Source organism: Azolla caroliniana, unplaced genomic scaffold, assembly GCF_043228905.1.
Source record: "Azolla caroliniana isolate FFs.n. ecotype wild unplaced genomic scaffold, voAzoCaro1.0.p SCAF_8, whole genome shotgun sequence".
NCBI lineage: Eukaryota > Viridiplantae > Streptophyta > Polypodiopsida > Salviniales > Salviniaceae > Azolla > Azolla caroliniana.
In genome coordinates this window covers 2,778,653-2,850,262 of record NW_028230443.1, presented here as the reverse complement: position 1 = coordinate 2,850,262, position 71,610 = coordinate 2,778,653, and the positions used below count along the sequence as shown (strand labels likewise).

General features: G+C 39.6%; 5 protein-coding genes across 11 annotated transcripts; 3 read left to right on the top strand and 2 right to left on the bottom strand.

Annotated features, from left to right (window-relative positions):
* Positions 1-13,223: 13,223 nt before the first annotated feature.
* Positions 13,224-18,090, top strand: LOC147860770 (uncharacterized). 2 transcript variants are annotated; one of them, XM_087323199.1, is made up of 8 exons: positions 13,224-13,504; positions 15,261-15,560; positions 15,755-15,822; positions 15,909-16,023; positions 16,663-16,839; positions 16,935-17,014; positions 17,296-17,386; positions 17,496-18,090. In XM_087323199.1, the coding sequence occupies exons 1-8, from the start codon at positions 13,268-13,270 to the stop codon at positions 17,652-17,654; spliced, it is 1,227 nt and encodes a 408-aa protein (XP_087179325.1). In that variant the 5' UTR covers positions 13,224-13,267; the 3' UTR covers positions 17,655-18,090. The 2 variants fall into 2 exon arrangements, with proteins under 2 accessions (XP_087179325.1, XP_087179326.1); XM_087323200.1 differs by lacking the exons at positions 15,755-15,822; positions 15,909-16,023.
* Positions 18,091-27,144: 9,054 nt separating this feature from the next.
* On the top strand, positions 27,145-36,568 carry LOC147860769 (formin-like protein 14). 2 transcript variants are annotated; one of them, XM_087323944.1, is made up of 20 exons: positions 27,145-27,366; positions 28,646-29,349; positions 29,605-29,826; positions 29,916-30,699; positions 30,757-31,147; positions 31,242-31,377; positions 31,466-31,537; positions 31,880-31,978; positions 32,425-32,466; positions 32,584-32,664; positions 32,743-32,793; positions 32,867-32,948; positions 33,470-33,564; positions 34,119-34,190; positions 34,270-34,386; positions 34,468-34,536; positions 34,639-34,705; positions 35,152-35,472; positions 35,570-35,660; positions 36,212-36,568. In XM_087323944.1, exons 1-18 carry the CDS (start codon positions 27,294-27,296, stop codon positions 35,370-35,372), a joined length of 3,378 nt encoding a protein of 1,125 aa, XP_087180070.1. In that variant the 5' UTR covers positions 27,145-27,293; the 3' UTR covers positions 35,373-35,472; positions 35,570-35,660; positions 36,212-36,568. The 2 variants fall into 2 exon arrangements, with proteins under 2 accessions (XP_087180070.1, XP_087180069.1); XM_087323943.1 differs by having other exon boundaries at positions 35,152-35,660.
* Positions 36,569-49,830: 13,262 nt separating this feature from the next.
* Positions 49,831-52,704, top strand: LOC147860768 (IAA-amino acid hydrolase ILR1-like 5). Its single transcript, XM_087323196.1, has 5 exons — positions 49,831-50,273; positions 50,642-50,767; positions 51,075-51,389; positions 51,919-52,047; positions 52,160-52,704. Exons 1-5 carry the CDS (start codon positions 49,854-49,856, stop codon positions 52,535-52,537), a joined length of 1,368 nt encoding a protein of 455 aa, XP_087179322.1. The 5' UTR covers positions 49,831-49,853; the 3' UTR covers positions 52,538-52,704.
* Positions 52,705-52,872: 168 nt separating this feature from the next.
* On the bottom strand, positions 52,873-59,084 carry LOC147860767 (Alkaline-phosphatase-like family protein). 5 transcript variants are annotated; one of them, XM_087323190.1, is made up of 17 exons: positions 58,952-59,084; positions 58,441-58,564; positions 58,030-58,074; positions 57,786-57,953; positions 57,599-57,683; positions 57,134-57,240; positions 56,619-56,699; positions 56,447-56,499; positions 56,273-56,366; positions 55,929-56,063; positions 55,715-55,811; positions 55,267-55,489; positions 55,067-55,169; positions 53,935-54,984; positions 53,718-53,810; positions 53,362-53,639; positions 52,873-53,281 (listed from the first exon to the last, which is right to left on the bottom strand). In XM_087323190.1, exons 1-17 carry the CDS (start codon positions 59,062-59,064, stop codon positions 53,176-53,178), a joined length of 2,955 nt encoding a protein of 984 aa, XP_087179316.1. In that variant the 5' UTR covers positions 59,065-59,084; the 3' UTR covers positions 52,873-53,175. The 5 variants fall into 5 exon arrangements, with proteins under 5 accessions (XP_087179316.1, XP_087179317.1, XP_087179318.1 ...); XM_087323191.1 differs by having other exon boundaries at positions 58,441-58,543; XM_087323192.1 differs by having other exon boundaries at positions 58,441-58,519.
* Positions 59,085-67,748: 8,664 nt separating this feature from the next.
* Positions 67,749-71,105, bottom strand: LOC147860766 (uncharacterized). The gene has a single exon (XM_087323978.1). It carries the CDS (start codon positions 70,651-70,653, stop codon positions 67,804-67,806), a length of 2,850 nt encoding a protein of 949 aa, XP_087180104.1. The 5' UTR covers positions 70,654-71,105; the 3' UTR covers positions 67,749-67,803.
* Between the last annotated feature and the right edge of the window lie 505 nt (positions 71,106-71,610).

Here is a 71,610-nt window from a genome sequence, read left to right as displayed (position 1 = left end):
ACCCTTGTGGTACAGTGTGTCTTGCAGTAAGCAGAAATGTCGGCTTTGCACCGCCAGGCGTTTCCGTTCGTCCCGGTTCATCTCTTCCGGAGGCAGTCTTGTGCTCAGAAACTGGTGCATATTTGTGAGCCATTTGTCTTCCTGTGCCACCGTCTCATATGTTGTCGTCTCCGTAGTGACTCGAAACAGCTCCGCATCCGGAAACTCATCCGCTACTCCGTCACCCGTCTCTCCGGACTCTAATCGGCTTAAATAATCCGCCACGGCATGTTGTATACCGGGTCGGTGGAATATTTCAAACTAGAATTCCTGTAACAATAAGGTCCACCGGGCCAATGTGCCGGTGAGTGACACTTTGGACACCAGGTAAAGGAGTGCCGAATGATCTACATGGAAGGAAAACTTCCTTCCCAATAAATAATGCCGAAACTTTGTCACACTATAGATCATCCCCAGAGCTTCCTGTTCCATGGTAGAGTAGTTCCGTTCTGCTTGGGATAGCTTTCGGCTGGCATAGTACACTGGCCGGTACCATTTTGGCTCCGTAAGCTGCATAAGTACGCTTCCGATTGCGATGTCGGAGGCGTCCACGAACACGTGAAATTCTTTACTCCAATCCGGAGGTTGCACTACCGGTGCTTGCGACAATAGTACCTTGAGGGCCCTATACGCCCTATCCTCGGTGTCGGTCCACTGGAATGGTGTCTGATGTACGGCGGCATGCAACGGTGTAGCCAAGTCGGCCAAGTATCGGAGCATCCGGCTGTGCCACCGGATCTAGCCTAAGAACTGTCGTGACTCTTGAGTAGGAAGCAGAGAGAGAGCGATGGCGATAGAGATAACGATAACGATAGAGATGGCGAGAGCGGTAGAGATAGCGATAGTGATAGAAAGAGAGTGAAAGAGGGAGAGAGTGCGAGAGAGAGAAAAGTATAAGTGAGAGATAAGAAATGGGAATGCGATTATATTATGAGAAAGAAGATTACAAGGAGTAGGCTAAAGGCTAAAGACTGGTGTTGAACCGAATGAGTTGTGATGAGTGTATGGACTCTTATTTATAGGCCCTTATGGAGTATTCTAGAATGTTCTAGAATATTTTAGATATTTATGAATAATAATAATAATAAATATAATCATGAAATATTCAAGAACATTCTAGAATAATCTAGAATGTTCTAAATATCTCGTAATAACTAAACATATAATTATTATGATTACATCTCACATATGTTATTACAATGGTTAAAGTACAATATGTAAACCAAGAGGTTATGGGTTCGATTCCTGGTTCGCCAAGATGAATGTCATGATAAGCCAAGATGTATGTCTTCATGACATTATCCCCCCTTTTCGATGACGAGTTGCACGAGTCGGAAGAAAAGAGTTCAGACTTGGTTTATGAGGATATTGGTTGTGAAATGCAACAACCATGTCGGAGGCATTGGCAAGATGTTCGGCAGGCTCCCATGTTCGATCATTAGGTGTATAGCCTAACCAATCAACCAAGTAGTATAGTTTGTTGCGAATGATCTTGGAGTCGAGGATAGCGGCAACCTCATATTCAGAGCCATTGGAAACGTCAATTGGAGGTGGGGGAGGTGTAACACGACCCGGAATAGAGCTCGTTGTGTAAGGCTCCAAAAGTGAAACATGGAAGACCGGGTGAAGACGCATATGAGGAGGAAGATCAAGTCGAAATGTCACATCATTGATCTTACCACTTATGACATATGGGCCAAAACGTTGATAATCCAATTTGTAGCAAGGTCGGGTCGTTTTAATGCTACCTTGTAAGAGCCATACACGATCGCCTACTTGAAATGTAGTCGATGAATCACGCCGATGACGGTCAGCAATCTTCTTTTGAGTGTTTTGGGCTTCACATAAATGATGCAAAAGCATATCCTGAACTTCTTGGAGTCGAGTGAGCCGATCTTCAGCAGCTGGGTTTTTTGGGAGTTCAGGATGTTCAAGCATCGTCCAACGAGGATGGTACCCAATGTTTGCAAAAAATGGGGAATATCCAGTAGAAGAATGCTCGGAGTTGTTATAAGCAAATTCTGCCAAAGATAGTAAATCCACCCAATCATCTTGTTGATAGTTGACAAAACAACGTAGATATTGCTCGACTGTTTGGTTGGTGCGCTCACTCTGCCCATTAGTCTCTGGATGGTAGCCGGAAGAGAGTTTACAAGAAGTATGTAAGAGTCTGAACATGTGCCGCCAAAATTTCGAGATGAATTGGGGACCCCGATCACTGATAATATCATCCGGAAGACCATGATGGCGAAACACCTCCCGCATGAGTAAATCAGCTGTCTCTTGACTAGTAATGGTCTTTGTGCATGGAAGGAAATGTGCCATCTTCGTAAAACGATCGACAACCGTGAGAATCGAATCAAATCCCTTGGAAGGTGGAAGATCCGTAATAAAGTCCAAGGAAATAGATTTCCATGGGCTCTCCGGAATAGGCATTGGCTGTAATAAGCCATATGGATGATGTCGAGGCTTTTTTGATCGGCAACATGTATCACAGCTACGAACATAATCCGTAACAAAATGGCGAAGCCGTGGCCACCAATATCGGCGAGAAATCAACTCAAAAGTCTTGTGGATGCCGAAGTGTCCCGCCATTGGTGTGTCATGACATTGTTGCATGACTTTGAGTCGAGAAGGACCGTCAGGCACATACAAGAGAGTTTGTCGAAAAAGTAACCCATCATGCCAACTAAACTGGGTGTAGTCTAGACGAGGATTTTGAGTTTGGGAGCTAGATGCACGATTTGGGATAATATGGCTCAAAACCTCTTGGGCGAACGCATCAGTCGCAATCTGCTCACGAATGGAATCAAGAAGCCTTGAATCTCCCGGTGTGTTGATGGTATGCATTGCCATTATTCGTAGACGATCAGGACCTAAGAGGATTTGCTTTTGGCTTTCAAATGCGGCCTCTCCAGGTTGAAGTTCCATATACGAACGTCTAGATAAAGCATCTGCTTTTCCTTGTTGCATCCCAGGGCGATATAGAATTACAAAATCGAAACGAGTTAAGAACTGCGCCCAACGAGCTTGTCGTCGATTCAAGACTCGAGCACTTTGAAAGTATGTTAGATTTTTATGATCATTGTAGACAATAATCTGCTGAGAAGAACCCTCCAGAAAATGACGCCATTGTTGAAAAGAATCCACAATGGCAAGAAGCTCTTTGTCGTGAATCTCATAGTTGATTTCTGCGGCTTCAAATTTTCGTGAGTGAAAAGCCACCGGGTGCAATTCACCATCATCACCAATTTGGGATAGTACACTTCCGAGTGCGAAATCCGATGCATCAGCTTCAAGTATAAAGCGCCTCATTGGATCGACATGGATTAAGATTGGTGCGGATGTAAATGCTTGCTTTAAACCCTCAAATGCAGAGTTCGCATCTATACTCCATACAAATGATCGATTCTTGTGCGTCAGTTGAGTGAGGGGCAACACAATTGTTGAATAATCTTTGATGAACTTGCGATAAAAGTTTGCGAACCCCAAAAAACATTGCACATCTCGCACGGACTGTGGTGTTTGCCAATCCAAAATTGTTTGAACCTTTGATGGATCCATAGAGATGCCATTTGAAGAGACTATGTACCCCAAAAACTCCACTTGACGTTGGTCGAAACTACACTTCTCCAATTTTGCATAGAGACCATACTCTCGTAGCCGTTGCAAAACTTGGCGAACATGTATATCATGTTCTTCTTGAGTTTTTGAGTAGATCAAGATATCATCCAGGTAAACAATGATGAAGATATCGAGGAAGTCTCGAAAAATATCATTCGCCATATGTTGGAAGACTGCTGGTGCATTCGTGAGGCCAAAAGGCATCACTGTGTACTCAAAATGACCATAGCGAGTGCGGAACGCCGTCTTCCATTCATCCCCAGGACGAATTCGAACAAGGTTGTAGGCACCTCGAAGATCTAACTTCGTGAAATACTTTGCTTCACTGAGGCGTTCTAGAAGGCTTGAGATCAATGGGAGAGCATATCGGTTTCTAACGGTCACTTTATTCAAGCCTCGATAATCCACGACCATACGAAGCGTACCATCTTTCTTCTTAACGAAAAAGATGGGTGCACCAGCAGGAGATTTTGAATGTTGGATAAAACCATTTGCCAAGTTCTCATTGATATATTCTCGAAGAACCTCTAACTCCGTGGGCGAAAGATTATAAATTGGTCCCCATGGAGGCTCTTTTCCTGGCTGCAAATCAATTGGGCAATCATATGGTCGATGCTCTGGTAGTCTATTAGCCTTCACCTTATCGAACACATCGGAGAATTCTATGTACTTCTTTGGTAGTTGGACCCCCAATTCTTGTGAGCTAGATGAGGGAGTTGCTAAAACCGCAAATACCATCATGTCTTCCTTTCTTCCATCCTCTCGTAATTGATGTATAGAGATTGTTGAAATTGTGGGGGATCCTAGATCCTTAGTTGGAGCTTCAAGAGACTTGGATTGTACGGTGACCTCTTCAATAGTTCTTTTTCTCCAATCAATGGTTGGGTTATGTAACTCAAACCAAGGAAGACCAAGAACTAGAGAGTGCTCCGGACTACTAATGATGTTAAATGAGATGACACTAGCCAAATTACCTAGGACTACACGAATTGGTTCAGACTCTTCGACTATATCTCCTGATGCTATAGGGCGACCATCGATGACTCCTACAGCTACTGGGTTTGGGAGTTTTTTCAAGATGATGTTTTGAGTCAATGCAAACTCGCGATCCATGAAACAAGAATTGGCTCCGGAATCTAGGAGGGTAGAGGCTAGGGCGCGATGACCTGTAGATGTGCTAAGCTCGACTTGTGCAGAAAAAACTCTACTAACTTGATTTGATGAAATGGAACCACAACTAGGTACTGACTCTACATAACTAGGATGGTCCAACCAAATGGCTCCTATTTTGGCCGGACTTATTCGTTTAACACATCCTCTAATTGGCTCAAGACATCAAATCTATTCTCATGGCATGGGCTAGTAGGCTTAGTACTTAAGTTATTAGAAGTGATAGTAGAACTTGATGTAGGGTTGTCATGTGCACTTACTTGGTAAACTTGACGCCTGGGTTTATGTGGACAATTCACAGCTATATGTCCTGGACCACCACAGTAGAGGCATAGGCGATGCGCTCGACGTCGTTGTTTCTCAGCATCTGATAAGGGCCCGCGACGTTGTGTCAACTCTATTTCCATCGGAGTGGGACCATCCCTCGTAACGGGTCTAGAACCTTGTGGCGGTGTGGCGACTATAGAAGCGTATGTCTGTTCCGGTTGGCGGCGTAACATTTGTTGACGTTCAGAACGTCGCTCAAATAGGCGATTATCACATCGCACAGCTCGGCTAATAGCTTCAGTAAGAGACTTTGGATCTTCATGGAAAGTAAGAAGAAGATCTTTGACATCGTTACGCAAACCCTGACGGAATTGATCCATTAAGGCTGCCTCATCCCAAGGGATGTCGCATGCCAAGAGACGGAAATCTGCGGCATAAGCTGAAGCGGGACGATCTCCTTGTCGGAGTCTTCGAATCTTGTTTATTGCAGTCCTAGTGCTATCCGTATCTCCAAAACTAGCTTGAAACTCCTTAACGAATGCCTCGAAATCCTCCAGTAATGGTGATTTCTTCTCAAGAAGTGGTGCAAACCATGCTAACGCTGTACCGCTTAGCAAGGTTCCTATTAATCCCACACGGGCAGCATCAGTTGGATACCGATTGGGATGTAACTGAATCACCAAACGAACTTGATTCAGGAAACCTCGAAAGAGAGATCTGGTACCATCAAACTTGGCAGGGAGGCTAATCTTTGGTTCCCTTGGGGAGTTTTGAACCCCCGCCGCTTGTTCTCGTAATGCTAATATAGTAGCCTCAAGTTGATGAACCCGTTGTGATAACTCCTCATATTGATGAGCTTTCTCAGTACTGACTTGTTGAAGATCCCCGAGTAGCCTTTGATTTTCTTGCTCTAATGCCACAAACTTAGTGGTGAGCATATCGAGCTCCGAAAGGACACGCATATACTCTTGCTTGCTGACCGACTCCATAACCGCGGGGGAAAAAGAAAGAAGGATAAAGAAGAAAGCTTGCTAGGGTTATTGGAGAAAGGGAAAAGAAATATTCGGTTCAAACTGTCGTGACTCTTGAGTAGGAAGCAGAGAGAGAGCGATGGCGATAGAGATAACGATAACGATAGAGATGGCGAGAGCGGTAGAGATAGCGATAGTGATAGAAAGAGAGTGAAAGAGGGAGAGAGTGCGAGAGAGAGAAAAGTATAAGTGAGAGATAAGAAATGGGAATGCGATTATATTATGAGAAAGAAGATTACAAGGAGTAGGCTAAAGGCTAAAGACTGGTGTTGAACCGAATGAGTTGTGATGAGTGTATGGACTCTTATTTATAGGCCCTTATGGAGTATTCTAGAATGTTCTAGAATATTTTAGATATTTATGAATAATAATAATAATAAATATAATCATGAAATATTCAAGAACATTCTAGAATAATCTAGAATGTTCTAAATATCTCGTAATAACTAAACATATAATTATTATGATTACATCTCACATATGTTATTACAATGGTTAAAGTACAATATGTAAACCAAGAGGTTATGGGTTCGATTCCTTGTTCGCCAAGATGAATGTCATGATAAGCCAAGATGTATGTCTTCATGACAAGAACCGGCTTAATGCCTTTGCCGTTACCGGCGCCGGTGCTTCTAATATGGCTTTCACTTTGTCCGGGTCGACTGCAATACCTTCCTAGCTCACAATATGTCCTAATAGAGTTCCACTGGATACGTCAAATACACACTTTGCCGGATTCAAGCTTAGCCGGTACGCTCTACACTTTTCAAGACAAAGATGGAGGTGCTGAAAATGGTCCTCCTCCCGGCTATAGACGGCAAAATCGTCAAGGAAAACCTGCATAAAAGCCGGAATATATTCACCAAAGATTTCCATGATGATTCGTTGAAATGTTGCCGGTGCCGTTTTGAGTCCGAACATCATCACCACGACCACAAACACCCCCCATTCGGTGACGAAAGCCGTTTTCTCTTGGTCGTCGGGGTGCATCCGGATCTGATTATACCCGTTGAATCCGTCTAGGAAGCTATAGACCTCATGGCCGGCGACGACATCCAACACTCCATCTGTGAACGGGAGTGGAAACACATTCGTTACCGTAGCCGCATTGAGTTTCCAGTAGTCCACGCAAACTCGAATTTTTCCGTTCTTCTTCGGTACGACTATGATCAGGCTCAGCCATGTCGCTTTCTTTACCGGACGGATAAAGCCAACTCTTAGTAGTTTGTCGATTTCCTCCTTGAATTTGGCGGCATAATTGGGATTCATCTGGTACCATCTTTGTGCCACTGGTTTTGCGTCCTTGCTCAAGTGCACCTGATGTTGGTATAACTGAGGGTCGAGTCCTCGCATGTCTTCGTATGACCAGGCGAACACATCGCGAAATTCTGTGAGAAGTGTGATCATCGTCGTTTTGTCTTCAGACTTCATCTCCTTGGCGATGTGCACCGGTTTTGCTTCGTCCGTGGTCCCTAGGTTCACCTCTTCCAGTTGCGACGCTTTTACGCGCTGTGAAACGGCCATTTCCCGTTCCAACGCTTCCTGCGCTTGCCGTAACTCCCGAATTGCGTCTTTATTCGGTTCTGCTTCAGCCTCTTCCGGTTGCGGTAAGTATGGTGCTACTGCTTCGGCAATGTCAATTTCGAAGAGGGGTATGATCTTCGGGTTTTCTTGGAGGTACTGAGCTTCTTCTTCGTCCGCTAACCCTTCTAGCATGTTGACGCATTCCGCATACAACGGTGTACATTCCTTGCCAGTGCTCGTCCTTGGCTTTTCCTCGCCGGAAGGTAATTATATTTTTCCGCCAATTCTGTTTGATATGTGCCGTTTTCAACCATGGCCGCCCCAGCAATAGCGGGTATGCGCCTTGTGCCTGTAATTGTAGCACTACGGCCGAGATGTAAAATGTATGACCGCCGACGGTGACTTCTAATTTCCGTATTAATCCTGTCGGCCGCACTGAGCTTGTATCGGCCATCCGCAACCAGAACGGACACGGCTCCTACTCGTGGATTCCTAGGGCATCACACGTCCGGAGGCTTATTACATTCACCCCAGAGCCTCCGTCTATAACTGTGTCTGGGAGTTCTTTCCCTTTTACAATGGCAGTGATTACCGGACTGCTGGTGTCCACCATCGTTGGTCCCTCCTCCGGATTCGAGAAGAGTACCGGTGTCGGTGATGGTTCTCCTGCCGTCATGGCCGTCTTCAGTCCTTCCGTGAATCTTGGCACGAGTTGTAGGAGTCTTCCTAGTGGCAACGTAATCTGGCACTCTTGCAACGCTTGCCCTGACGATACCCGGGGGAGTGCTCCCGGTCGTAATGTTCGTATCGTCTGTTGTAATCCCGGTACCGATCATGCCGGTCATAGTTATCCCGTCGATCACCATATCTGACATCATTCTCCCGTTGATCGCCATACCGGACATCCTGTGCCGGTCGGTCGCGGTCCATTCGCCGCCAGCGTTCGTCTTCTTCATCCCGGCTACTGTGTGGCTCAATTTGTCGGACGGGCGGTGCTTGCCGGTTCAACAGATTATACTCGCACCTATCCGTCGTATGGCTCTTGGATTGACAGATTACGCATTGCGTCCTCATAGTGCATTCTAGAGCCGAGTGTCCATAATTCAAGCAGGTTGTGCATTGTATTGCTTGCTGAAACCAGAGGTCTTCATCGGACGGTAACGCCCGTTGGAGTGCTCCCAGTGTGAGCCAGGAGCTTGTCTTTTCCATCTCTCTCACCCGGTCAATGACCTGGTCGATGGTACTTGTGCGGAAGTCAATTACCGTGCAAACCGTGCGTAAGGGTTCCCGGAGCGCGTTTAGAAATATAGTCCGTAATTCCTCCTCCGGGGGTGCACGGGCAAGCTGACTATGCATCCGTTGAAACCGGATGACAAATTGGGGAATGCTCTCCCCTGCCTCCTGTCGGATGGTATAAAATAAGCCTACCATTATGGTCTGGTCCACCTCTTTTTGAAAAAAATGCAAGAATTTAGCTTTTAAATCTGCAAAGGTGTTGATGGTAGACGGGTCCTGCGTCCGGCGCCATCTTGCTGCCGGTCCCTCCAATGTGACGCCAAATTCCGCTATCTTAGAGCGTTCTTCTTCCTCCGGGGTCAATCATTGGGACACATGGTTGGCTTCCCATGTTTGTTCAAAGGCGTGCACATGAGCTTCCGCGTTCGGATCATCTCTATACTCGGAGTACTGGAACGGCATGCCGTCGTCCGGTATCGGTGCGCGGGCTGGCAGTGTTGGTGCTCGTTCCGGAATTTTCTCCGGTGTCGGTGGTCTTTCCCGATTTGTTTCCAGCGTCGGTGGTTTTTCCTCTTCTTTTGGTGACGGAGGTCTCTCCTCTTCGACTTTCGGTGTCGGAGGTCGCTCTTCTTCTGCTGGTTCCGAGGGTTCCAACGTTAGCACTTCCGGTTCCGGTGTCGGTAAGGTATCCGATCCTTCGTCCTCCGGTCCGCCCGGGGTTTCGTTGTTGCTACGGTAGTTCGTGTGCACGTTGTATTCCCCTTCGGAGTCCGATTCATATGCTGAAAAGGCTTCTGCTTCGCCTTCTCCGTTTGCCAACGCGTGGAGAAGGGATTCGGTTTCCCGGAGGCTGCTTAGGCTGCTGCCGTCGTCCGGGTGCGATGTTTGCTGTAACCAGAGGGAGTCCTCCGCTACTCTCCGGATTATGTTGGAAAACGAGCGATCCGCTCTAATTTCCTGCGCCGCTTGCTGGAAAGCCTCGCGTCTCCTTTGCCTTTCGGCAAGGCGTCGAGTTCGATCTGTAACCAGGTCGTGCATTGATCTAGACATCCATCCGTGCCATCGTTCGTTGCAAAAACAGGAATCGTGGTCGCCAAAAACTGTGTTAACTCTTCGGGCCGGACAATGGCCTAACACAGGGTGTCTACGGAAGACACTTCACCAAAGGGTGTTACGGCAACCGGATTAGACTCAACGCTTAGTCCGACTTAATTAAGTTACTTAGCATGATCGTCTTTCATAATTACACGCGTAAAATATAATAATTAAGACAGAACGGCAATTAACAGAGAAAGATAACAACGCTAAGCTTCTATTAATTAACCGCTATCTATTACATTGTATCCGGGCCTTTAAATAGGTTTCCGGTCTGTATTACAAAACGGTGCCATCCGCACCTGTTCGGGATCGGTCCGGATCCGGAACGGCATACCGATTCCGGTCCGTCCGTCCACACTCATAGCTTAATTACAACCACATTCCTACTACTTAAATAACTCTCCGTTTCCCACTCTGGACTCCTTTGCCGGCCGGTAACAGCCAAGCTTGAGGGGGAGTACACAGGACACTACGCAATCGCAATAACGCGTAGATTCCGCAACCGCGCAAAAGCTGTGAAGAAAGACGCAAGCCGAAGCACAGACTTCGCAACTACGCACAACGCAAGCTAGAGCACGGATTCTGCAACTCCGCATAAAGCGAGTCAACACGAGTCGATGTGGACTCCAGAATGCGAGTCGAAGCGAACTCCGGAACGCGAGTCGAAGCGAACTCCGGAACGCGAGTCAAAGCGAACTCCGGAACGCGAGTCGAAGTGGATTTCGAATACCGTTTGAAACCGACCCGACTTGAGCTTGAGGGGGCATGTTGAGAATCAAGTTCAACTTGGTCTAGTGTGTGTGAACTTACCTTGAGAGTGAATAGACACTCCAACGGTTAAGAGTCACCATTAAGTCACCTCTTTGTATTCTAGCATTTAGTATGAGTCATAGAATCATATTCTATGACACATAACTTATGAGCTTTCACATTCCCCATGCTCCATGAGCCTTGTAGTTAATGAAGAGAGAGGGTGACTATATAAAGCACCCTCCTCCCACCTTGTATTGTGTTGAGTCTTTCTCCTTTGTTAATATACTCTTACCTTGCATATTCTCTGTGTCTTATTCCTTGTCTCTCTCACTCACTCACTCTCTCTCTCATACACACACATAACTCATATCTCTTCCACTTCACAAGAATCATATCCGATTCTTTACAGGGACAATAAACAACAACTCTTTCTATTGTTATACTAACTTCGAAACTTCAATTTGAATAATATACGAAGGGTTTGATTCTATCTACTTTTTACCTATCTTTTTAAGGTTATATTGAATATGTTTTCTAACTTAAGTCCACCATGGAGTTTCATTTCTTTTTGTTCCAAGCACATTTTTCATCTTCAACATACCTATGTTGATCCATCTTCGCATTTAAAACCCAAGTAGTTCCACCGACACACATGCACGTATATCCAATGCGCTTTTACGCAACATTTGCTAACCCAATCTGAACATAGGGTAGGAGATGAAATTTCAAGAAGCAATGTTAGAGACAATGACATTTAGGGATTTGAAAATAATATATTTCCTCAAGTTGATCCATGACACGGAAGGGATGGTTGAGGTTGGATGGATCAAACATTTGGCACAATAGTTCAAGCACCATGCAACTCGATTGATGTTTTTAAGCAGCTTTTATGGAGTAGTATTAGATAAAGAAGGCGATGATCTTGTTGCGTGCATTTCAAAGATCTAGAGATGTGGGAAGCAATTGTCAAAAAGGGTGGTGTTTGAAGTGGAAGGTGGGATTGATGATGACATTGACGCCTATAATATTAAGGATGATATTTAATATCATAAAAATAATGATATAAGATCTACCATGTGATGGATGATATGGTCATGGAAGCCAAATATAACAATAACAAAGTAATTCATGATGTGGTTTAGAATGAAGATGATTGTGATATGGGTGTATTATGACAAGGCTAAGGCTGAGTAGGACGATTTGATATATGATCTGGTCTATGGGCATAATTACGAGAATATGATAAGGGATATGGATGATGGTGATGTGGTATACGATGATAATGATATTTTAGATCACGACAAGGCTAATCTCGACGGTTTTAATATGGTAGGGGGGACGACATCAAGGTTAATAAGGGTGATATGGTTTTGTTAATTAATCGAAGTAAGAGTATTGGTGAGGATATTAAGAATGTCGAGGGTTTAATGTGCATGTTTTGGGATAACAAAGAAGTTATTTGTGCAAGTGAAAGTGGATGATAATAGTTTTCGTATGATTGAGGGTTTTTATTTTCACGATGATAAATAAATTGACGATGACGATGACGATGATAAATTTAGTTGTATGCAGTTTCCGTGCGCACAACATTGGAACAAGTCTTATGAATCGATGGAGCTATAACTCCCGTTGATATCGTTGGGCCAAGGATCCGGACCAACGTATATCCTACTGGTAGCGGACTAGGCAAGAGTGGTTATCAGACACTCTTTGAGCTACTAGCGTAACTAGCCCTAATGATTATTACTCACACCCACTCTCTCTTGCTTGCTCTCTCTGTCTCTCTCATGGCCAAATTTGGTCTTAGAAGACAATTAATATAACATTCTCTCTCTCTCTCTCTCTCTCTCAATAGAAAATGTCACATAACAATACGCATAAAGAAGCATAAGAGAAAAGAACACACAACTTCTTATCATGAAAGAGTGTTTAGCACACATACAAGAGCACAGTGATCAGGGTCAGGTTAATTAGGCATCGACCCTAATCGGTCAATGTATATGTATATATTATATATGTACATATCATTTATTCTCATAAAGCCACTTGGATATGTATGTACATATAAGTCATTCTTATATCAATATGTCTATATGTATGTATGTACATATAAATTTGATAATGAAGTCATTCTTCATTAGTGGAGGGGGCCAAGGGCCAAGAATATAAATAACTAGAAATATGAAATGCATTACATACTGATACTACAGACAGACAGAGAGGGACAGAGAGATTCAAAAGCTTTAACGGTTCATTTTTTGTATCTTCTTCATTTTTCTGCAGGAACAGACACAGAGCGAGCAGCAGCCCATAGCCATCAGAAGCACCGAAGGAAGCTTCAGAGTTACAAGCAATCTAGGAAAAACAAGAAAAGGTAAAGGAAAAGAGAAAACACAGAAGAAAAGCTTCAGATCCATCAATCTATCCCTCTGTGACAGTTCCCTTTTCAGGCTTTCCATATATCCCCCCCCCCCTCTCTCTCTTCCAGAATTTTGTCATTCTGTATACAATTGAGAGGAATTTCTATGGATCCTGAAGACCGCCACCAACACCACCTCCATCAACACCCTCCTGCACTTCCTTTGCATATCGATGACTCTATAGGTGCCATGGTTTTCTCGATGATCGGCCAGCCTTCTGTTGAAGATCAGCTTCGTTATCATCTCTCGCTTTCTCAAAATTCCTGTCGCTTCCTTCAAACACAGCTCAGAGATTTGCAGACCCAGCATCAATTGCTCGGATGCAGAATGGATGCAGCTAAGGTCGGTCTCAATATCTGTCTCTCACTCTCACTCTCACTCTCCATCTACTGTTGTCTTTTTTGTATAGCTTTAAGCTCTATTTCCACTTTGATGTTTTTTGTTGCAACTTTCCAGTTTCAATAATTTGGTGTCTAGGAAATGCTCCATTTAGCAAGAAGATGGAAAATTGGTGAATGCATATAGTCTTTCAGCTTTTACTATTTGGAATTTGTGGTTGGATACCATTATTCACTAGCAGATAACATCATTCATGCCATGAATATAAGATTTCATGTCACTTAAGGCTGAATTTGGCAGCTAGACACCATATCTTGTGACATGATTTTTTGTCAAAGAACATAATTTCTGGCATGAATATTCAGCTTAATCTAGAAATTTGTATTCAGATAATATCATTTCTGGCATAGTATGAACCATACGTGCATTCGCATTCAAGTATGGTAAACACCATTGAAGTATGGTAAATACCATAATTTTGTATTCGTTATTTATCATAAATTAAAACTTTTTGTAAGGTAAAAAAGTTAGGAAAAAAAATAAAAAACGTCAAAAAAAACATAAGTATGTTTTCATAACGTACGCACTCATTTGCAAACGTATGAAACGAATGCTTGAGCAGAAGAATGCAAATATTATGTTCTATGATTTCTGGCATGAATAACAACAGGCTTCACGTGGCTAAATCTTGAAATCTGTGATATGGTGAAAGTGTTTGTGAGCTGAATATCAGGCTTATTAATGGTGCTTATTGAAATTTGTTGTTTGTTAGCATCATTTCTAATCAGATAGCATCACTGGTGGCCTGGATTGTGGCCAGATAAGCCCGTTTAAGAATCACTTGTGAATGAGTTGCTGTCATATAACATCATTTGTGGATTGGTCTTGAAGGTTATGGCCAATTGTAGTATAAATGTCGGACTTTGAATGGAAAAGTATAACATCATTTTTGGAATGAATACCACCAAGATTAAAAAGTTAGCCTGGAAATTCTTGGTCTTTCAACAAATGGCATGGCCCATGGGTTTCTAGGGCACACATATCTTTGCTGGCATGCATCTAATGCTTAGTTGAATATCAGTATTATTAGGTCTTTGTGATATATTTGTGGTTCGAAAACACCATTTTTTGCATGCATGTCAGAATTTCATGAATATCAATCTTACTATAACTTTGTGTTAAAATTTTCTGTCAGATAATGCCACATGTGGCATTAATGACACACTTTGCTATAGCTTAGTCTCGACAACTGTGGTCACATAAACATCATATCATCTGTTGCATGAAGTTTATGGTCATATAACATCATAGATATCATACTTGCTGTAGCTGGTTCTTGAACTTTATGGTCATATAACATCATTTGTGGCATTTTTTTCAGACCTTGCAATAGGTTGGTCTTTGAATTGTGGTGACAGAACATCGTTTCTGGTTGCAAACATTGTGACATAAATATCAGCTTTATGATAGACTGGTCTTCAAATTTGTGGTAAGATAACATCATTTATGCATGGTAGCTTGCATATCAGAGAATATGATAATGTCACTTTTGACATGTATCCAGATTACTTTTGATTGGTTTGTTATCTGTGGCCATGTGAGGTCATTATGAATAGGAGATTTACCATATCTTGGTCATGAAATCTGTGGTCTGATAATAGATTTGATTTGTGGTCTACTATAGATTGTGCTTAAAATTTGCAGTCAGATAATAGATTAATTTGTAGAATAAAGCTTATTTTGGCTATTGCTTTTGCAGACAGAAGCATCATTGAATGCATCAGCCCTGAAGAAGAAAATTGAAGACTACACTGCACTCAGCAGTGCCTATGAGAAGCTACTGAAAGAATGTGAACTGTTTCGGACAGACCGAGAGGTATTTGCAGAGGCTGCTGAAGATGCTGAGGAGAGAAGAGATGAAGCAGAGAAGAGGGCTGTGCAAGCAGAGGTTTGGGCTGCAGAGGCAGAGCTTCGAGCTGCAAAGGCAGAGCAGAAGGAGAGAGCAGGGACCAACTTCATTGTCGCTCTTCTCAAATCTTCATCTAAGGATAAACTTCAAGTAACTATTCTATTTGGTGTCTAATTCTTGTGTTGTCTTCATTCTCAGGTTCCTTTTTTCTGCTGGAAATTTTGACTCTTGTGTCTTGGATCTCTTTAGTATATTATTGTGGAATGTTTCTCCATTGGATTCTTTTCTTAGTTCTTTTTTTCGGTGCCTAGGTTTGATGTGCTAAGATTTCTCCTTTTGCATAGATTCTTGCCTCATCGGAGGTGAAAGCACGATGGGGAGTTGCCACATCCTTGGAAAACACTAAGACTGGGTACGTAGGCCATAGTCCTTGTACAGTGTGTTGATATGCTCTCCCACTATCACTGAAAATGATGTTGTCATTGTTCTTTTTTGTAGCTCCTTAATTCATAGAAGTCGAGAAAAGAAAGAGCACCCCGCTGTAGAAGTTGATCAGTTTTGTAGTTTTCCTGATTCACCTAAAAAACTGAATCTGGCAGTTATCAGAAAGCAAGTATGAAGCTTAACTTTTCTTGTACATTATTCTGTTGGAAACTAAAACCTGGATAAAGAAACAATTAATATATTTGCACCCTAGATATGATGTAAATAAAATATGCATGATCATTTTAACATGAATGAAGGCTGTAGAATAAGTTTTATGATTTCAACGAGGAAGTGGATACTGAGATGTTCATAGCTCTCTGTTCCTATGGAAGTCACTAAACTGAACATTTGAGAGGTTATTCTTCTGTTACATTCTCTTTTATTACTGGATTTCTCTGCCTCGTACAGCAAGATCCAAGTCGGGAAGGATACATTTATGTGTAATATCCACACCCTAAATATAATGTGCATGTTATTCAAGACCGTGTTTGGACTACTGGATTCTGTAGGATATACACTTTTTTTATTTCAGTAATAAGTTGATATCGAGACTTGCATAGATCTTCTATTTAGAACATCGAATAGGGTAGTCTTACAACATGAATAGGATATATTTACGTTTAGTCCTTTGTTTACAGTCCTATAGCAAGACCAGGAGTTGGAAATGATGCATTTATCAAATCATGTACATGGTTGTATGCAAGGGTTATGGGGATTGATGCTCCTTCTGCCCACTGGATCTCTTAACCATGCTTTTATGGTGCAGGCAGGTTCTATTGATGCTGTTCAAAGTCCAGTTTCCATACACCATAAAGACTATAGAGGCACAAAGAGAATCCATTTTGACGCTTCCAAACCCCAAGGGGAATTTAGGAATGTAGTTAGGCAGAGAACTGGTAAAAGTGCATTAGACAGAAGCAAACTGAGAACTTCAACAAGCAAAGTAAGCATTTGAAAGACACTATTTTTGTGTGCAGTGAATGTGTGTGTATTCTGTATCCTTTCATGATGTTTTGGGGGTGAATGATGTGTTTTCAGGTCAACAGGCTACAGACCTTGACCTCCGAGGAGAAAGAGAATTTTGGTGATCTTGATGCAGAGGCAAGAGCCAAGATAGAGTAAGTGCCACACCTTGGTTCTCTCCTTCATTATTAGTGTTGTCTGGTTGGTCGATAGTAGTTCCTTAATGAGAATATGTATTGTTAATGTTGTTATGGTCAGTCATACTTGTTCTTTATAAGAATATGTAATGTTGTCATGGGGAGTAGTAGAACTTCCCTATGAGACTATGTATTGTTAGTGTTGTCATGGTGAATCATAGTAGCTCCTTATGTCTTTTGTTGTCATGGTTGTCATAATAGTTCCTTATGGTAGTTCGTATCCTTATGTTTATGTACAGAGAGGCATCTCATTCCGATAATGAAACAATGCGATATTTGGTTGATTTGCTGGTGATTTTGAAGAAGAATCTTGTCAAGGCTGAAGCCGAGGTATATAGAAAGAAACATGGCATGTTTTGTGTAGCAGGGTTTTATTCATTTCTCTCTCTATGTACATATATTGGTGTGTGAATTGGATGCATAATGTGGTGCTCTGCAGGGTGATCTTATATATCGAAAGTATTGTGAGATACAAAAATTGCTAATGGATTCCCTTGCCACATTTGGCATTTTGCCTGAGGTATCGGAGGGGAAGATATTGTTGTCTCCTTCAGGTGTGATACTTGAAGAACATGTCAATCGAGTCGAAGGCACATGATGAAGAAAACATCAAGAAAATTGTATTTTATGCAACAAAGAGTCAAGGAGCAAGATGTTCAACGGTGTGAGTTGAAGCAATTTGATGAAAGCTCGAGCATTATGCAATGTGCAAAGAAAAACAAACCCAATAAGCCCTAATGGGCTTGATATTAATATCACTTTACAGCCATGGATGCAAATCATAGGACTAGGAAAGGCGAAAAGAATTAGATTATAGATGAAAGATATACATATATAGCTGTAGGAATATTTTTGTGCTGGAATTCACTCATTTGAATTGTGTTCCATGTTTGGCCATCGATCTTTAGCACTCACCACCCAATATCCGCATATCTTATATGGTTCACTCACACAACATACATTGTCAAGTTGGGTGACAATTGTTCCATTTTTCACAAGCTTATATGAGAAATTAATATATTTCATGTAGTATTTGATGTGTGCAAGAGCTCGTGCTATGAAATTTCATGTAATCATGGATTGAAAGGTTTTGTTGTCTAGATAAAAATTATGTGGATAATTATTTCAATCAATGGCTTCTTCTTGTACTTGTAATGAAGATTCCATATTAAATCTATATAGAAATATAACATATGAAACAACCAATGTGGGACCCAAAATAGTCTTCTAATAGAGCCTTCAATGGTAGAATGGAGTCTATGGCCACCTATGGTTGATGTTCTTTTCTTAATGCCACTCCTATGCTTATGTACCTAAGGTGGATAGTGTGTACTAAGCAAGAGAATTTGTACGAGATTTGTACATGTGATCATTATGATGGGAAGTAGTGTGAAATGCTCATGACAACTTCATAGTTGCAATATAGGATGTTCCTTGTCATTGATCTCTTTGTTGAGGCAATAGAAAGAGGGACATGTGTATGTTTACAAACAAGTTAGTTTATTATCATACTAGGAATATGACCTATGGCACCGAACCTGAATGTTGTCATCAAGTGTGTGGACCTAATAAGTGATGTTGATGTCCAATTTGTTTACAACAAATGTTGTAGTTGACATTGCACATTGCAAATGAGAGAGAAATGTGCTTAGGGATAGGTTGGGATTGGCAATACAAATTTGAATTCCATGATGGGGATTCACTAATGTATCGAAATCAAACTTGAACGAGATTAAAGGTTGAGCATTGCAATAAAGTGTCATATTGCTTGTAGTGCATAGTTGACGAGTCTCCTTGTTCGAGACCCAATGAAATCAAAGTGAATGTGAGTTATGTTGTATGGAAGCAACGAGTGTACGTTGTAAACAAGATTGTTGTTGTATGCATGTATGGTTCATTTGCCAATTTTGAGAAGAACGTGATTTAGTACTTTGTTGTGACATGTGAAATAATGTGTGAAGCAAGGGAATCTCTTGAAATTGGACAGTTGACAGGCTATGACTATAAAAATAAAAGTAAACTAAATCCACTAACAACAAATATATTCTCGTGTTTTTGGAGAAGCATAGTAAAAGAAGTTATTATCCCCAAATTCCACCTCTCCAACAAAATCTAGATTTGAGCAATTTAGTTTTGCTTGCCCTTTAATATTGAAAAGAACATTGTAAATTTTGTGAAGGGTGTAATTAATGGTTGTGAATTAGATATATGTGTACACATAATTCCAATGAACCTTTTAAGTAGTTGTTAAGTCTCACTAAAAGGTTGAGTGTTTGCCTATACTATATTCCTATTCACATTAACCAAGCAAAATACACTCTTGTGATATGATCATCCAAACCTCCACACAATTATGACACACGTTTGCCTTATAAGATTAATGTGAAAGGCCATGTTTCTTATGGTTTGGACTTTTAGGATGATTGGTAGGATATATCTACAACTTTACAGTGCATGTTTACCATCACTTTTAGCCATTCGTAAGTGCTTGTTGTTGCATAATAATTTATTTTATACCGTCTTAAAAATTGTGTAAAGGATCATGAACTTCGCATGTGCCTACCTATGCTTATCGCCTAGGTGAACACCTTTAGCTATTATTCATATTCTCTTACTGAATTCCTTACATTTTATCAATATTTCTATTTTTGAGTAAGTTGAAAGGCCAAAGCCCTCTAGGTTTTTGTTCCTTGATGAAATATGGGATTTTGTTTCTTCTTTTGAATATCCATGTCATGAATCATGATGTCTCCCAATATCCTTCATCTCTAAACGTGTGGTGCACTTTAGGTATGTATTTTGGATGCAAACTGGCACCCCTCAAAAATCAACAACTCAAACCAAACATTTGTTTGTAGTTATACAAATAGAAGAATATGTACAAAACATGCGTTTTCAAGCATTCATGGAACCTTCAAACTTGAATACAAAGGGTGAATGTTCAAGAGCTATATCTTTAAGTAGACTTTTCTTCTCCGAACCCAAGTTCCATCGTGGTTGTGGGCTAGGCACCATCCCTTAGATCACAATTGATCTCTTGTGGCATAAAAAAGGTATGTATCTCTCTCTATCTATTACAAGAAAGTGACATCATTACGAATCATTAATCAACAATGAATCTAAAAGGTAGGTCATATGATGTGAACTTTTGAAAGAACCATTAAAGAAGGTTGTTTTGTTTCGAATTATGCTCATTACATGCATGCTTGTGGAGATATAATAATACGTAGTTCAAAGTGTTGAAGAGCAATGTTTTGCTTTTTTAAGTAACGGAAAAATATGTCAAGTAAGTGACAAACACAGGGATGTATAGTGCCGATGTATGACTTTAATACTCATCGTATAGTTCATTTAATGTTTTCTATTATGCTTTCAAATAATGTATTGTATTTGAAAAGCACACGTGATGGAAATTCCAGTTTTATATATGGATCATTTTTGTTTTGTGACAAACATTTAATCATTACCCACATAATTTCATATGTTTAAACGAAGTTGCGCATCTAATATCACAAGTAAAAAAGTTGTGGATGTGATAGTTACGGAATTATTAAAAATGTATCTTGGTGAATCAATGCACACGACCTTTCATTTCCATTCTCAATCACTCTCAAAATGATCCTAGAAGGCAATTTGTTACAAACGTTATAAAGCATCAGAGACGGAGATGAAAATGGATGGGACATTTTTTGTGTACGTGTGTACAGTCGCCCAAATAGTTATATCAACCTCTTTGCATTTTGACATTTGTGTGTTTTGATGGAATTTTGTTATTAAAACATGATGGATATATTTACTTGTTTACGACACAAGACAATGAATGATCTTATTACTTTTTATGTCACAGTATAGAAACTTTTTATGCATGTTGGAACACGAATATGTTGTGATCCTATATTACAAAAACATGAAGTTTTGTAATCAAGCCTAGTGGAGCTTTATATTGGTTCAAACTCACGAGGTTACTTCCTAAAAAATGTTCACATAAGGAATAATTTAATCATAGGCAACATTGATTCATTCGTTAAATGATATGGGGTCATGAGCCAAGATACCTTAATCAATATGTCTTGCCAGAACATAAACATGATTGCCAGAACAATATATTAATATATGTTTAAAATCAGATTTGCCATGACATAAAAAGAATGCAAACAAATGTGCAACACTAAACCTTGGAAAAACGCAAACATTGTTACAACAAATCCCAACTTGCAACGTTTCAACAAATCGATAATATAGAAAATTGGTGAACATTGTCTTGAATAAGTAGGCATTACACATTTGTTCATCATGAAACAAGGCTCAAAACACGAGCAATAGACCAATCATTATTTTTTGACATAAAATAAATAGTCGATGGGCAAATGAAATGTCGAATAGACTCCATAAAGGTCAAGATTTAAACCATTATATAATAACTTTATGTAAGGACAACCGTAAATAACTAAACCAAACCACACAAGCATGAATCCAACTTCCTTAGTAAGGTTATAACAAAGTAGTTTTAGTTCTAAATGATGACATTAATCATCAATTTTTTTCCTTTGAGATATTTGGAATGAATGTAGGGCTTAGGAAGATCCAAAAGCTTTGATTTCCCATTAAACTAGAAATGAAGCAACACTTAAAAAAATGTAGCTTATGAAGGTCATAAATTTCTTGCTATGCAATGCAAAATCAAAATAGAATGTCGATATTGCTTCATTTGCTAGAATTTTGAATACAAATGAATGGTCAACAAAGTAAATTTGTAGGCTTCATCCAACTTTTTACTCCCAAAGTCACATGTCAGCTTATAGGCTCACACCATTATACTTTGATCCCTTAAACCCCGTTAAGACTGGCCATGTCCTCACAACACACAAATAGGTTTTATATATGAGAGCATGTTATAAGGTGGATGACGTTATTTGCATGATGTCCATTGCCAACATTCTCAAACTATAGAAGAAGTTATATTTTTCTAGTAAAATTGACAAACAATCTTTAGGAAGGGGATATAAGGAGAATATCATGTCCACCTAACCTCCCAAGTATAAACCTTTTAGTATCTCAACCATGGTGAATGAATTATACACTTGTTGCTGCTAAAGTATGGCATCATGGATGCATGTTGTCCCCATGTATCACACAAAATAATGATAACACATCACCTTTGTTTCATAACTCGCATCCATTGCCAAACTATGGAATGCATATTGTCCCCATCCATTGCCAACATTTGTTCCACAACATTCTAAATTTGTCGAAGAAGTTATGTTTTTCTAGTAAAATTGACAAACAAACTTTAGGAAGGGGATATAAGGAGAATATAATGTCCACCTAACCTCCCAAGTATAAACCTTTTAGTATCTCAACCATGGTGAATGAATTATACACTTGTTGCTGCTAAAGTATGGCATCATGGATGCATGTTGTCCCCATGTATCACACAAAATAATGATAACACATCACCTTTGTTTCGTAACTTGCATCCTTCGCCAAACTATGTAATGCATATTGTCCCCATCATTTTGGACAATGTAATGATATTGTTTAACCTTTTCTCGCAATTTCCATATTTTTATTTCGCATTTACCACAATATGTTGTTCATCATAATGTCCATGCTGCCACCCTTCAAAAACTAATATATGTGTGGTCTCTTAATTATCAAGCTGTGAAAGACATTCAAAAACATATTTCTCTTATAATTCAAATTACAGTAGAAATGTCACCCTCGTCTTAGTGATATTGTCATATAAGGTTTCAAATTGAATCAATGGATTTTGCCAAGCTCGACATGAATCAAGTTGCAAACAATTTTTTTGATCAAATAAATGGGTTATGCCTTGCTTAGAGCATGTTATATCAGAAGCGATGCATAAACTTTCAGATAAATAAATTTTGAAATTTTGAAGCATAAAAATTCAATGATCTAATCAAATTTGGTTTAATCATATATAAATATTACTTATGGATCCCTTGTGCTATCTTTCATTAGATTATAGAAATTACTTGATGTAAAATCCATAAGTTATTTGGACAATGTGCATGGCTAATTAGACTTGTATGTAGATGTCATTTCTTAGAATGGAAATGAGCATCCAAAAGCATTTTCAATTTGTCAACATTCAAGTGAACCTTGTCAATGAGTTCTAATAAATGGAGATGCATGAAATTGATTGATTGAAGGTACCCAATATTGTGTAACATTGATTGATTGGGACAAAGAGAGCAAAAGAGTATGAGGAAATTGGCTTCCAACAATTGATCTCATCCTCCCAAGAAACCTATGCAAGGGATATGAGTACTATATTGACTAGTTGGGTAATCAACATTTCATTTTTTCCTTTTTTCGCAAAAACAAAACTCCCTCCATTAGTTAAAATTTTTACAGCTGAGAATGTTATATACAAATCCAATCTAAAGGAACTCTATAGTTTGATCTTATGTAGAGGCCCATTGACTCAAGAAATGGAGAGGACGATCATTGTTGGATGATGGCTAATCATTGTCTATCGGCTCCATTGGATCCACTCTTGATGCAATCATATTGGCCCTTTAGTGTGGCTACAACTTCACTCCATATCTCCTGCAATAACGCTGCTTTGTGCACCTTTTATTGGAGAAGACCCGCCTACAATGTTGTTTCCAAATAACCCATAGTGTTATTGGGTTGACAAATTCCAACACGACTAGAAACTTTGGCATTGATGGGAGTTGAGTGAATATTGTTGGTGGTGGAAAACGAGATCTCTTGTGCCTTTATCACCAATGTCATCCCCTCCTCCTGATGTTCGTATATGTTAATTGGGGCTTGCCGTGATAACCAACATACATTCCCCACTTGAATGTGTCTTGCACCTAGCATAATTGCAATAGTTGGCCAACCCCCTACCAGATTCAATGGGTATCTGGGCAGCCCCATAGAGCGTGTTGAATTGATTCTATTGCATTGGGGAATGCTACCCAATTAGGAGAGCTAAGGAACCCACACTGCCAAGCTCCAACTGTTAGTAACCTACGTTAATAACCATTGAAATGTGGTAATTCATCTAGCTTGTTCTTGTTTCCATAATTGATGGCAAAACATGGCAATAGTTGTATGGGGAACATCATATATTTGCAACAACCAACCGATTATCTGTTGGTTTGAGCAGCTAGGATGTGGCGACCCAATCTGGTTGTGAATTAGAGGAAGGGGATGAGTTTGCTTCCGTGCCATGCATAAAAAATCGTGCCACGTCCATTGCAAAGAGTCCTAGTTAACCTTATGTAGCCATGGGTTTTCACTCAAACATGGCAATTCAAGTGTTTGCTTATACAAGTCATAAGTGGGTTGTAGATCCCGATCCGATCAACATTTCATCTTTTTAAAAGATGGTGAGGTTGTTCTCTCACCTTTTAAAAAAGAGGTTACATGTGGTCAAAGTGATGCAGTGGCATGGGAAATGAAAACACAAACACTTAGAAATGATTTCGATGATTGGATTGGCTTTTTCAATCTTTGCATGCATTTTTAACCAAATCACAAAAATGTTGCATTGTGTTATAAAGAACATAGTAAGTATCAAGGGTGTGTAGAAAGAGCATATTGTTTAACAATAGTTGGTTGAACTTGGTTCCATGCATGACAGTGCCGTCTACAAAGTCTCAAAAGCCCCTCCTTTTTATTCTAAGCAAAAAGAAATGTATAGAAAAGCTAAATGACTCGGGAAGCTAAAATCAAGAAATTATGTGTACATGAAGTAGTAAAAGATCGTTGTAGAACTTTATTAATGTCACATCACGACTTCTACATGTTGAAGATCAACTTCAATAAAATGCATCTGCAACGACAAAAATACTTGTTCCAAGTTCGACTATATATTTGTGCTTTCCTTTCTCACGTTACTCTCTTTCCTTTCTCACATTACTCTCTCAAAGGTTTCTAATGTGAATTCATGGTTTCAACATATTTCTTTTTTAATGTTATTATGAGAAAAAGGTTATATGTGACATGTTCAAGGTTTGCTGAAAAACATAGATCAACGCTTTATACTATGCATTCCTAGTCTTGAGGAATTCCCCTGGAAAGGTTATTATAAACTTTCCATTTTTTATGCATACATTTTTGGACCTTGAGTTACGCACCGGGTTATAACATTGTAGCGTAAATGTGTAACGTGTAATGCTCGTTACCAAACATGTATAGTTGCTTGACAACAAATTCATCTCTCTAGTTGTTGGCTTGGTTGTTTACACCGTAATAACAATGTGACAAATTTGAGAGAACATAAGTTTGATCCTTGCAATGGGCTATGCTTTGTGTCATATGTTGTACCTGGTCTCTAGCGGGCTACCGTGTGCTACTTTCTCTTCGGGATATTCCACATTCTTTGATGATCTCAAGTCGTTCTAGTCTTCATATGTGTTTTCGTTTTAGAAGTCATGCAATTCAGTAGTAAAATAACAACACCCTCACCAAAACTTAATGCAAATGTGAGCACTGCAAAAATCATATATAAACACACACCATACAATATGAAATAAGGTTGTCTAACTTGATGTATGCCATGGGCACAAGGTGAATGGAACCACAATAGAAAATAATCATTTACAACATGAGAATTTTAATAGTACGAGTTGTTATACTTTGCAATACACGATGATGATTCATACACGACGTTATACGATGTTTATCAATGTCGTGAATATGATGGAGTTACATATCCTACCTAAACATCATACGGACAAAGGATTCACAATGAGGTAAAAGGATGCATGCTCATCAAAGTGTGGAAGCATCATGAAATGCATGTTAAGCTAATGAGTATCATCATTACGGGGTTCAAATTGTCAGATATGAGACACAATGATGATGAATTGTATAGGTTTGAAAGATCATGATGGGAGGGAAACAAAATTATAGTGCATGAGGATGTGATAATGCATACTACGAGAGAGTGAATTGTAATGTTGCAACACGAGAGATGGATCCATACCTATAGAACAATATTAAAGAACACACTAAAGTCTCGAACTCTTCCATCCACGTTAGGTTATGATCAACCCAACTGGATGCCCACGAGCTTGAGCAATATCATAAAAAACAATATCGGGTAAATACGCGCGACCCAAATTCCACACACAACGTGCGACTTTAACGAGGGTAGAACAACTTAAGTTCGGGGCTTGTGCAACCTTTGTGAGATGTAAACATCCACGACAATCAAACAAAACACACACACACACAAACAAATGTTGTTGAGGAGGGAATGGAAGGATACATCAAACAAAGTTTGAATCCAGAAAACGAGACAGGGGGGGTTGATATTGGGAATGATAACGTAAAGGACCATTCCAGACATGGGGAAATCGAAGGCAAGGGCGAGAGGTGAAGAAGACAGTGGGTGGTCGGGGGAACGATATAACCCACAACCATGGATTGTTATCGTGCAGGATGGACAAGGGAGGCCATATGTACACTGACAGGAGGAGCTTCTTCTCTGCGTGGGATGGGTTTGGATACCATGATGACGTGATGGGCGAGGGAGTGGATGCGGGTACACAAGGAGGCTGTTCCCAATGGGCAGACAAACGAGTGTCCCTGCAAGAACAAGAACACGCGCGCACACACACACACACGGTGGCATCAACAGAGTCTCTTGGTCTAGAGAGATGTGGTAGCGGAGTGCTCTGGCCTGACTGTGACCGTGTGGGTCCGGGCGAAAGGCAGGCGGGCAGGCAAACCAAGCAGGCACAAGGGGGGCCAGAATTCCTTCTGGGATTCCTTCCCTCCCTTCCCTCCCAGAAGAAGAAGAAGAAGAAGAAGAAGAAGAAGAAGAAGAAGAAGAAGAAGAAGAAGAAGAAGAAGAAGAAGAAGAAGAAGAAGAGGAGTCACAAGAGCAACCTCCATATCCCATCCCATCCCATCCACCCATCAGACTTCCTTCTCCACAGACAAATGAAATGAAATGAGGCATGTATGTATGTATGTATGTACATATGTATGTATGTATGTATGTACATATGTATGTATGTATGTATGTATGTATGTATGTATGTATGTATGTATGTATGTATGTATGTGAAATAGAGAGAAATATGTAGATAGATAGAGAGACAGACAGACACAGAGATTCGTCTGGCTTTTGATTTATACTAGCTGCTCTAAGCTCAGAAATCTTCTTCCTTCTTCGTCTTCTTCTGATGAACTGATTGGTATCTGATCTGCCCTGTTGCCTTTTGATTCGTTTGCTCCCTTCCCAGTCATGGCGCTGTTCCGTAGATTCTTCTACAGGAAACCTCCTGATGGTCTCCTGGAGATCACGGAGAGGGTCTATGGTGAGTTACCCCCTAAAACACACTCTTTTCTCTTTGCGCCAAATCAGGTTTTCTCTGGGGTTTGTGTGTTTCTGGTTTCTTTTTTAGTTTTTCAGGATTCCTGTTTTCTGTGAGAATTGAGTGTTTTCAGCGAATTCGAGGATAGAAAACCACCCATCTCTTCATTTAATCACAGAGTTTCTGTGCCTTTTATTTCGGGTTCTTGATTTCTACTAATGTTTCTGTACTTTCCCATTACTCCTTCCGTTCTTTTCTCAGAGTCTCCGATTTTCAGTGGAAGGGGATTTGATACCTAGATTAACTTTTCTCATGCAGCATTCGGATGAACGAAAGAAATCATGCCATTTATGGGTTCCATGACTCTAGTGGGACATTTCCTTGTTTGTATTGGGGTTTATTTTCCTTTGGGTTGTCTGTTATCTGAGCCCTAGCTTCACCTCTTTTTAGCAGCATTGTGATGGGCAATAAAAAGTATCCTCCATTCTCCCTGAATTTAGAGTTCCTGTGTTGGTATTAATTAGGAGAAAAATGAGACACCTTCTTGAAAAATAGAAGGTATCCATCACTGGGAAATATCATAATCATGAGTCAGCATTCCTTAAACACAAAGTACGATCCAGGGGAGGTGTGCCATCAGTAGGCAACTTTCTTTCTCTCTTCTTATCTTTATTTAGGGTTTTCTAATTTTGATGTCTGGAACAAGTGAGCAAGCTACATGATCTTTTGTTTTGGTTACATAAGCTACATGGGCCTCTGTCAGAGACATTGAATATATACTTCTTCTTCATCTATTCGCATATCGATTGAAGATTTAAACTCTTATACATGAGAGAAAATTCATTAGTATAATTTATATTTAGGGTTTTATATTCCTATTCACGTTTCTGTTTTGTGTTTAGAATTTGTTTTTCTAGGAGTTGCATGTCGATTTGATTCTTTGATTTTCCTGTTTTGGTCATATTCTGGTGACTATTCCTGCAATTAGGGTTTGTTTTTAGAATAGGTTCTCATTTTCCTTTGAAATGAGTTCAAATGATTTTTGAATTCCATTTCTGAATGTAAAAGACATTTGAAGACGAGTAACGAATTGTCCAATGAGTATTTTCAAATTTAGAGTTTTTGTGAGTTTCTGTTTTTCTTTTTATAATTTATTTGATTCATACTGTGAATTGAGTGTCAGTTCGTGCCCTTGATTCAGTACCTTTTTTGGCAAGATTCTGTCAAGAAATTATTGCAATTAGGTTTTTATTAGGGTTCCTGTTTCTCTTTTTTTGTACAGTATTTGACAGTTGTTTCTCCACTGATGTGCTCGAAGAGGAGACCTACAAGATGCACATGCGTCAGATTGCCACCCTCCTCCACGAGCAATTCCCAGACGCATCATTCCTGGTATTCAATTTCCGAGAAGGAGAAAGAAAAAGCCAACTAACCGACATTCTCTCACAATATGATATGACCGTGATGGATTATCCTCGGCAATATGAAGGATGCCCGATCTTATCATTAGAGATAATTCACCATTTCATGCGATCAGCGGACAGTTGGATCACCCTAGAGGGCCATCACAATATTGTTCTGTTGCATTGTGAAAGGGGTGGTTGGCCTACTTTGGCTTTCATGCTAGCTGGCCTTCTCATATACCGGAGATTGCAAACTAGTGAACAAAAGACCTTGGATTTGGTACACAGAGAAGCTCCTAGAGGTTTGCTACCATTACTTTCGCCTCTCAATCCAATACCATCTCAGGTACGATATCTTCAGTACATTGCAAGGAGGAATATCTCACAAGAGTGGCCTCCCCCCGACCGAGCTCTAATGCTTGACTGCCTGATACTGCGAGTGGTTCCTAGTTTTGATACAGAAGGGGGTTGCAGACCACTCATTCGCGTTTATGGTCTAGATCCACAGGACAAAGGTGGTCGAACCACACACATGTTGTTCAGCATGGATAAGAGAAGCAAATTAGTTCGCCATATAAGACAGGTATAAAATGATGTCCATTCTCACATGGGTATAATTTTTTTGGTCTCATAGATTTTTGTTGGCTGTCTGAACACATTCTATTAGCATTCAATTTATTGTACATCCCAAGCTTTGGTATCCCTCTCTTTACATACCTCATCTCATTATTTGTGGATGCGCACTCAGAACACTTGGAAATCTGTTTAACTATGTAGGTCTCATGCCATAAAAGTGTATCATTATAGATTATATTGATGCATTGCGTTTTGGTTTCAGGCTGACTGCGATGTTGTAAAGATTGATATTCAGTGTGGTGTGCAAGGGGATGTTGTGTTGGAATGTATCCATCTTGATGCAGATCTGGAGAGGGAACAAATGATGTTCCGCGTCATGTTCAATACAGCTTTTATTAGGTCAAATATTTTAATGCTAGGAAAAGATGACATTGATGCTCTTTGGGATGCAAAAGATCGGTTCACGAAGGACTTCCGAGCTGAAGTGAGCCAAATAAGAAATAATTGAATACCTTGCCCAGATTCTAGACTATGTTTCTGGTCTAATGGTATCATTTACTTTCCTAACGTCAGGTACTTTTTACTGATATGGAGAGTGCAAAACCCTCTGGAGCTACTATGGAGATGCTAGGAGGAGAAGAAAAAGTTGGATTGCCAGTGGAAGCTTTTGCAAAGGTTCAGGAGCTATTCAACAATGTGGATTGGACTGATGCAAAAGAGAATGCAGCGCTTCGTTTTCTGAAGCAAATTTCTTCTGTCAATGTGGAAAGTAATGTGGATACATTGCATGAAGAGGGTCATATTAGTGATAATATGGATCAGAAAGAAGAAATCTTGCAAGATAAAGCAAAATCTGCTGATGATCAAGGTCAACTTTCGAGCTGGCAACCATCAACTGATGGGTTAGGGGATGATGCAGCTTTGCCTCATGTAGCATTACAGCCTGTGGTTGTGCAAAAGCAGCCTGAATTGGGTGTTACTAATTTGGAGTCAGCAAACCTAGCATCATTGACATCAGGGATTTCTGAGACAACTGGTGGGATTCTGCCACCACCACCCCCACCGCCACCGCCACCCCCACCCCCACCACAGTTGGGATTAAAAGCAACACTACAACCACCGCCTCCACCACCACCTCCACCTCCTCCACAACACCAACACCACCAACAACAATCAGGTTCAAAAGCCCCCCCACCACCACCACCACCGCCACCGCCGCCGCCTCTGATGCCAGGGTCTAAAGTGCTACCACCACCTCCTCCGCCCCCAGGATCAAAACTGCCTCCACCTCCACCTCCACCTCCACCTCCTCCACCCCCAGGATCGAAACTGCCTGTCCCTCCCCCTCCCCCTCCCCCTCCTCCACGCCTAGGATCGAAACTGCCTCCCCCTCCCCCTCCCCCTCCTCCTCCACCAGGAAGCAAAGCACCTTCTGTTCCTCCAAAAGGTCCTCCACCACCTCCTCCTCCTCCAGGACGGAAAGGTCCTCCCTCCCCTCCACCTCCTCCCCCTCCTGTGAAGAAAGGCCCACCTGCTCCTCCCCAGCCTCCAACTAAGAAGGGTCCTGACAGTGTTTCTATAAGACAACCCCCTCCACCTCCTGGCAATGCTACGTCAACACCTCTAGCACCACCCTCTGGTGATGTGAAGGGTCTTTCTTCTTCTGCATCATTGGTTCCTCCGAGTGCAGCCCCTCCGACAACAGCGAAGAAAGCTTCTTTGAAACCATTCCATTGGGTGAAAGTGACGAGGGCAGTTCAAGGTAGCTTATGGGCAGAAACCCAAAAGCTGGAGGAAGCTTCCAAGTACGTGTTCATTGCTTGGACCCTAGTCTTCTTCTTTTTTGAGAATTGCAAATGTCTTCATCCTATTATATGTTCTTCTTTTTAAACAAACTAGGGGTCCTGAGATTGATGCATCGGAGTTAGCAAGCCTCTTCTCAGCATCTGTACCTAATGCTAATGCGGAAGGTCCCGGTGAAAGACGTTCTGGGCGTCGAGCCTCGCTTGGTTCAAAACCAGAAAAAGTGCATCTGGTAAAGTTTCTGAATTTTGTGGATATGAATACTGATATTATGCTAAATGTTAAGATTGGTTGTAAAACTTTTGTCTTCATGACTTTAGATTGATATGAGAAGGGCAAATCACTGTGAGATTATGCTTACGAAGGTCAAGATGCCTTTGCCGGATGTGCTGGTAAGAACACAATGTTTTGGACTTTCTGATTTGACAATAGATTTTCTAAGTTGTACAAAAAAGTGCGTTTTAATATTATTGATAGAAGGAATGAAATGTCCTCTTGGTACACAGTATCACAAAAGTAACTTCACTCTCAATTATGTCTTGTAATTGCAATTGGAAAAATAACTTCATCCTACTACATTGGAAGATTTTAATGCTAAGAGGGCAAAGGGCCACTGAATATTTGACTTTTACTTTGGTCATTCCCCATGGTGTGGTTCCAACTGCAGAAGTTTGATCTTTCTACCTCTCGACTAATACTAGCATGATCATTTTATGGTGGAATTTTCGTTTCAGAGTGCTATACTAGCTTTGGATGGTACAATACTCGATGTTGATCAAGTTGAAAACCTCATAAAGTTTTGTCCTAATAAAGAGGAAATGGACCTGCTGAAGGTTTGCATTTATGATCTATTCTTTAGTGTTTTATTTAAAAAAATACAGTTTGGAATTATGCTTTATATAAACTATAGAAATGGGTAAAATCTGTGCTGATTGATAGTAATTTTTTATATCCAATCAATAATCCTGTAACACAAATGGCTGAAATATAAAATTCAAGAATAGGGCGTTGCAGGTTATTGGAATGATTTTGTTGCAAAACTCTACTTGATATTTTCTCTTATGGATATATCTCTAATCCATAGCCAATAAATGATGGGGCGCTTTAGTATAACTATCTTAGTTTCATTCACAACAGGCAGTTTCTAGTAAACAGATTCATATAACTGTTAATAACTTGATAAATTTATAGGCAATCACTGTATGAGTAAACTAGTAAATGGCTAGGTGTCTTATCTGTAGACGATGTGTGATTGTTGTTTGGTACTTGTATTTAACAGGGTTATGTTGGGGACAAGGAGAAGTTGGGGAAATGTGAACAGGTACGTTTTTTTTTTCAAAGAAGTGTTATCTACCCTGTTTTTCCATCCACAGAGTGACGTTGCTTTTGCTTTTATACATATTTTCCCACATTGAATATTATTCTGTGCTTATTTCAGTTCTTTCTGGAGATGATGAAAGTTCCAAGAGTGGAATCAAAACTACGAGTATTCTCGTTCAAACTGCAATTTTCGACCCAGGCATGTGTTGAAGTCCATCGCTTTCTCATTGCATTTCATAATATTATTTCATAATATTTATGCATATTCTAAGTACAGGTTAAAGATCTGCGAAGAAACTTGAGCATAGTAAATAATGCTTCCAAGGAGGTAATTCTCGAGACTACTTTGAAACATAAAATTAAAACAGATAAGCTTTTTGACATTTGATTACTTTCATCAGGTAAGAGAATCAATGAAATTCCGGCAAATCATGCAGACTATTCTCTCACTTGGGAATGCCTTGAACCAAGGAACTGCTCGAGGTAAATAAATGCCCTACCCGAACACACTATCAGAAACTTGAGTTTATAACATTGTTAGATTGGATATATGAGCTGGAAAAGCAAAACAGCTCTTGATATGGAAATTTATTCAACTTACTAGAGAAGAACCAAGATCATATTTGAATGCTTACATGGGAGTGTCATTTCTCTTCTGCATCCTATATTATTTTTAATGTTTCACTATGCATATTAGAGGGCTCATTATGTTTATGTTTCCTTCCAATTTAGTGTTTGTTTGCTTAGAAGAGGCTTAATTTAGTGTTTGTTTACTAAGAAGAAATTCCAAAGCTCATTTCATTTCATGTTTGCAGTTTATGTTTTATCAAAAAAAATATGGGGATGATAGTATGTGCTACATAACTTCACGAATTCTGTTGGTCATTAACATATTTTATGCAAATTGTCATAAGTATATTTATTGAACTGTATTGTATTGCTGTGCAATGTTCAAATTGTCTCAAGGATCTTGTTATATTTTTGTATGATGTGGAACTGATCAGGTTCTGCTATTGGATTTAAGTTGGATAGCCTTTTGAAACTTACTGATACTCGTGCTCGGGATAACAAGATGACTTTAATGCACTACTTATGTAAGGTAATTATTTATGCATACTTCTTTGAGCTCAACTAAGCAAACAGTGTGACTTCATGTTTCACCAGAAGCGATTATAGGCTATTATAAACGTAGTTTCTTCTTTTAAAAGGTTATTTTTGGTTGATTATATTGGTTATTGTCTAATCATCCAGGCAAGCTTCTGTAAAATATTATATGATGCTTGTGATATAACATGTACTGCTGAAGGGGTCCTCAATAAAAGGCTCATCTTGGAAAAATCTGTTTTGCAATGAAGAATTTAGGTGACAGTCTGTATAATGATCTGCATCAAACTTATCTTATAGCATATTCTATGATCTCTAAGCTGTTGAGGCACAGCTGAAGTAAAGAGATTTAATCATGTTTATGATCCATTAATGATCAACATTTAAACCTTACAGATGGCCTTTTTTTGTGCGTGAGGCAAGACTGATTGTGAACACGAGTCAAGTTTATAGACAGCTAATTGATGCATCATGTGTGATCATAAGGAAAACTTAGTTCATAGATTGATATAAAATTGGCACACTTATCATTCATATTGTTGTTGCCAGGTATTAGCTGATAAGCTACCTGAGCTTCTTGATTATCACAAAGACCTGGCTCATTTAGAGGAAGCGTCAAAGGTTAGCTAAATTACATCATGAATTTTCATTCGATAGGCTAGTGGATCTTATCTGTCTCAGGTTTGCATTTCTTTCTCAGGTACAACTGAAATTCCTGGCTGAGGAAATGCAAGCAGTGAGTAAAAGTCTAGGGAAGGTAGAGCAGGAACTTACAGCTTCAGAAACTGATGGTCCTGTATCTGAACGTTTTCGAAAGGTTTGGGCTTAGAATGATGTAATATGCTACTAATTTTAATACTATCTATTCGAGTATTCATGACTGTTCAATGGATTCCAGAACTTGAAATCCTTTCTCGATATGGCTGAGGCAGAAGGGCGCTCTTTGACATCTTTATATTCTGAAGTGGTATAATGTTAATGAAATATAACAGATGACTAAGAATATTCTTGCTCTTATCTTGTATATTAAGATGGAAGATTCCTCACTAGTAGGGAAAACTGGTTGTAGGGACGTAATGCTGATGCCTTGGCACATTATTTTGGTGAAGATCCTGCTCGCTGTCCATTTGAACAAGGTATGTGCTCTTAAAAATGAACCAAATATTATCTCAGCAAATGTATCAATATTTTGGGAGTTATTTGTTAGTCCAACATTATTATCTTTGTTATCTTCATGCGATATTGACCCAGAAGTTCGATGTTGGGGCTTAGACTATAGATTCGTATTTCTTTCACATTTAGTCACAGTTCATCAACCTTAGGTCATGAAACTAGTGGGATCAGAACACATTAGTTCATGAATTTGGTGGCTAGGAGAAATTATTCATGTGAGCAGATATATTATATGATTCTTAATGGTTTGCCCACAAATGAATGGCTCGAGTGTTATAGTGTTAAGAGGTTAGATGTAACTTGGTAAGGATAATCTAGCATTTCTTTTTGGATGTAAAGCAAAAGAATTCAATTTATGTCTCTAATGTATTCTTTCTTTCTCTCTCTCTCTCTCTCTCTCGTTTTGTAGTTGTTTCTGTGTTGCTGAACTTCGTTGTGATGTTCAAAAAAGCACATGATGAGAACTGCAAACTTATTGCAATAGAAAAGAAGAAAGCAGAGAGGGAAGCAGAACAGGAAAAATTAAAGAATTCACCTTCAAAGAGGGACGTAGAAGCAGCCAAAAGGGATACAGAGCTTGGTGGTATTGCAGAGCTCGGGATTGCACTCAAAAGTAGGAAGGTTTCATAATAGGTTCTCCTTGGTATTTTAGATAAGAAAAAAAACTCTGTGGGTTAGGGTTCCATCAAATGTGCTGCATCAGGAGAGCATGCATGCACATGGGAGAAAGGTGGACGTTCTTATTTCTCGCCTTGTACAGCTACACAATCAGAGTCTTTTCCGATTTTTTTCCATGTGCAAAATTATCTGAGGTGATTTTTGTACAGAATATAGAACCGTATATACCCTCCATGTGTGCAGAGATGATGAAAAGGCCCATTAAAAGATGGGGTCCTGTGAAATCATCTTCAAATCATGGTATGTTCATCTGGATCCTTGGAATTGTCTTCATATCATAGTGTGCTTTGTCGTATAAGTCTTTTTCTTTTGTTTGAGCTTTTTATTCAATGGTATGTTCATCTGGATCCTTGGAATTGTCTTCATATCATAGTGTGCTTTGTCTTATAAGTCTTTTTCTTTTGTTTAAGCGTGTTATGCATGAAATCATTCCATGTCTCCTCATGTAAGTATTTTCTCTTCAAATAATTGTATATTTCCTCATATGAGCTATCAAATTATTGTTTTTTTCTCAAATCATCTTTAAATGATCAACAAGTCTTCGTCAAATCTTAGTTTATATTCTCACAAGTCTTTATCTTCAGATAGTTCTCATACAAGTGGTTTTCTTTAAATAATGGTATTTTATCATCGTCTGAGTTTTTTTTACTGCTGATTAAGTCTTTTTTCTTGAAATCATTGGATAGTTTGTCATACCTTTTAGCTGGGAAGTCAAAAAGTATATGTAAATGAATGGTTTAGAGGGAGTATAAATGCCTATTTGTGTATTTATTCTATTGGTTATCTTACAGGATTTGGACTAGCAGTAGTGAAGCATTACCTTTTTCCAAGGTGTCGGAATTTCTTCTCAGCGGTTTCGCGACGATAACCGAATGATTGCTGTTTCCAATGTTTCTGTATAATCAAAAGCTCTTTCTGGTATTGATCATATGCTTTATATTGTTGATGGTTCGATTGATATTCAGATGGGCACCAATTTTGCATTAGCAACAAATATATATTTAACTCTCTTTTATCTTTCTCATTCTTTAGCTATCTGAATTATATCAGTCCAAAATCTCTGCTTCTTCCAGTAACTTACTGTAAAAAATAAACTTCTTGCAGTTGAGCATTATATATAACAAATTCAGGCAGTAAAATTCTTGTTTTCAATGTTCCATGAGCATCAGTATATTCATTAAATATATCTTAGTTTTGTATATTCTTTGATATGCATTCATGTAATATTCATTCAAGTGTGACAGAGATTTGAGGATATCAAGTGAACAAATCTTTTTGATGATTTTCATTAATGTTGACCTGAAATGCTAGCCAGCGCTTGATGTTTTGCTGGGGATGGCATATCAGATTTTCAAGATCATATTGGTAAAATCATATCTTCACTCACCCTATGAGAATATATTGCAAATGCATTTAAAACACTCACGTTAGTCTGCCATTCTCTTATAATTATCATAATAAACATGCTTAATTGATAAGACATGCAGGCCACCACCTATCTTAGTATATCACATTCTATGAAATCCAGAGCTTCGTATGCTCATCCCATGCAAAAGAGGATGTTGCTTTGCCTAATATGATGGATAGAAGAAAATAGGTATTGTATTGTACATAATGAATTCAATTTGGACCAAAACAGCATATCTTGTATGTGATTCCATCCTGATAAGGGGGGTTTTGCTACTCCGTATAAAACTCTTGATGTGAAAATAATACATGCATAGATGTGCCCAACGTTCTTGATGGAAATTTCAGTACAACACTCACATTATCATGCCTGTTAACAAGTCACCATTTTCCCGGTGAATTATATGTTGAGCATGCAATAAATGATGGGTGGTCATTGGATTATGAAAGATGGAGGTTTATCAATGAAAAAACACTCCGATGATTATGGTAAAGAATGTGTTTCTTGGAAATGGAGAATTGATTTATTGTAAGGATTGTGGAGTGTTCCAAAATGATGCTGTTGCATTCAACTTCCTATAGTGACTGTATGGGATGGTTAAAATATTGTTTGGTACATTGATGCTGTTTTTTCCAACATTTTAGAAACTTTTGGCTGAACCAAAGCTGTTTTGTATGTTCATGACCCAACTTCAAGCGCAAAATTGCCAACTCTTTATGGCATACTAGTTATTGGACATTATTTTGATTTATTGCCCATATATTTGCTTTTTGTGCACATGACATTTATAAAGTAAAAAAAAATACACCGTATAAAGTAATTATACACTCAAATCTACAAGCCCTATTTACTAGAATACCCTTCAAACATAAATTTCTTTACTTAAGCGATTCTTTGGGTCCTTTGTACCTAACAACGTAGTTTTTCTTTTCTTTCTTATTCACTGGGTTGATCAAATGGGGTTACCTTGTGCATTATTAGATACTTTGTTTAGTCAAAAGGTATATTTGATTTTGTGGATATTTTTCGAATTATACTTTTTGTAGATGGATCAAAATTAACATGTAATTATTATATTTTGATAATTAATTTTGGTTTGCAAGTATTTTTGAAATTGATGAGATTTAGTTGTGATTGCATTTTGCTAACAAAATTTAGTTTAAAATCATGAAATTTGGTTTAAGATAGCATTTTAATAGCAAAGTGTTATGTGAGATTTCGTTTAAAATGACATTTTGGTAGCAAAGTTTTTTGTGAGATTTTGTTTAACATTTTGGCCGCAAATTTTTTGTGAATATGCAAATTCATGGATTTTGGCTTCAAAATGGCATCCCAATGGTAAAATTTGGTGTGCGATCAAATGTTTTGGTGTTAAGATTAAGTTTTGGTCACTTCAATCACAAATTTTGGTTTTATGGGATTAAGCTAGTATAACTTGGTGTAAATTTATAGAATTGGATTTTAAGGTGGCCTTTCAATTGAAAAATATAATTTTGATAATTTAGCTTGATTTATAATGTATTTTAAAAAATAAAAGTGGTATAAATTGGTCAAAATAGGTATATAGTGGCATTATGGTAAATAAGGCTTGTAGATTTGAGTGTATAATTACTTTATAAAGTGTATTTTTTTGGACATAGGGGTAGTTTGGTAAATTTGGAACTTCCAAGGGTATCTTGGTACTTTTCCCTATTATCTATTGGAAATACAAAGAGAGAAGGGTTCTAGTTGATACTTCAAGTACGTAGGTTGGTACAAGGTTGTGATAGCAACAATTGATCTTTCCAATGGAAGTAGGTACAAGTCGTTTATGTTGCAATCGACATAATCATATGGGATAGATGCATAAAAGGTTCAATGGTCTTCACGCTTTCAATCTTTGGACTTTGAAGCCACTATTGTTTTGAATTTGTAACTCCCTCGATAAACGTTTGTACATATAACGTTGGTGAGGGTAGGTCACTAATATTTACATTAGTGAAGGGTATGTTCACTAATGTTTAAAAGGGGACTAATGATTGGATAGAAGGAATGATAGGTGCATGCACTATCATGATTTGGACAACCAATGAATGGAGAGCCTTTTAGAAAAACACATCTATTCAAGGGGCCTAGAAAAAAGTATAAATATGAGGCTTAGCTACCCTCATAAAGACATTACGTTGAAAGGTTGTTGTCTTAGACACCGGTGGTGCAGGCTAGGCTTTTGTCTCGACGATCGTGTTTATCTCTTCCAAGGTATTAGTCATCCTAATATTCGGCGGTATGGGACGTCGGTGGTAGGTTGACTATGTCTAAATCATAGCTCGAGGGTGGTTGGGTGAAACAGGTTCTTCTATCCATTCTATTTTCCTTCTTTTACTTTAGTTTGGTCTATTGATTAGTAATAGACTCTTAACAGAGAGAGAGAGAGAGAGAGAGAGAGAGAGAGAGAGAGAGAGAGAAAGAAAGAAGAAAGAAAGAAAGATATATTAACGTCTTCTAAGGCCAAAATTGGCCCATGAGACAAATGGTGTACAACAAAAATGGGATATTTACCCATTCATCGAAAGTAAAAATAAAAATAAGATAAAATAGAGTTTAAGCTAAATAGTTCTAAGAAAACAACAAACATGTTCTATATAAAAAACATGTTCTACAATGAGAATGATTCTATACTAGGCCTAATTTCATTTCCATCCAAGTCTCTCGAAGAGAAGCGGGGGGTCAAAGGGTTGCCATGATGTGGATGTGGCCCGTGGTCCCCATGTAAGAGGTACCCCAACCATAGCTTCGAGTCGACGTAGCTCACGTTCCCTTATCTTCTTAATCTTTTCTACTCCACGTTGACTTGTGTTGAAGCCCAACATCCGAGGACGTTTGGTTGCTCTTTGTATTTCTGCTTCCTCAAGGGAGAGGCCGAGCGGCATAAGTGTATCCACATTCATCGTCTCCCCATGTTCCTGAAAAATTACACTAGGTACATGTTGATGAGTAGTAAAAGGGTTATGATTAACACTTTGTAATTTATCCTCCCTATGTTGTTTTAGCTCTAAGATATACCTACCTAGTCTCTTTACACTCGGGGTATCTAATAGTTTGGAGAGGGTGGGAGAGGGTCCTAGTATGTCTTGGTATTCCGCCCGTATCTCGGCATAAGTTGGGCACTTGCATGTGAAGTGATACTCATCCTCTATCTCTATGTGGCATAACCTACATAGCCTTTCCTCTCTAGGGACTCTATTAGCTCGACCATTCTCAATCTCAAGTTGGTGAGATGATATCCTAAGTTGTCCAATGGCCACCCTTAGTGCATTTGATAAGAAAGTATCTAGGTATCTTGGTCGTGTAATAAACCCTAACTTAGAGAAGTGCAAGAAGTGTTCCTTATAGTACACCATTTTAGATGGGAGTGGCTCTCGTGGGGTGATCCATTTGTATCGAGTGTAGATTTGCCATATTTCTTGGCGTATCACTTTATTACGATCTTCACGAGAGATTAAAGTTTGATCAGTCCCATGGTTGTACTTAAGGGGAGGTAGGTTATTAATGTCTATGCCATTTGCAAATAACCAACTCACCACAATGCTATACCAAGAGTTGGTGTCTCCAGACACATGTAAGGATCGGGATGCCTCAAAGGCTCGACGGGATATCCTATCTTGTGGTTGACTATGTATCCGATGAATAAAAGCTACCACTTGAAAGAGTGCTTCTACTAACATCGGGGGTAGGCTAAACTCCGCTCTAATAATGTCATGTGGTACTGTCGATTTGCTTCGGAGTTGACGTGATAACATCACCACTAAAGGTCTCTCCAATTGCGTCCACATGAAAGATGGTAGACCTGGAGCCCATACTACTGATGCATACATGAGGGACGGGGTCACTAATGAGTCGAAAAGCCATCCCTTAGTCCGTGGCTCTTGAAAGTATGCTTGGTGGCATTGTCTCTCTAAGAGTGAGAGGGATGCATATCCTCTCGTTAGCCTATCTTTGGCTGCCTGGGTCATCGAGAATTTACCTGAGCGAGCACTAAAAGTGACTCCCAAGTATACATAAGATCCCACCACCTCAACTAGTTTATGAGAGAGGATGAGGTGACATTTACTCCTAACTCTGGACGATGTATGAAAGATAAGGACTTTAGTTTTCGCTAGATTCACTACCAGTCCTCGTTGTGTACAAAAGTCATCTAGGGCATTAAGATGCTTTTGTAGGTCGTGTTCCGACTCCGAGAGCAAGACAATGTCGTCTGCGTAGAGTAAGAGACTAACTTGCGTATCCCCAATAGCCACTCCTTTGCCTCCCTTACGAGCAATAAAATCAGTGATCTCATCAATGTAGATCCCAAAAAGAGTCGGTGATAGGGGGCAACCCTGTTTTACACCAATGGTGCTAGTGAAACAATCGGATAGGCCACCTGGGCATCTTACGCGCCCATAGACTTGCTCATATAGGGCATAAATGGCCCAAATCATGTCATTTGGTATCTCCAAGCTCTTAAGTCTATCAAACAACCTCTCCCTAGGAACTGTATCAAAGGCTTTGCGAAAGTCCACAAAGCAACAATATAGTTTCTTCTTACGAGCCTTTGTTTGGTCAATTAAGCACCTAAGTGTGAAGATGTGGTCAATAGTGGAGAAGGCTCGTCTAAAGCCAGCCTGCTCAGGTGCTCGAAGACTTAATGTTTCCATATAATCACTGAGCTCCGCTTCCATTACTGCACCATATAGTTTAGCAAGCATATGACCTATCATAATGGTCCTATATGTATTTGGGTCCATTGGGTCCCCTCCTTTATGTATAGGGGCCACAATGTTCATGGCCCATTGTGGTGGAAAACCCTCGGCGAGGGCGCGGTTGAAGATTAGAGTGAGAAGGGGAGCTAGGCACTCTCGAGCATATATGATGTGCTCGGCTCGCAATCCTGTGTGGTCCATGGATTTCCTATGTTGTAATTTTTTTATGACCTTCGTGACCCTAGAGGTCGTGAAAAGTGTCCCCATGGTAGGTCGAGGTGTGGAGGGCATTGGAATGGGTGGTTGGTTCGGGACATGGTAGAGTCTCTCGGTATATGTGTGCCAAATATTGGGATCCTCGATGGGTGTTTGTGGTCTCGGTTCCCGTAGTCTCTTCCATGCAAGGGCACAATCCCTACTCATGAGCATATGGTAGAGTTCCCAATATTGAGATGCTTCCCAAGCTCGTCTTTTACGACGTGTCATCTTGCGCATCTCTTTGCGAGCCTGTACTAAGGAGATAGTACCACTGAGTCGCGATACTTTAAGTTGTCTATACAACTCTCTACAATCCTCGTCATACCACTTGTTTTGTGGCATAGACCCTATTCTACTATGATTGGAGTCTTTCGTGTATGGGAAGCTACTAGTGGCGGCTGAGTGAAGGATGTGTGTGAGTTCTGTAGTGAGGTTCTCTAAAGGCAAGGAAGAATCAAACGAGGAAAGATGGGCTTGAACATGTCGAGAGTAGATGTCCGCGAGCTCATGCGTGAAATGTATTATAGTGTGATGGGTTGGTTTACTAGAGTTGGTGGTGTGGGAGGTGTCACATTTTAGCTCAAAGTATAGGAAGGTATGGTCTGCCCCAATGGGGCATGGGGCCACCCGGAAGGAGCTAACCATGTGGGTAGCTTCAGGGCGTCCTATTAGATAATCAACAGTGCTTTCCCCTCCTCCATGTGGGAAACATGTGAGCTCTTCCGAGCCCGGCCACTTGGCTAAGCCATTATATATGATCATCTGGTGTCGGCTTCCAAGTTCAAGCAGATGATGGCCAAAGCTTGTGGCATCCGCACCTTGATCCTTCGATGTACGTGTTATGCCTAAGGCTAAAGGGTCGACATTCACCATTTCTAGGTTTCTATCCATCTGAAATATTGTGCATTGTCGGGACTAGGTTCTCGCATTGAAATCTCCTACCAGGAAGACTTCCCCTTGAGAAGAATATCGGATTATGTCATCCGACAAAGGTTCGTATGGAGAAGGCCCATGTGGCGTTCCTTCATCAACTATACTCGCCTCTCCAGCCATATTGTAGCGGGACCCTTTCGGGGGGAAGTAACAAACTGCGATAAATATCACATGATCCTTACTAGTGAGGACTTTCACCCACATAAAACGGGCTTCTGGGTCTGACTTTAGTATTTCTATCCTATTATTTATCTCTTTCCGAAATAATATCGCAACCCCCCCAGACCCTCTAGTAGTGTGTCGACGTGAGGTTTGTCTAAAGAGAGAGAGAGAGAGAGAGAGAGAGAAAATCTTGTAATTCATTACAAAATGAATTGCTTGTTTATTCTCGAGTGTTGTTTTGGCATAGGAAAGAGAAGTCAAGATCTCAATTCAATCGTTTATTATGATTGGGGATTGTACATTTGGAAGATGTGGTTGATAATGAATCTCAAAGGTTGTCAAAATTTGAAGATGCCAAGCGATGGTTATGTATTCCCCCAAATTATGGATTTATTTGGGAGAAATTACAAGATATACCATTGTTGCAAGGATCTTTGCCATTAAAAACAAATGTTGCACCTTGGGTGGATTGGCGGTTACAAGATGGTACACGCTCGTTATAGGTCACTACAAATATTGTATCATCATGCAATGGCACATTATCTTGGTTATCTCTTAAAGCAACGAAGTTGTGGAATGTCTGTAAGTTAGATGCAAGGTGGTGGAAAATATTACAATGTGGTTGACATTCCCATCTACCATTTCGTGCAAAAGTATTCATATGGAGAGTCATGATTGGTGGCCGGTCATTAGGTTTAGCATTAAAGAGACGAGGACTAGGGTCTGACACTAGTTTCTTTTGCACTGTTCCATTGGAGGATAGTGCACATAGGTTCATTAAATGTCCTATAGTGTGCACCATTTGGAAGTACTTATCGGACATTTGGCAAGTTTTAACCCGTTGTTGTTTGAGACCTCAACAATGGGTTTTTTTCTCAATATGTTCAAAATGGTTCAAATGATGAGATGGAGATATTGTTTCAATTTTTACACTATTGGGGATTGTAACACAATTGGAATATGCGTAATGCTTTCATGTTTGATAATAGACATGGGGTGAAAGCCTATATAAAGAAGTTGAAATGTATTCTCATGTGGAATTTTTGGATGTTAGAGCATGTGGGGATCATTTCCTCAAATGTATATTCAGGGTTTTTAATGGCATTACGGGACATCCCTCTCCCTACATAGACATATGATAGGTAGAGGAGACTAAGAAGTGTTGTAACTAAGTGGATTTTACATACAATTAATATAATTGTGTGCTTTTACCGAAAGAGAGAGAGAGAGAGAGAGAGAGAGAGAGAGAGAGAGAGAGAGAAATATTAACGTCTTCTTAAGGTCAAAATTGGCCCATGAGACACTTGGTTTACAACAAAATGGGTATTTATCCAATCATCAGAACTAAAATAAAATAAAGTAAAAATAGAACTTAAACTAAAAGAGTTCTAGTAGTGTACAAAACATGGTATACTCGATAAAAGGAAGTGACTTTGCACTAAGACTAATTTCATTTCCACCCAAGCCTCTCGAAAAGAAGTGGGAGGTCAAAGGGTTTTGGTGTGGGTGTGACCCATGGTCTTAGTGTATAGAGTGCCCCAACCATGGCTTCTAATCTCGGCGTAGGTGGGACACTTGCATGTAAAGTGGTACTCATCCTCTATGTCTATGTGGCATAACCTACATATCCTTTCCTCCCTAGGGACTTCGTTAGTACGACCATTCTCAATCTCAAGTTGGTGAGATGATATTCTAAGTTGTCCAATGGCAACCCTTAGTGCATGTGGTAAGAATACATCTAGATATTCTGGCCGCGTAATAAAACCTAACTTAGAGAAGTGCATGAAGTGTTCATTATAGTACAACATTTTAGATGGGAGTGGCTCTAGTGGGGTGATCCATTTATATTGAGTGTAAATTTGCCATATTTCTTGGCGTATTACTTTATTGCGGTCCTCATGAGAGATGAAAGTGTTATCAATTGCGTGGTTGTACCTAAGGGGAGGGAGGTTATTAATGTTTAGACCGTTCGCAAGAAGCCAACTCACCATCATGCCATACCATGAGCTAGTATATAGCCAGACTCATACAATGATCGAGAGGCCGTAAAGGCTTGATGGGATATTCTATCATGTGGTTGGTTATGTATCCTGTGGATAAAGACTACAAGTTGAAAAAGTGCCTCTACTAACATTGGGGGTAAACTGAACTCAACCCTAATAATGTCATGTGGTACCGTCGATTTGCTTCGGAGTTGGCATGATAACATTATCACCAATGGTCTCTCTAATTGCGTCCACATGAAAGATGGTAGTCTTGGAGCCCAAACCACTGATGCATACATGAGAGAGAGAGAGAGAGAGAGAGAGAGAGTCTTGATATATTAACATCTAATGAGGCACAACAGTTGTTACAAAACACTCTTCCTAATAGTGTAGGAGTGTAACTTTAAAGTGGTGGAACAAAAAGAAAACACAAAAAAAGAAATGTAGAAATTAAGTTGTGATTGAGTAGATGCATAAAGAGTGTAGCTATTGTCATCAAAATTAGGACACATTGGCAATTCAGAAGGATCTTTTGTGGCATTAATATAAACGTGTGTTTTGGAAGAGGGAAGGAAAGAGAGAGTGAGGGTGGTTAATTGACAAGCATGAAACTGTAGGGAACATAGTAATTCTCTTCTATTCAGGGTATTTGCTTCTTCATGACTCTCACATTGGGATGGAGAAGTTCGTTTTAACTTTGAATTCAATTCTAGCATTTTTTATGTTGTTTTGGGGCCAACATTGCGGGTCAACAATTGCAACATAATATCGCAATTTTAACATTTTAGCTTTTTGTTGGAATGTTTCAAATACATCAACCAAAAGTTGCAAATTATTCAAAGAATATGAGAAAAACATAACATTATCAACCACCAAGAGGATAAAATAAGCTCTTTCATGAGTTTTGGGCCATCTAATCCTTCTTCTTTCGCAATATTGTTTACTATTTCTTCTTTTGTTGGATAAGACCAACGAATGTGGGAGATAATGGTCACCCCATATTGATGAAAAAGTACTTCAAAGGAACCACTATCCATTTTCACACAAACCATCTTTTCAACATCAACTTCAATATGATCATTCTCATCATCTTGTTCTTGTTCTTTTTTTCTTTTTCTTTTTCTTTTTTTACCAAATAAGAATATACTCCATTAGTTAAAATGTCATTTAGTACACAACTTTAGTCCCTATATCGGGTATTCATTACTTACTTCCATATGGGCGACATCACTTATTTATCTTACACTCAATAGCCCACATGTTTGTTCTCTATGTGTCTCATGTCATTCACGTCCCACTTTCATCTAATGGGAGGGGGGAACTGTTGGGGACAAGGCCGTCAATGCGGAAGTGCAAGCAACATTCTGTTTGAAGAAGAACCTGTGTATGCACATAAGCAAGATAGACAGAGAGAGAGAGAGAGAGAGAGAGAGAGAGAGAGAGAGAGGCACAAACAACTCGTTATATTCCAATAGCAACAGTTACAAAGAATGACAACCAACAACAACCTTAACTAAAGTTTACAAAGTCACTTTATACAATGACTATCTCAAGGCAACTGCCCTTTATTCTATTTACAGAAATAGCCCAAACTTGGGTTGTCCGAAGGGACAGTGTGAATACGGCCATTATACACTCGTATTCGACAGGAACAACCACCTGGGTACTACGTACTGCCAACGTATATCCATTCTAGTTTCTGCAGCCATCGGTGTACTACACCATCGTTTTCTAAAATTTCGCCTCATTAGTTTTGAAGCATCATTTGTTCCATCAATCCGCTCATATTGGGCCCTCAATGTAGTTATTAATGTGTGCCATATTAATTTAATAGATTTTGCTGGAGGCCATTTGTTTGTTGAAAATACCCTAGTACATCTTGTTGTCCATATGCTCCATATGATCATGGGTGCAAGCAACATCCATAGATCTCAAACTTTTTGCTTCTGGGCACTAACTGTAGGTGCCCTGTTATTAGTGACGGTTGGCCCACGGACGATCATCACTTTGAATCCCACAAATCATTGTCTTTGCCCTATCAATACTTGTATTTGCATTTACCATTCGCATTATATTGATCTCGTTCTTCACTAATGAGCTCAAATTCAGTCACACAAAGACACATATTAAGGGCGCTTGAAAAGGTGGACATTGGGAGTGTGCACTCATTAAGTGTGGGGGGATGCTAAGTATGCTTCCAACAATCTTGAGATTAGCATTGGTGCACAAGAGACAAGTCTACACAGATCAATAAAAGCGGACAAGACATAAGAACCAAGAATATAAAACAACATTGTGACTACCCCAGTGGAAAAAGACCTAAAGTTGATTAATGAAAGAAAGAGAAACAATTATAGTTTTAGTAAGACACTTTTGTGCCATTTGATTCTTCTTCTTCCATCTTCTTCACTTACTAAAGCTCTTCTTTCTCTTTTCTATCATTAAAATCTCTAATGTTACCCTAACGATTTTGGCTTAAGGTTTGAGTAATTTATCTTAAGGCCTTAAGCACTTGTATCTAGATGGGTTCTAACGAATTGGGGGATTGAATGGGGGACCTAGGATCGCAACTCTCTCCGAGCAAGGATGGACATGTCTGGGAATGGCTACTGCGAGTTCGCGATGTAATGTTTATTAGGGCACTTTGACTCGCTAACGAGCCCAAAACTTGGTTCCTGGTATTGCTAGTGCTTCTTCTCGCCTTAAGGCGAGAAATTAGAGCATATATAGCTTTCGAGCATAAGTAACAATCGGCAACGGTGTCGCGAAGTTTCACGTGTGTGTGTTACTTGGGCGGGACCACGGGGGTCTTGGACTAGGGAGTACGAAGGGATAGAGAAGATCCGAGGTTTGCTTTACGACAAGACTACTTCCCGAGCAAGGGCTCGTTGCCCCTTTTGTGGGGTTGGTGGCTTTCATTGATCACGACTCGTCGAGTTTTCGAGATCATCGCATGAGCCACGTGATCAAATGGGTACAAACAAAGATGAGCACGCAAAATGAACACACAAGGGGACAAGAACACAAACACGAATGCCCATACGTCTTTATGAGGAGGAGAGGTGCATGGGCACGCTCGAATGCTCCCTCGTCACAAGACGCTGAACGTACAAGGAAAGGGGCGAGAACACAAACATGAACGCCCGTACGCCTTTATGAGGAGGAGAGGTGCATGGGCACGCCCGAACGCTCCCTCGTCACAAGACGACCGAATGTACAAGGAAGACACAAAACACACGCACGAATGCCCGTACGCCTTTATGAGGAGGAGAGGTGCATGGGCAAGCCCAAACGCTCCCTCGTCACAAGACGGCCGAACGTACAAGGAAGACACAAAACACACGCACAAATGCCCGTACGCCTTTATGAGGAGGAGAGATGCATGGGCACGCCCGAACACTCCCTTGTCACAAGACGATCGAATGTACAAGGAAGACACGTAACTCACGCACCAATGCTCGTATGCCTTTATGAGGAGGAGAGGTGCATGGGCACGCCCTAAACGCTCCCTTGTCACAAGACGGCCGAACGTACAAGGAGACGAGAATTAAAGAAAGAAAACACGAATGACATTGGCTAAAGAAGTAGATATGCAAGTTTGATTGCAATGCAAGAGTGCCCTTTATAAAATAGGGTTTGATTACAATGTGGCAACTTCTAATTACCACAAGCTCAACAAAACATAAATACTAAATGCCCTTAGAGACAAGAGCAAATCCGAACACAGAGCACGAACACGAAGAAGACGAGCACACGAGCACCCCACACCACAAAAATGCCGACCCCAACGAACCACGACCACCCGAACGACAAGCACACGGGCTCACAACGATGAACGGGGGCAAAGCAACGACGAACTAACGAGGCTCGGGCTCACGAGCACCATAAACGACTCGAGCACTTCGAGTGCCAACACGAAGAAGACGAGCACGTGGCGATGAGGGGATGAAGAAAAATGGTGAAGATGAAGATGAAGAGCTCCGAAAAAATAATGGCAATAGTCTCCTCCTCCCAAATGAGCCCCCCTCGACCTCCTTTTATAGGAAAAAAAGGAAGGGGGGTCGCCACATTCGTCTTCAATGCAAAAGGAATAAAATTCCTTAAATCACACTTCATTGTAAGACCAATTTGAACCGTGCACCTTTAGCTGGAATTAATATGCCTATCCACTTGTTCATTAACTCTCTATTATATAACATATAATTCTATATTTAGAAATTTATAGCCTATCTACTCTCTACTTTTAATCTCTCCTCTCTCTTACTTTTTACACGAGTTTTCTATACCTCCTTCTCTATCGTTTCTTTTCCCTTTTCTTTTGCATGCGCACAATTAATTGCCTTTGTGTGCACACACATTGCACAAGCACATTTTGACCCCCCCTTTCGCCGATTTTTTCCCACACTCGAGCATGCCATATCACGACAACAGTTCGGTTTGAGAGGGTCAAAACCGAACCGTTTAAAATTTTTGAGACTTGAACCGAACCCTGAAATCATTAAATCAAATCGTTAAAAAATTTTCAAACCGTTAAAATCGTGGTTTCGTGGTTCAGTTTTGGTTTTTCAAGTTAGGTCAAAATTCATATTTTTTAATTTTCAAAATTTTTAAAGACTTTCCCAAAATGTGGGAATAAGACCTCAAAAATGAAAAGATTGTTTAAAAACAATTTTTTATAATTAAAAAAAAAACATAAAAACCATTTAAACCGCGGTTTCTAATAGTAGAAAAACCAAACCGAATCGTTTAAAAAAACCTGAACCTGAACCATTTAAACTGTTAAGCCGCGGTCTCGCGGTTTGGTTCAAACTGAACTCTTGCAGACGGTTAGGCATATAAGACAATGTATATACATATATGTATACTTTTTGCTCTAATATCTATGTATATATGTCATCTCTAAATGATACATCTACACTCATTTCTCTTCATTATATCTTTCTTTCTTTCTTTCTTTCTTCCTAATATGTCTATGCCTCCTTTCCCCTGTTCCTTTTACCTCCTCCTCCTCCTCTTCTTTCCTCTTTTCCATACTCCTTCCATCTCTACCCCTACCCCCCTCTCAGATCCAGATTCATGCCCTGCTCCTTCTAATGGGTTCCCTGCCGACTCGGCTCCTAGCTCCGGTGTCACCGCCGAGCTTCTCGCCGCCGCCTACGAGGAAGAAACCGTGGATTGGCTCAAATCGGTGAGGAGGCAGATCCATGAGAATCCAGAGCTCCAATTTGAAGAGTTTGATACGAGCCAGTTGATCAGAGATGAGCTGCAGAAGATGGGGATTCCTTATGAATGGCCTCTGGCCACAACTGGAGTAGTCGGCACTCTGGGCTCTGGAAAACCCCCAATTGTCGCCCTCCGGGCCGACATGGATGCTCTGCCTATACAAGTAACAAAAATATCCTTTGAATTTGGTGTTTCTCATGTATAATATGTATCAGTTGTGGGTGTACATACATACATATATGTGTGTGTGTGTGTGTGTGTGTGTGTGTGTATTATATCTGTGTGTATGTATTTGTTTGTACATATCATACACAATACATACGCACACTCGAGAAGGACTTTAATATCCAATTGATTATTAAGGTGTAACTCTCAACAAAAAAAGAGCAAATTTTTGGAATACAATAGCAATCACCCTTGTCTGTTAATGGCTTGTTAATATATCTGAAGGTGTAGCTCATGTAATGGGATGTATAAATGAGGAAGCGAGTACACTTAACAATTTTTCTATGTTTTTTTTGGTCATGTCAGGAATTAGTTGAGTGGGAGCATAAAAGCAAACGCCCGGGGAAAATGCACGCATGTGGTCATGATGCCCATGTGACTATGCTCTTAGGGGCAGCTAAGCTTCTTAAAGCAAGAGAAGATAAGCTCAAGGTTAGTTGGTCTCCAAAGGGCCTCCCTCACATATGTTTGCCCCTCACCTCCACAAGTTTGATAATGCATATAGGGAGGGAAGCATAGTCCAACTCCAACTTAATTTATGATGTGATTACAAGTTGCATATAGGGAATCATAGTCACACTCCCAACTTAATTTATGATGTTGTGATTTACGCCAGAAAACATGAAGTATATTCATGTTGCTACTTGTTTCATGATTTTGTCAAAAGTGGGAATTATAGTTTGCTATCTGGTTTATGATGTTATTTGTGGCTACTTGTTTTTTCCAATTTCGATCCCAGGGCACAGTGAAGTTGATTTTTCAGCCTGCAGAAGAAGGGGGGGGCGGTTCTTTGTACATGATCAAAGATGGGGCGCTGAAAGGTGTGGAAGCCATTTTCGGCATGCATGTGCATCCTGGAATTCAATCAGGAATGGTGGCAACAAAGCCCGGTGCTTTGTGTGCAGCCGCAGGCCTACTTAAAGCATCAATAAGAGGCAAAGGTGGACATGCTGCCATGCCTCACATGACCAAGGATCCTATTGTTGCTACTGCATATATCATCACAAGTCTGCAACAACTCATATCACGAGAGACTGACCCACTGGAGAGCCAGGTTGGTTTAGAACTTTTAGTCTTCAAGGTTAAGGTAAAGCTTAGGTTTAGGTTTTCGGCTTTCGGCTTTAAGGTTAGAGTGCAGGGGTTTAAGCCTTAGAGCCTATAGTTCTATCCAAACCAATACATAGTAAGTGACAACCTGCATAGATTTAGTGGAGCATGTGGTCTATTGAAGCAAAAACTTGGATATTGAACGTGTGGTTTTGAGGTTTATGCTTCAACATTTAGGAGTGGAAGTGGATATGCCACTCATTGGAGAGGCTTTTGGGTATTTTACTTTTCATTTGCAATGTATACTTCTGAAGGTTACTTCCACAGAAGTAGATAGTAAATGGCAACATGCACACATTTAGTGACATTAGCTTTGTTGTCTATGGAACTGTTGTTTGGGTCTTTTTTGGCGATGTATCTGAAGGTTTTGGGGTTTAGATGTCTCTACACAAGGTGGTGGTAAATGATAAATCTGCATGCGTTTTAATTGAAGTGGGTGTGTTTTGTATTGAAGGAAAAAATTGGTCATTTGGCAGGTTCTGTCTATAACATATCTGAAAGGTGGCGAAACTATAAACGTCATTCCTTCTGAAGTAACAATGAAAGGTACTATTCGGAGCACTTCCCCAGAAGGTTGCAGGAAGCTTAAGCTGAGGATAAAAGAGGTGTGTTATGAAAACAGTGCTTTCTCGTAACTTATACAAACCAATGTATTCATTTTTCTACGAAGCACAAGAATCCAAATAAAAATGGAAATGCTAACATCACTCTATATAGGTCATTGAGAACCAAGCAAAAGTTTTTGGTTGTGAGGCAACAGTGGAATATGATGAGGGAACGAGATTTTTTCCAGCTTTGATCAATGACAAAAAGATGTATGAACATATTTACAAGGTGGCAAGTTTGATTTTAGGAAAAGATAAGGTTCTTTTGGCCGAGCCAACCATGGCAGGGGAAGATTTCTCCTTCTATTTGGAGGAGATACCTGGTGCAATGCTTAATTTGGGAGTGGGAAGTAAGAATAAAAATGATACGCATACATTCCATTCGCCATACTTCTCATTAGATGAAGATACCCTGGCTTTAGGCGCTGCAATAAATGCAGCCATTGCAGAGATGTATATAGAATCGGCTCCGCCTGTAACTTCTTTGTAATGAGCCACCACACTAATGCTTCTCAGCTTTGTAAATGCTTCTAATTTTATACAGCATTCATATTTCCTTAAAAAATGCGTTGTACAAATTTCGTATTTAACATCCATGACTTGCATATTCGATGTAAACAAGCCTACAAATGCACAACTCTCGGGCTGTTGGAGTTATTGACAAGCTTTTAATTGAATGTTATAGCTGCAAGGAGGGCATCTATAGATGGAAATTTTAAAATACCAAATGTAGCACAAATGCTACAAATTAAAAGACATCATTCAGACATAAATTCATTTACCATCATCGCATGCATTAGAAAGTCACAAGTTTGGAGAATCACAACATAAAATTGAAGTTTCATACATGGTACATTCCTTGTAAAAATGATAGATGTTGCTTAAGAGAAATGTGATATGCCATTAAAAAATGGCAAGTTTTGAACCTGAAAAATTTAGCAAATGCTCATTATGCATAGTAATCCCCAATAATGCCTGGATCATAAAGTTTTTGAATTTGATGATTAATATCATATACAAAGGCATGTTAATAATAAGCAAGTCTCCGTCGTTATGATGGCTACCTGGTAAGATATCTCTGGATTTGATTTTGCTCAATTCAAGATGGGAACAAGACCCAAAATACACCTACCTCGCAAACTTGTTAACAATAAAAAATGTGTAGAGGCTGATAAATGCATTACTTAGCACTCCTACATAGGTGCTAAGTATTGTGAAACATACATAAATATACCTACAAACAACAGCCAACAATTCTCTTTAAACAATTTGCAGAGCAGATTATATACCTGTGTATTTCAGTCAATTACTTACTTGGGTGAGAACACGCTCCATATGAAAAGGTGCCCTTGCATTTGAACCATGACTGAACTGAACACGAGAAGGATTATGGAGCTGAGGGCTAATAGGACATTAGAAGGAAGAACAAATGCTTCCAAAAGCCAATGCTGCCTTGGTGTGTTATTTTCTTCATTAGCATCATTAGTGAAAGAGACAATTAAGAAAATCCCCATCATGTATAAAAGTGGAACTGCATAAGTGATTATAAATGCCAACATGCCTGTGAAAAAGATTGAATGTTGGCTTAAACCCTGCATAAGCCACATGGAAACTTCAGGCTGCTTGAAGATGTACTCACATAAATAATGATTTACGAGAAATTTTCTTACAATATATGCGCCAGCAACATCTACCGTTGCTAGTGTGTTTGTGTTTCCCATACCGAAATGTCCTGCTCCTCCCATCCAGTATAAAGCTAATATCTAATAGTATGAGACACATAATTAAATATTTATATAGAAGAAAATAATAACTAGATACATAAAATTCCTACATCTTTCTATGCACGATAGATTCCCTTTGGAGTAGATATCATTTGAGACTTACTTTCAGCCAGAGGCTGTACGTAGAGCCTGCAAGGTTGAAGAAAATCAAACAACAGATAAGTTGCAAGATAAGGATGACCATCAGTACTGAATTAACAGGCTGTTGGAGAAGGAGCTGCAACAAGCACCAGCATGAGATAACTACTTTCCCAATAAAATTGAGAGATGCGCGAAATTTGATTGTAGGGACTCTGTCACGATGGCCATCTTTCCTAAAGTCTCTTCTCGAAAAAGATATAAGCCAAGGAGTGAACACAATTGCTGAAAATGATGTAGAACCCAGAATAATATATGCAAGTTGAGCTAACTTCACAGATAAATTATCAACATGGCCCATTTTGATGCCTTTTGTCCGCACAATGTATGCAGAAATGAGCAATGCTGATAAAGTTAAGCTGCAAGCAACAGCTTTTTGCGTAAGGTTTCGTGGAGTCTGTTCTAAGACTAACCAGCAGCAAATGGCAAGCACAGCTGAAAGCGACAAAAGATGAGTTCCAAGGAGAATCGATCCATCAACCTGTTCTAACCACTTCGCAACATCGGCAAGATGAGCCCAGTTTACACCACTTCGATGCCAACTTCGGACTATCTTCACCGTTATTAAAACCATAAATATTGCAAAAACTTGGGCTTTTAACTTTTTGCTATTCAGTGAGCAAAGATTTTCAGCTTGTGCCAATTTCCTTCCTCTGTTGTCATCTTTATCCAAACACAATGGATTAGGCAGCATATTCCAGGTGTCAAGGAAGCTCTGGTATAATGTTGATGCTTCAAACAAATTCGCATGTTGGCATGCCTTTCTAAGGAAGAAGAACCATAACGTGACTACCAAAAAGTATAAAGTAAACTGTTCCTCTTCCACCAATGAGCTAGAATTTAGGCTCAATGCATGCCCACAAATTCCAGCCAAAGCAAAGAAGTTCTCAAGCTCCGAATTTCGAAGACCCAGTCTACCATTGGTTTCTTTGTTTATCCCAAGGGAGATGCCCACAAATATCGTTGATGAGATAAGCATGAGAAGACCACCACTGAAAACTAGAAACTTTCTCTTCTATCATAAGACAACAGAAAATAAAAAAGTTTAGTTGACAGGTTACTCATTTAAGAAAATCTATTAGACAAAGAACACAAACCTCTGTGGTGCCCTTTGCAAGCCAATCTGAAGTAGCACGGAGGAATGTTAAGTATGCTTCAGCAACCCTCTCCAAGTCTACAGAATTGCAGTTTAACTCATCCCTGGATCAACATAAACCATTTACATAGTTTGAAAAGATACGATCAAATTAGAAAACCAGAGATGAATGGCATTTCCTTGAGAATCTTTGATGTTCACCTTTCGCACAAGTAAGCTTTCAACCTTTTATGACCCTCTTGAGCAATCTTAAACAAATAACAAAGGTTGGCAATGTCTCTGTCGTCAATGTTCTCATGAGCTACCTCTGATGTGTTTTTGTCTGAGCAAATCGCGCTGAGGCATGGAGATTTTGGATATCGAACTTTCAGCAACCTCAGTAACTGCCATGCATTCACTTCCAAAGCGCGAAGTTTTTTTTTCCCTGTTAGAGCAACTAGAGTGAGAAACTTTTAAAGCCTATGATAACATCACACTTAACAAGCTGCAATTTCAAAGAAGCTTAATGGAATTTGGCATGAAAATTCTAAGTTCTGTATGAAAATTTTTAAGTCAATATAATGATTGCATATCCCAAATATCAACACATCTTGCAAATTGTTAGAAAGTTCATGGAAATCATTTGTATTTCTTCTTTTCAAGGCCCTACCAGTGAAGGTATCAAATAGCTCAGGCAGAAGAGCTCCAACACTATTTTTTGGTATTGGAATTCCAAGCAGCAAAGCTAAAGTTGGAACCACATCGACCTAATTGGAAAATCCTGTAAATCTTAAAGCTTTACAAGTGCCTCAATTTATTCGTGAAAACAAAACAATGATGCCCTCAAATCACAAACATATTTCCCCAGAACACAAACTTCGTACTTGTGACCGATTTTCAAAATGGGTGGATTTCAAGAACTCTCTTCCACGTATGAAGAGTACCAAAGAATCTGTTTCCTCAAAGCTTGCACCTCCATGGTTACCACCATAAGTCATCCCATGATCACTCGCCACAATCTATAAAGTATAACATCCATTAGTAGTTCTTTAGTTATATAAGAGTAAATGCTTATAATTCATAGGATGTAAATATGTTTTCATTCTTTGTAGTTAATTAATATATGAAAGAGAAAACATCACTAGTCCTAAATGTGTACATATTTACCTTTAATTTTTAGTTCTTTATATTTAATTAATAAAGAAAATTCTGTGCTCATAGCACTAACCAGTAGTGTCTCCTCGTCTTTATCTTCAATCAAAGATGCATACAAGTTTTGAATAACAGCATCCATTTCCTGAAGCTTTGAAACCATCAAGGGGCTAAATAAAGAGCTCCAATGAGTATGTGAGTATCATATGCCAAAAATACAACCTGAAATCTATTAACATATTGCAATTACCTGCAGCGCCCTCCTAAATGGCCAACATGATCCAGGCCCAAATAATGAAGGATCTTTCACATGTCATATGGAAACGGATGAATATCGTCTAATTACTCCAACATTAGGAAAGAATGGTGGTAATAAATGTGTTTTCAGTATCAATAAAATTAAGGATATTACGAAAACATACAAGAAGTTCCCAATCAGGACATTTCAACTCCATATCCAGATGTCGAGTCACATTGTAGTCAACCTGAATTGTATCTTTGACCTACATGCACACTCGTAATGATTTACATTATGAATAGCAATTAGTGTGTCTCAAACAACAAAGCAATCATAACAAACGTAATTAAACAGACCCTCGTTCGAAATATTAACACCAAACAAAAGCCACGAAACTGTGTAAAAAGAAAGCCTAACAATTGGCCGACAATCATTTTCAATAGCAGAAATAAGCATAAAAACAATGTCAATGAAGAATTGAAATGCAAATACACATAAAAATTAATGTCAGTCATTTGTAAAAAAGCAAATAATTGGCCGAGAATCATTTGCCAAAATGCAAAAAGACCGAGTTTATGAGCCTTACAACACAAAAGATCAGGCGACGAAACTCCAGCCAACACAATCTATTCTGAACAATATAGAAACTGTATGATAGATGCATAGTGATGGACAATTTTCTGGTTTGAATTTTCTTACATAGAAACTGCTAACACCATCATGGCGAATGAATGAATGAGGAAACAAACGCAACCACGTCTCATCCCCATACATTACCATCCTCCATCCCAACCGTTCCAACTGACCTATTCATCCAAATTTTACCTGGTGTTAGTAAGCTGGGCAGAATATAATATAAAACCACAAAATTTTGCTTTCATCATCGTCATGAATTCGATATTTTTTATGTCATCATACTGTATTCTCAGTCTGATAAATCATTAATCTCACATTCACAGGGAAATGAAAGTGAATAAAATTCTCTTGGAATAACATAGCATTTGTGTCTACATCATTAACAAATATGTGCGTAGAAAAGTTAATATCCAATGCAAAAAAAGTAACAAGTTACCCTAGCCAAATATAAAAGGTCTTTGATTTCCATATACAAAGCCCGGAAATGCCTGAAAATGCTTTTCCAGACAAAGAATCAAGCAATCATACCAATGAGGCTGTCACCGATCATTGCCTGTGTATTGAAGTTGAAAGCTACATCCAGAAATCCTGCAATGGCTCCTGATGTCATAGCCTGCATAGTTTCGATAAATGGTAAAAGCATGCTCTATACACTAAATCTAATGCATAATGGATAACCTCATGAAGCAACTACATATATATGACCAATATTAACCTTTAGCCTAGGCATTGTTACAGTTGGAGGTGCTGCTCTAGCATGGAAACCAATAGCTTTTCTTGCGGTTAACAAACTTTGTGTGAAATGCATGGCTTCCTTCATCTCTTTCCGTATGGGAGAATCACCTTTCCCAAGTAAGAATTCAGCAGGAAATCCATCAATCACCTAGAATTAAATAATTAATCTTCTTTAGTGTTTCTCTTGAACAAAATACTTAAAGCTCAAACTATGGAAGAAATACCATAAGCACGACACGAGCATACTGAGGATCCATCCCTAGCTTTTCCTGCAATAGCATGATTCTCTTAGAAACCCAAATCATGATTTAATTAATAGATTGACATTCATCAGCAATAAAACAAAAAACATATTATGTTTCAATTAATTGGGAATAGATACTCAGTAGCAGAAAGCATTTCCCTTTCCAAGATGAGTAGCATTGAGAAAGAGATACACAGTAAGGACCTAAAATAATCGTGCAAATTTCTCCATTTTAATTCTACAACTGTACAGAATATAGAAGAAAAACCTCTCCAACAAAGTTTATCTATTACGAAATCAAAATAAGAATGGATAACCAGGAAAAACTGAATATTGATTCTTCAGTAAAGGAAAACTGTTGGAAAACAAAGTAGATCTCTTGAAAACAAACCTTAAATTGATGTATGTTTCCAGACGGCGAAACATGTTCTGGATTTTCAGCGCACGTAGACTCGAAGCTTTCAATGCCACTGCAATGAAAACGTTTCTTTGTTCTAATTGTGGGCCAAAAAGGACTAGGTGTAAATCACGAATCATGTGTTATTGATTGGCAAGAGAAACAGCAAAAAGGATAAAAAATCAAAAGCGTAGAAGACAAAGACAAAAACATTACCTCAAGTAAAGGAGAAGCTATGGACATAAAAGACAAACAGAAAAGCAAAAAACAGAACCGAATGGAAGTAGCAGGAAACGAGAGCAAACAATGAAAATAAAAAAGGGAAAAGGGCAAAGAAAGCAAAAACACAAAAGAGAGAAGAGAGAAACATACCTAAATAGGAGAAGAAGCGCAATATAGACACAGAAAAGAAAAGAAAAGAAGCAGAAATGCAGAGGTGGTTATGGAAAGATAAGGAAATTTTTGAAGAAAAAAGATAAAGGGGAGGGGGAGGTGTCCAGCATACCTCATGCCTCTGAGAGCAGGTTTGACAGGGAAGAATCCCAAGACGAAGAGGATGAGCCCTGTGATTTGCAGCAGAGCGGAAAGGAAGCAAGCACCCACACACTTCTTCAACATGGCGAGAGGCAAGTGGCAATGGCAATGGCAATGGCAAACAATGCTGCTGATACTGCTTTCACAGATCTAAGACTGTAAAGTTTTACATCAATCACTACAGGTTGCATAACAGAGCAATTCACAGAGCAGTCCATGGCATCTTCATCATCATCATCATCATCAATCACTACAGGTTACATAAAAGAGCAATTCACAGAGCAGTCCATGGCATCTTCATCATAATCATCGTCATCATCAAACACTACAGGTTACATAACAGAGCAATTCATAGAGCAGTCCATGACATCTTCATCATCATCATCATCATCATCAATCTCTACAGGTTACATAAAAGAGCAATTCACAGAGCAGTCCATGGCATCATCATCATCATCATCATCATCAATCACTACAGGTTACATAACAGAGCAATTCACAGAGCTGTCCATGGCATCTTCATCATCTCTCTCATCTTCATGACATAAAAGAGCAGTCCATGGCATCACCATCATCATCTCTCTCACATCTTTTTATCACATACATAGCAGTGGTCCATGGCATCACCAGCATCATCATCTCTCTCTCATGACACACATAGCAGTCCATGGCATCACCATCACCATCATCATCATCATCATCTCACTCGCATCTTCATGACATACATACATAGCAGTCCATGGCATCATCATGGACATGTCTATTTTATACCAAATCATAAATAGGGCTGGGGATGGAGTCGCGGCCTTGGACGGTGCAGGTCGCTCAAAGCATGGTGCGTGCGATCTGCACCGTCCGATTTGGATAATAAAGAATCACGCGACCCAAAATGTTGTCAGAGGCCGCCCAACTCTGAGTCCTCGGTCGCCCAACCTACCTATTCCGGTTGTCCAGCCTCTGTAATCTATGTGGTCACCCAACTAAGTTAAAATGTGGTTGCCTAGCTTGCCATTTTAGTTTGGTCGCCCAACCGAGTTAAAATGTGGTCGCCCAACCTACCATTAAAGTTTGCTCACCCAATTGAGTTAAAATGTGGTCGCCCAACCGAGTTTTAATATGGCCATGTGGTTGCCCAACCGAGGTTTAATGTGGCCATGTGGTTGCCCAACCTTTTAATCAACGACTATAAAACCCTAAAACCCGTCATTATCTCTCAATTTTTCAAACGAGATCGACTGGTTCTTTTGCCGGGAAAACGATTTTTCTTCATGCGGCTTGCAATCGACATTCCCATCAATCACTTCTGCAATTGGTGCCCTACTATTTCCCAGGTATGCATTTATGTTTGTCTCTACAATTTCTGTTTATTTTTATTTTTATGTGGTTGGCTTTTTCATGTTGAAATATTAGGGTTTGGGAGAAGGTTTCGATTGATATTGTGATTTTAATGTGATATTATGGCTTGATATTAGAATGATGGGGAGAAGGTTTAGGGTTTAGCATAATAGTATGATTGTAGAAATTGTTTAGGGTTTATTTGATACAATGAATAAGTTTATTCTCAAAAACTGTTTACAACATGTTTATTGATATGTGACCTTAGAATGTCATGGTTTACGGTTGGAGTGTGTTGATATTAACTTGATATTGAATTTAATTCGCGTGATATTGATTATTAGTGGAGACAGAGGTAGAACCAATCAAGGAGACAAATCCAAGTGCATTAGATATGGAGGAATGGGAGTCAGAATTACAAATGACCGAGGTAGCTATTCAATGTCTTCGGCAAGGGTTACGATCCCTCGACCGCGCTCATGTTTTGGCATGTATAGCATCTTGCAAAGAAATGAGACTGGCGTTGGGGTACCATGTTGGTGTACTAGTATCGTGGAATTCCGCGGGTACGTGTAGGATCTTAGGTGGGACCGCAAGGGGTCTTGGACTAGGGAGTAGAGGGGGAATGGGAGCTTAACCTTTACGACCTTTGAGCTCAAGAGGAAAGGAGAAAGAATAAGAGGTTAGCATGGTAGAGAAAATAGAGACAAGATACATCAACAAACTATATTAAGAATCCACTAAACGATTACAACCATAGCTGCGTAGGCCAAATCAAAACCCTAGAAGAAACCCTAACCGCATAGGTAAAGAAGAATAATAATAAAACCCTATGTGAAACCCTAAACCAAAACCCTCAAAATGGCGACTCCCCAAACAAAACACCAAAAAGTGGAAGCCCCTCAAAAGTGACCCCTCACTCCCTTTTATAGTAGTAAGGGCCCGGGTGAGGCACATTACATAAAGAGGAGTCAAATCCCCTTTCCTTTAATGGGGAATATCTCCCATGCTCTTAAATCGGTGGGCCTTTAACTCTCTCACCTCACGCTTTCAATGCCACTGCCCATCATATTTGTATCCCCCACGTACTCCCCTTTCCTACGTGCCCATGTGCACACAAGTCCACATCATCATATTACACTCAACAAATTTTCGTAGAAACCTTACACTTTACATTTGCTTATTTACTCCTAAGTTACTTAATTAGTATATGTGCTACGTTGCACATCTCGTATTATTCGTTCCGCTCAGGTTTTCCCACCATGGCCGAAAATCCTCACGACACCGGAACCAACCAATGAAGAAGACGGTGGATCCATAAGGCGGAAGCAAGCGATTGGTGTGAAGAGAAGAGCATCTAACAATATTTCACAAGATCTTATTGGCAGCTCCCCAAACACTTCCAAGGCACACATCAGAAAAATGCAAAGAGGTGCAAGTCGAGCTAGGAGGCAGTTGCCAATATGTGCGACAAAGAAGATTTCATGCTTGCATTGCGATGCCTTGACATTTAGATCAACAGACTCGAATGCTTATTGTTGCAAGAATTGTCGCCGCATCTTGCCATCATCTCCGGATGAGCCATAAACATAGCTTGAGTGGTTTTGTGGACCGGTGCAAATTGGTTTACGATGTTTAAAGTGGATTTCTATTAATATGATGTATATGTTGATTTATGTTTTAAGTTTTATGTTTCAAGTATGTCATGTGTTGATTTATGTTGCAAGTATGTCATATGTTAATTTATGTTGCAAGCATAGATTGAAGCATGCGTGATATGCGTGGTATTCGACATCCGCAATATTCGTAGTATTCGAGAATATAAAATTGCTCCAAGAATATTATAAAACCATTCGTTTATGGAAAATAAATTTATATAATAAAAATTATTCAATTCACTCAAAAAAAAAAGGAAAAATCACCAATTTATAGAAAAATGGAAGGTCTTCAAAATCACACTAACATAAGAAAGAAAAGTTTTAATTAAAGCGATTATGAGCCGTTATATTGTAATTTCTAAATTCTAGGTTCTAACTTCTAACTTCTAAGTAATGCTTCGAAATGCTTAAGACTCTATGCACTATCACATTCATCATCCGTATCTTCAAGCTCATCCATAATGTCCTTATGAGCTTCATTTTCTGGTTTTTTCTGCACTTTGGAACATGCACAAGCAAAGGAGACTCTTCATTCCTTTGGTTGCATTGTTTATTAGAGCAACTTCTTCATAGTACATATGCACATGGATTTTTTCATTTCTATATTTTGTTGCATAATGCAGAATAAACAAAATTTGACTACAAGGAACGAATTATGATTTACGAAATGAAATTCTAGAACAAATTCGAGAACAAAAAATTCGATGAAAACCAAATTCGAGAACAAAAAATTCTCTCTCTTCTCTCTCGTGAGAGAACAAAACTACACGAAAGAGCATATATTTCTTGCAGGAAAATCAGAGGAGAAGCAAGAGCATACCTGAATCTGTTGTTTCTGTAGACTGCGAAGAAGAAGAGATTGCGCGCAGGAAGATGCAGAGGAGGATTGGAGCTTCAATGGGAGCAGGCGAGAGAGAAAGGCAAGAAAACAGAAAGTCTCTGTTCGCTACTCGTCGACTGAATTTTTTCCAAAAAAAAAATTAGGGGAAAAAAAAGTTAACGAATATTAGAAGAAATATTCGTATACGCATTCGTTGGGATTCGTGGGGGAGGCCCCACGAATGCGAATATTTCAATCTATGGTTGCAAGTATGTCATATGTTGATTTATGTTTCAAGTATGTTATATGTTGATTTATGTTGATTTATGTTTTATGTTTCAAGTATGTCATAGTTGAATTTGTATTCATTTGCATGTAACAACCGAGTACAATATTGACTACATCGATGAAATATGAAAAGAAGAAAGCATTTTGGGGTTTAATAACATATTCCACTAAGTGAAATAAGGTAGAATTGTTTCCATTACTTTCCTAAACCCTAAACCCTAATGTATAATTGTTTCCATTACTTTCCTTTATTCTAATGAATTATTGTTTTCTTGAAACATTATTTGAACCTTATGTGTAATGGTGGTTTGATTTGAAACATATTTCATTAGTATAGTAAGTTAGTTTTGCATTTGTATTTTTGTTGGAAACTATATAATCTAAGGAAAAGGTGCTCGAGAAAGAAATTTTGTATTGCCAATAATATACATGCAAGAATCAAATTCCTAAACCAAATGTCAAAACCCTAAAAAAGAAAGAAGTTGAAAAAGAAGAAAACCTAAATGATATCAAAATTGACCAATAAGCAAAATAAACCATATTCTCAATAAGAGAGGAAAAGAGATTTGAACCTTGCACCTATTAACAAAAAGGAATAACTCTAGCCACTAAACCATTACAATATAACAATTTCTTCATTAAGTACTTCATTTTTTGTTCTAAAATAGTTAGGTAGTTGGGCAACCAAGGACTTAGAGTTGGGCGACCTCTGACAAAATTTTTTTTCCCATAAAAAATATCCTCCATTGGTATTAAAATTAAGGAAACTATATACATATATTGTGTTGCATCTGTTCAAAACTAATACAACCCCTCCTCGGCATATCCTTAGTCTCTATAGCCTCTTTTTAGTGCATTCCATGAGACGATATTTGAAACCATAATTGTGCTAAATGTTTTCTGCACCATTTCTTTGTTCGAGCATATCTCGAAATTAAACTAGACCATTCAAAAAGACTTTTTGCTTGTCTTATGGCAAAGACTTGTTAAGCTTCAAGCATACTTCTCTATAAGGCAGTTGTTTGTGTGACCTCCATGTATTACGAGGACATTTGAACATGGAAGTTGTTTCCCTTTCTGTATATCTCCCATGTTGCCACATGCTTTCAACATACCAGAAAATGTCATCATATTAGGTAAGAGGCCTTGCACCAGCATTTGAAGATAGAGTTGTGTAGCATCCTCATTCTTATCATGCTCAATATAGCCCAATAACATGACAGTCCATTGTACCACATCTCCAACCAACAATAATCCATCAAAAGGCTCTTGGGCTTCAATTATTGGTTCACATTTACTGTAGCAACAAACGGATCTTTTGCAAATCCTTCTTTTGCATTATCACCATGTAATTCCCCTCCTCTTGTTAGAGACTCTACGCCAAAACAAGCTTTCAAGAAGCAAACAAATCAAGCAATTTTCTTCTACTTGCATTTGTTCCAGGCCATAAAACATCTGCTTTTTGAGCCCATAGTCAGTATATCCAAATGCAATCACATTCCATTATCAGACTACATTTGATATACAAATCAAAGAGTCCCACAAGCATTTAGGATATGTGACAGTATCTGGGGCAATGGCATCATTTTGAATCAGTTTAAAATGGTCCAACTTTGTGGCCTTGACCTTATTTAGCATACTCAACAATAAGTGCAGTCTAAGAGACTATACTCAAATAGGAACTTGTTGAAGCACTTTCTGAGATTTTACAAACTCTCCATATTTGGCATGCATTGATAAAAAAAGGAGAGTGTTGTCTCTCTCACTATATCCATGTTCCACATGTTCTACAGTCACTATACTGCATGAAATTGCATCTTTCACAGAAAGATCATAAAACATTCGTGTGTTGTTTAGAGGAAACCACATTTAGCCTACATACCCACTAAGGTATTGGCAATGATATTACACTAAGGTCTCAATATGTAACCCTTTCTTCACAATCTCAGCATGTATTACACTACATTGATTGATGTCTCGAGTATCACCACAAACTTTCAAGCCAGAAAGAAGCACACATGTATTTGGCAAGATATTATGTGTTGGCATCTCCTTCATGAGGTTTAGTGCTTCCTCACCATGCTCATGTTCTACAAACCAATTATTAATGCAATCCATAGGATCACATCTTTGACTATCAAGTTGTCAAAAACTTGACGTGTTACTTCAATCATCCAATTTGGACATACATATCAACCAATGTACTGCCAATAAGAAGATCTTTGTCGAATCCTTTCTTAATTATCTCAACATGCATTTGCTTGATGAATACTAAACTATTATATGATTTCAAGCTGCAAAGTAATGGTATAGTGACTTGAAAAACACCTTTTTGTTACATATTCTCAATACAACATATTACCTTCTCGACATCCCCACATTCAGTTGTTGGGTTTCTACAAGTAGGCTATATTTAGCATAAACATCAGTTACCAAAGTACCATTGATAAGGAGCTCCTTTTCTAATCCCGTGAGGATAATTTCAACATATGTTCATGAAACATCCGCAGTGCCTCTGTTGCTAACACAAGCTTTCAAGACACAAGCCAGTGTAATGTCATCTAATGCCACACCTTCAACTCACATTTTCTCATAGCACATGAGTGTCTCCTTATCATATCCATGTTCACCGTCATTTTGCCTTGTGTTCAAAAGGAGTCCATGCTTTTTGGCCAGATCTATGTTGGGATGCATTCCAAGAAACCACATACATCCTAAACCAGAAGCCCCTTGAGCACTATATGTACTATTCATAGTTTATCACATTTAGCCTACATATCCAAATCGTTACATTTGGCATACATGTCAACGAAAGCAACATTCCCTAAAGCATAACATTGTCTTCCAATAAACTTTTACAAATTATCTCATCATGGATTCATTAACCCTTCGAGATTCATTAGCTGATAGATTTTTTTCGCGTGTTCTCTCTTATCCAAATTGGACGATGCAGATCGCACACCCCTTCCTCTGAGCAACCTACACCGTCCGTGGCCGCGATTCCCTCAACCCTATTCATGATTAGGTATAAATTAGACACGAGCCATCATCATCTCCCTCATCTTCATGACGTACATAGTCATCCATGGCATCATCATCATCTCTCTCACATCTTCATGACATACATAGTCGTCCATGGCATCGTCATCTCTCTCATCTTCATGACATACATAGCCATCCATGGCATCATCCTCATTCCCTTTTATCCAATCACATTAGTCAAATTTCCCATATTAGTGACCATACCCTTCACTTATGTTTTGTAAATATGTGTGACCTACCCTCACCTACATTATGCACACATAACACATAGACCAAATCATGCAATCTCCCGTCTTTGTGGCTTTTCCTACACTCAATATTGTCTCTATTAGAGAAGGGTTGCAAAAAACTTCAAGGATGTCCATGAACACGATAACTATACAACATGCATCGTCAATGTTATTGGTCTTGGTCCAATATTCATCTTGAGGTGACTTGATATTGACTGTCACTTCTAAGGTTCTTTGATGTTCCCAGGTTTCCATTTACTCTTAGCTAAAGAGATATGGAAACACGGTAGGATATTTTCTAGACACTACTCTGGCATGGTTGAAGAGAAGTCAATGAATCACTAGAATAAGATGTGTGTGAATATATTATGTGAGACCCATTATCCCCCTCAATTTAAGTTTTATGGTATGCTCAAAAATCATTTCTTCACTCCAACTTTCCACGTATATTACGTTGGAAGCACTAAAGAAAATTGTTGCATTAGTTGGGCTTTGCAAATTACAATGGATTGGTCATGCAGAAAAGTTGGTGTAGCACTTCAATCAATTTCAAGGTCCTTTCAGATCTAGAGTGAGTGCAAAGCCAAAGGACCAATATAAAGTTCTTCTTGAGGATAGTTGGAAGTGATTTGCATGTATTTGCATGTGATAATGGAACAAGTTTGAACACTTGGAGTAGATTAGAAGCTTATGTAGTACATCAATGGTTAATAAGAAATGTGATACTATAAAATATTAAGTATCCAACAATACAACAAGGTGTCATGATTTATAATTAAGAGTACATGTCTGAGTATGTGTGTTTGAGACCTAACTATAACGTGAAATTTTAGTGTTATATAATTGAATGATATAGATGTACATGATTTTAGATTAGAAGCGTATGTAGTACATCAATGGTTAATAAGAAATGTGATACTATCAAATATTAAGTATCCAACAATACAACAAGGTATCATGATTTATAATTAAGAGTGCATGTCTGAGTATGTGTGTTTGAGACCTACTATAACGTGAAATTTTAGTGTAATATAATTGAATGATATAGATGTACATGATTTTAGATTAGAAGCACATGTAGTACATCAATGGTTAATAAGAAATGTGATAATATAAAATATTAAGTATCCAACAATACAACAAGGTGTCATGATTTATAATTAAGAGTACATGTTTGAGTATGTGTGTTTGAGACCTAACTATAATGTGACATTTTAGTGTAATATAATTGAATGATATAGATGTACATGATTTTAGATTAGAACCGTATGTAGTACATCAATGGTTAATAAGAAATGTGATACTATCAAATATTAAGTATCCAACAATACATCAAGGTGTCATGATTTATAATTAAGAGTACATGTTTGAGTATGTGTGTTTGAGACCTAACTATAATGTGAAATTTTAGTGTAATATAATTGAATGATATAGATGTACATGATTTTATTTATTTATCACCCAAGCCCATGTGGCCAAGTAAAACCCAAATGTTAGTGAGGAATTGGCCACCAAGGGTTAGATGGTGCAAGTGTTCAGAGGTCTTATTGGGAGCACAAGCAGCACAGATAAGGATCTCCACCCACAACTCAAGAATAAGGCCCCACCTCTCCTCCATATCCACAATCTCTAACAACCTCTTGGCAGCCATCATACCACCTCGGACTCTATAAGGAATTACATCTGCATTGGTGATTTCATGGTCATTACCTGTCCCAATGTTATTAAGTACATGACTACTTAAATACTGGGGTGAACAATTAACTTTGTGCAAAGCTTGTTGTGTTCCGGTTGCAAGCTCTCTCCCGACGTGTGGATGACAAGGGAGAAGCTCGGTTTTGTGAAAGAGAAGGAATGCCATGTATCGCGACAATCGATTTGACATTTTGCGCACGATCTCGACGCCATGCTCCCTCGATTCAATATTAGCATTGCTATGATTGTGAGCCGGATATTCTTGTGTCGTACTTAGCTCGGTAACTACATGGATCAAGTTGACATTGTTGGTGTCAACATCGTTGGCTAGCAACTCGCAAACACACGTTGCGATGTGCCAATTTACGAGGAGATTCTCGAAGTCCGAGTATTGTTCATCGCCCAAAGCAGCCAACAAGCAAAGTTGGCGTTGGTCGCTCGACATGCGAACGTATAGGTGATGGATCCACGCAGAGGAGAATGTAATGGGTTGGGTGTGATGATAAGTACTACCATGCCCACGAGTGTTTCTACATGACTCCAACACTTTGGCGACCACATAGCATTTGAACTCATTCACGAGATTATATGATAAATGGTTGCAAGTTGGGCCATGATCATCATTGTCATGATTAATAGTGCTAGTAGTAGTCGTAGTGTTGGTAGTTTTGATCATGGTATGTTGGCCTATATTTCTACCAGTGTAGCTCAAGTACTTCTTCCGACACCTTAGTATGGATCTCATCAAGTGACTTATTATCATTGACTTGTGAGTAGCCCCCATTACAAGTTTGGCTAGCCATTCTTCCATGCTTAGGTAGTTAAGCTTCCGCAAGGTTTTCAATGAATAATCATTCGACCGGTTCATAACACCAGTTAAATTATAATTGTAATTGACTATTAGCTCCCTATGGCTACTTATTTTCTTCATCTTGTGTTCCATCCTAACAAGTGTGCAAGCCATTCGCACGATGGCCCAATCGGAGAGCACTGCTTCGTCCACGAGCCGAGAAACTTCTAAAAGAACAACACAAGCCATGAGCAACAATGTGACCCAAATGTAACTAAAGGCACTTATACTTTCTACAGCTTCCATGCCATCTCGGCCTTCATGTCGATCGACAAACAACGGAACATCATGATTTTCATTGGTGTTGTGGTTACATAGGAAGCCAATTGCCTGATCAAATGCATCCATATGCCAATTAGAAGCACAATCACCTCCCAACAAAAGCATTATGATTGTAGTGATGCACACACCTATGATCAAAATGGTCGAGATCCTCCTCAACCACCTCCACAAAACCCCCATGATCCGTACTATTCGCACACAATCACTTGGGGCACATCCCACATCAGGAGCCGATTTGGTGTAGAGGCTCTCATACAAGAACCGGAGCTCCATGTCAAGTACCGAAAGGATCTCATCCTCGCTCCGCATTATCTGGCCCCCAAGGAAGAAGAGCGGAGTTTTCCGGCGTTGCCGCCATTCATACATGTAGAGCCCCGCGAGGCGACGGCGGTAGAGCTTGAAGAGGGAGAATGCGACACATGTCAATTGGACGAGACGATGGTGGGATGCCGCTTCAGGTATCGGGCCGGAGGTCCTCAGCCCCTCGCACGAGAGCACATCGTGAAGGGTGACTAGCATTGGAGTGTGCTCCGCTGCCTCTCGGCAACGGGCATCGTCTTCGTCCTCGGGGGATTCGTCGGTCGCGAGGAGGAGGTAACGGCGGTACCACTCAAGCTCTCCCACAAGAAGGTAGTTGTAGACATAGAGAGGTTCGGGTGCCAAACATTGGTTAGGCATGGGGCCGCATGAGGAGGTCGTGTCCACATTATGTTCGGTACGATGGCCACTAGATGCAATGCTAATTAGTAGAGGTGGATCGATATGGCTAGAAGAGATTACCGACGAAGGACGATCCGGGGGAGGAGGAGGAGACAACGATGTGTTGATGACGAACCACGGCTCGAGGCGCATGAACTCGTAGATGGGAAGAGAGGACCAGTAGAGCGCGGATTTGGACGCGCAACGTAAGGCTATGACACGGTCCGTGTACCTGGCAATGCCCGAAACAAGAAGGGAGGAACTCGTAAGGATGATTGGCAACATCATGTAGGCTGCTTTCTTAGATCGAGAGGCGACATTGTCTTCATTTGCCATTGTGCCCACGCCGATGTTTATAGCGATGACAATGTATAATGCGAACGTGGAGTGGAGCACCATGATGACGCAATGGCGCGCCCATAGCTCCGCATCTGCGCCGGAGTATGCCGAGAGATTATGAGGCATCCCGAGTTGGAGAAGCAAGATGGGTGCCCATAAGGCATATAGATTGGTCACGTTACCGGGACTACATCCCATGTGTATTGCGGCGACCATTGCGGCGAGAATGGTAGTCGCAACATAAGGCAAGGCATTGTAGGTTAGCCATGCCACTAGTCTCCATTTAGGATTATAATTGTAATTTCTTGTGAATAGTAAGAGCATCTGCATAATTAGGCTCCCCACCATCCCTATTGCAACCCACCTCTCCATAAACATATGGTTTATGTTGAGGCAATCACCCACCACCAGCTCATGATGCATGTCCATGACCATTTTACTACATGTATTGGCTCTTGACCAAATATGGTTGTTTACTCCTAGTATGATTGTTTACTAGTCCAATGGTGAACATAATAGAGTTTAGGGTTCATCATTGAACTTTCGAGAGTGATAGCATTAGATGCAATTGTCTACCGGTTCCTGGTTGTGTTAAGACACACCTAAAAGGAAATTGTAATGCATGAGCTTAAATTAGAAATGGTTTACTTATATTAACACAAATAGCATGACAACAAGCACTTCCCAACATGATGATGTCTGGTTCGTGGTCTCAAGTGCCTCAAATCACATGACAAGTCATCAAGAATGGTTAATGAATTTGAGGGATACCAAACATTCTTTTTTATTGTTAATGGCTAAATCATAATGGGGAAAGAGCTTTTCCTTATTAACACTAGAACCACTTTGCCTACCACAATCTTTCGCCAACCAATCACCTCATCCCACATTGACATAAGCCCACGCAACCAACATATCAACTTTTTTCCACCATCTGCCTGAGCACTATCTCAACATCGATATGACCAAGGCACCTAGCATTATCTAACTTGTTTTCTAAATGTCTGAACTTTATAAAAGCTGCCAAATTATTATTGTGCATCCACGCATTTTCATATTCGCTTTGGTTCTCACGAAAAAGCATGATTTGTGACCTTCATTCATTCATATCAAGAGAAAACCTTTGATTTCTTTTAAAGCAAGTAAAAATGGGTTGAGCAAGGGGCGTTCAATGGATGATATAGAATTTCCATGTGCTTGCCAATATATAGTTGTGCGAATTATTGTCCCTCGCATCTACCATGCACATACACCTTTTGGATAAAAATGCGAGCAAAAGTTAATTGCATTGTAAATTGGTCGTCACAAGCACTTGCACCTAGGATGACCAAAGAGCTTATGCTTTTGTGCACATTTTGGAATTACTACTTCTCCCCCCTCTCACACCCTTAC

Coding starts and splice junctions, on each gene's coding strand:
- LOC147860766 (XM_087323978.1), bottom strand. CDS start 70,653: ATGGTCATGGACATGCATCATGAGCTGGTGGTGGGTGATTGCCTCAAC.
- LOC147860767 (XM_087323190.1), bottom strand. CDS start 59,064: ATGTTGAAGAAGTGTGTGGGTGCTTGCTTCCTTTCCGCTCTGCTGCAA. Junction 56,500..56,618: donor GTCCTGATTGGGAACTTCTT/GTATGTTTTCGT, acceptor GACATGTGAAAG/ATCCTTCATTATTTGGGCCT. Junction 55,170..55,266: donor AAAGCTTACTTGTGCGAAAG/GTGAACATCAAA, acceptor ATGTTGATCCAG/GGATGAGTTAAACTGCAATT.
- LOC147860770 (XM_087323199.1), top strand. CDS start 13,268: ATGGATCCTGAAGACCGCCACCAACACCACCTCCATCAACACCCTCCT. Junction 13,505..15,260: donor GCAGAATGGATGCAGCTAAG/GTCGGTCTCAAT, acceptor TTGCTTTTGCAG/ACAGAAGCATCATTGAATGC. Junction 17,387..17,495: donor TTGTCAAGGCTGAAGCCGAG/GTATATAGAAAG, acceptor GGTGCTCTGCAG/GGTGATCTTATATATCGAAA.
- LOC147860769 (XM_087323944.1), top strand. CDS start 27,294: ATGGCGCTGTTCCGTAGATTCTTCTACAGGAAACCTCCTGATGGTCTC. Junction 31,538..31,879: donor TGCCTTTGCCGGATGTGCTG/GTAAGAACACAA, acceptor TTTTCGTTTCAG/AGTGCTATACTAGCTTTGGA. Junction 34,537..34,638: donor CATCTTTATATTCTGAAGTG/GTATAATGTTAA, acceptor AACTGGTTGTAG/GGACGTAATGCTGATGCCTT.
- LOC147860768 (XM_087323196.1), top strand. CDS start 49,854: ATGTCTATGCCTCCTTTCCCCTGTTCCTTTTACCTCCTCCTCCTCCTC. Junction 50,274..50,641: donor TGGATGCTCTGCCTATACAA/GTAACAAAAATA, acceptor TGGTCATGTCAG/GAATTAGTTGAGTGGGAGCA. Junction 52,048..52,159: donor TTAAGCTGAGGATAAAAGAG/GTGTGTTATGAA, acceptor CACTCTATATAG/GTCATTGAGAACCAAGCAAA.